The sequence below is a fragment of the Gymnoscopelus braueri genome (genome assembly GCF_963280865.1).
Source record: "Gymnoscopelus braueri genome assembly, chromosome: 5".
Taxonomy (NCBI): domain Eukaryota; kingdom Metazoa; phylum Chordata; class Actinopteri; order Myctophiformes; family Myctophidae; genus Gymnoscopelus; species Gymnoscopelus braueri.
In genome coordinates, this window is record NC_137606.1 from 51083736 (window position 1) to 51141235 (window position 57500).

At 40.3% G+C, this 57500-nt stretch overlaps 2 protein-coding genes across 2 annotated transcripts; both read right to left on the bottom strand.

The window, feature by feature from the left end:
* Window positions 1-5246: 5246 nt before the first annotated feature.
* On the bottom strand, window positions 5247-15640 carry LOC308084983 (serine/threonine-protein kinase/endoribonuclease IRE1-like). The gene is made up of 9 exons (XM_080427994.1): window positions 15529-15640; window positions 12900-13271; window positions 11611-11745; window positions 9981-10565; window positions 9608-9771; window positions 9301-9521; window positions 8004-8133; window positions 7103-7179; window positions 5247-5460 (listed from the first exon to the last, which is right to left on the bottom strand). Exons 1-9 carry the CDS (start codon window positions 15614-15616, stop codon window positions 5328-5330), a joined length of 1905 nt encoding a protein of 634 aa, XP_080284120.1. The 5' UTR covers window positions 15617-15640; the 3' UTR covers window positions 5247-5327.
* Window positions 15641-21380: 5740 nt separating this feature from the next.
* LOC308085977 (uncharacterized protein) lies at window positions 21381-51269 on the bottom strand (the record flags this gene model as incomplete). The annotated part of the gene is made up of 16 exons (XM_080429294.1): window positions 51063-51269; window positions 48753-49067; window positions 47777-48094; window positions 36205-36366; window positions 35427-35549; window positions 33609-33766; window positions 27307-27409; window positions 25994-26113; window positions 25797-25835; window positions 25000-25575; window positions 24720-24880; window positions 24415-24635; window positions 24183-24306; window positions 22292-22383; window positions 21612-21746; window positions 21381-21474 (listed from the first exon to the last, which is right to left on the bottom strand). Exons 1-16 carry the CDS (start codon window positions 51145-51147, stop codon window positions 21381-21383), a joined length of 2826 nt encoding a protein of 941 aa, XP_080285420.1. The 5' UTR covers window positions 51148-51269.
* Between the last annotated feature and the right edge of the window lie 6231 nt (window positions 51270-57500).

Consider the following 57500-nt stretch of genomic DNA (forward strand, 5'->3'; position numbering starts at 1 on the left):
CGTCCGTCCGTCCGTCCGTCCGTCCGTCCGTCCGTCCGTCCGTCCGTCCGTCCGTCCGTCCGTCCGTCCGTCCGTCCGTCTGTCCGTCTGTCTGTCTGTCTCTCTGTCTCTCTCTCTCTCTCTCTCTCTCTCTCTCTCTCTCTCTCTCTCTCTCTCTCTCTCTCTCTCTTTATTTTTACATACTTTGAGTTGGGTTTTTGTTGTTGATTTTTTATGATGTAATGTATGTAACGTACAGTATGTTGTCATCTGGTTTATATTCTTACTGTGAAGGAAAATGTTATTATTTGCTAAATCCAGTATATATATATATATATATATATATATATATATATATATATATATATATATATATATATATATATATATATATATATATATATATCCACTGTATCATATATTGTTAGTGTGCATCCACTGTATCATATATTGTTAGTATGTATCCACTGTGTCATATATTGTTGCAGTATGTATCCACGGTATCATATTATTGTTACAGTATGTATCCACTGTATCATATATTGTTAGTATGTATCCACTGTATCATATATTGTTGCAGTATGTATCCACTGTATGGTATATTGTTGCAGTATGTATCCACTGTATCATATATTGTTACAGTATGTATCAACTGTATCATATCTCTGCTGTCCGGCAGCTAACCAGCTAACTCCAAAATGTTCATTTTTCAGGAAATGAAAAAAAGTGAAGTTAGGAGGGTTTGTTCATCATTGATAAGAACAGCTGAATGGACATCTAAGCTCACGATGAGGTTGGAGGTCAAAAGGGGTGGAGCCTGGAGTCAGCAAAACCAGCTAACTCTGGTGGAGTTTGCTGGTTTAGCAGAGAATTTGAGGATCCAGTGGAGTTAGCTGGTTTTGTCAGAAGCGCTTTAAAATGCTTTTCATTGGTTAATTTTTTTTTAAACCAACACACAGACGTAAAGGGTGTTCAATGGCTCTGATTTATGGAAAAAAAATGCAAAAGCGTCAAAATGGAGTTAGCTGGTTCCTGCCGAACAACAACGATATATTGTTCAATAAAGGTATATGGTACATTTAATAAAAAATTGGTACGTACAGTTGGAGGGAGTACAGCATTGTGTTGAACAGAGCTATGTCACATTGTGACGTTAACGTTATATACATGTTATATATGGGTACAGATAGTGCAGGAAACTCAATGGTTAATAGTCCTTAGGGTGGTTGTGTTCCATTGACCTTCTTTTATCACAACAGAGAATTGATTGAATATTTTATTAAACAGAAATGACAACATTGTTTATAAGGAGCTGCTTTAACTGTCTGTGATTCATTCAAACATCTTTGTAATAACTTTGCTTTGGTAATAAAATAACATTCTCCATTAATGTCAAATTCTGTAACGACTTCTGCTTTTTTTTTTAAATAAAACAACATTTGTTTTTGCTGACATGTATACAAAGATACATACATATGTAAATATATTACATTCAAACGTGATGGAGACAGTTGTGAGGGGCCCCGGCAGTGTTAGGGGTTACGGGGGGCTTCCACTTAGAAAGGGGCCTAACGCCCTTTTTCTAGTATTATTGTAGTGTTGCTGTGGCAGTTTAAAGGCCTTGATACATGTGTCCGTATTTGTGTCAATATCAACAAGCATCAGTTGTCAATGTTTACATTTCATTTTTCTATTGAGAAATAGCAACCTCTTACCTGATTGCCAGATCATCAACCCACCTAAAATACTAAAGAAACACCATAATGCACGACTTTACCATATCATTTGTTATGTGGCTCCCCCTGCTGGGCATCCTCCAGAATGCATTGCACTGCATTATCATAATCAGAGGCAGGCTATCACTGTAAATTGGCCATCATCCCTATATTACCCAGAGGTAAAACATTTCATTGTATTATTTTGTATGTATACACGTGGTGCGTAACATACTGTATATCCACTGTAATATGCATAAGATTATCTGAAATAATATGCACTTCCGGTGCTCAAACAATATTAAGAATAATATTTCAGATAGTCAAAGAGACAGAGCCCTCAATACCCTCATACCTGACTAACTACTTCTGTGAGTGACAGCCACACCACTAGAGGGAACCACCATGATCTGGTAATCACCCACATTTAGAACAAACTCTCATTCTACTGCTCTGTCACCATAATGTGTAATGTCCTCACACCATCCATTAAGAGATGAATAATATAATAATAATAAAGATATATATATAATGTGTAATGTCCTGTCATCAACTCATCATCCATTAAGAGATGTATAAAATAATAATGTCCTCACACCAACCATTAAAATATGTGAATCACTGTTTTTTTTTAAATTAGCCTGAAAAGAATCTATCAGGAAAGCACAAGGAGAGGTAAATGTAAATTCTCATTTCCTTTGTAGCCTACATGATAGTGTTTGTATTTGTTGATGACATGTATTGTGAATTTTGATTAATTGAATACAGGCCCAGGACTTTTTTTAAGCCTTAAGGCGGTTACACACCGGCGAATATGCGAATATATGCAAAATTCGGACTCGTTCCGAATAATTAAAAGACTCTTTTTCGCTTCGCTTTTTTGCTTTTTCGCTCCATGTAAGCTTGCATTGACTTTATAAGGTTTGAAAAGAATCGCCCCGGTGTGTAAGGACCTTACATGTCTGACTGTACCACGTACTGTTTACATTTATGACTAATAAAGTATTCGATCAATCAATCAATCAATCAATCAATCAATCAATCAAAGTAACATTTCAAATGTTATTATAAAATGATATAGGAACTGTAATCATGCATACGATCAGTTTTAACATTAAAGTATAGATGCTATTGTTACGACACAGTGTCATGTGGCAAAAAATAGTCGATCTAAAAGCTCACACGCTTGTGGACTGACAGTTTTAGCCTGGTGACATCATAGTAATGCAGAGAATAAAATTGGGTTGATATGAAGCTTATGCTCATTGAAAACAAAGATGTTAAAAGCGTACAGAGGTATTAATAGGGGCGGAGCTGAAATCATGGTCCAATGACAGAGCAGTAACAGTTATGATTGGACTATGTTACAGTCAGGGGTGCAATGCTCACTGGATGGCCTTGCACGCCGTGCCAGAATCTATTTGACTAGGAGCACACGCAGGCACACGCATAGATTTAAAACTACTTTAAATCCGCACCAAAGTTTTCAAAGGCTCCCGATTCACACCTAGCGAATTAACATGGGAATAAGCCTAGATGCATATCAATTGTCCATTGTGTGACTTGCAGTGTAGGTGTTAAGCGACGTGCGCGTCACGTCATTGAAATAGCGTGCAAGAACATACCAAATGAGCATTGCATGCCTGGTTACAGTATCAGCACAGTGCATGATCAAGTGATGATTTCAACCCCGCCCCCAAAAAACGTTGGCAAGACGTTTTACATATTTAAATCACCTGATGAAGACAACATGTTTTACATGTTTAAATCACCTGATGAAGACAACACGTTTTACATGTTTAAATCACCTGATGAAGACAACATGTTTTACATGTTTAAATCACCTGATGAAGACAACACGTTTTACATGTTTAAATCACCTGATGAAGCCAACACGTTTTACATGTTTAAATCACCTGATGAAGCCAGCATGTTTTACATGTTTAAATCACCTGATGAAGACAACATGTTTTACATGTTTAAATCACCTGATGAAGCCAGCATGTTTTACATATTTAAATCACCTGATGAAGACAACATGTTTTACATGTTTAAATCACCTGATGAAGACAACATGTTTTACATGTTTAAATCACCTGATGAAGACAACACGTTTTACATGTTTAAATCACCTGATGAAGACAACATGTTTTACATGTTTAAATCACCTGATGAAGACAACATGTTTTACATGTTTAAATCACCTGATGAAGCCAGCATGTTTTACATATTTAAATCACCTGATGAAGACAACATGTTTTACATGTTTAAATCACCTGATGAAGACAACATGTTTTACATGTTTAAATCACCTGATGAAGACAACACGTTTTACATGTTTAAATCACCTGATGAAGACAACATGTTTTACATGTTTAAATCACCTGATGAAGACAACATGTTTTACATGTTTAAATCACCTGATGAAGACAACATGTTTTACATGTTTAAATCACCTGATGAAGACAACATGTTTTACATGTTTAAATCACCTGATGAAGACAACATGTTTTACATGTTTAAATCACCTGATGAAGACAACATGTTTTACATGTTTAAATCACCTGATGAAGACAACATGTTTTACATGTTTAAATCACCTGATGAAGACAACATGTTTTACATGTTTAAATCACCTGATGAAGACAACATGTTTTACATGTTTAAATCACCTGATGAAGCCAACATGTTTTACATGTTTAAAGCACCTGATGAAGACAACATGTTTTACATGTTTAAAGCACCTGATGAAGACAACATGTTTTACATGTTTAAATCACCTGATGAAGACAACACGTTTTATATGTTTAAATCACCTGATGAAGACAACACGTTTTACATGTTTAAATCACCTGATGAAGCCAACACGGTGAAACACGTCATGCAAAATAAAACATAGAGCAGGGGTTTTCAACTGATTGTGAACCAGGGACCACCACCCTGATTAAGAATCAACCTGGGGACCACTGTTGTGTTGGGTGAGATTAGAGCTAAGATTAGTGCTTTGCTAACACTTGCTACTGTATGCATGCATCCCATGATACATCCTACTGTTTCTCAACCAGTGGTCCATGGACTACACAGACACATGCAATTATATGGCCACATTTCCTAATAATGATGACTCCATCAGGCAATCCGGTACAACTTCCCCTTTTCTGTGGAATTTCTTGACCTCCGACTTCCCAGAAACTGACAACATTGACATGTCATCATAGGTCACCAGGTGGATAATATGCACTGTTCCATGGAACAAGAAGAAAAAAACATATTGCAACATGGTCAGGGACCACATGCAATACCTTCAGGGACCACAAGTGGTCCACAGACCACCTGTTGAAAACCCCTGACATAGAGCATTAAGTGAGACCTGTCCCTGGAGTGTGTGGTCCCTTCCTGAGAGAAGCAGAGGGAGTTTTTTTTATATATATATATATATATATATATATGTATGTATATATATATATATATATATATATATATATATATATATATATATATATATATATATATATATATATATATATATAGAGAGAGAGAGAGAGAGAGAGAGAGAGAGAGAGAGAGAGAGAGAGAGAGAGAGAGAGAGAGAGAGAGAGAGAGAGTATCTTTCTCTAAAGGGCTTGTGGACTTTCATACAGCACTGGTTTCTGTGTGAAACATGTCCTTCAGGGTTGGCCTTGAGTTCCAGCGTTGCTCCTGGGCAAACTGGTAAACACACCCGAACATACCAGGAAACATCTTCATCAGGTCAACACCAGCTGCACTGTGAACACAAAGCAGTGATCACTGGAGTCACAACATCTGATGGTGAACACATACACATTTACACTGATACCACAGCAGTAAAACACCAAATAACTTAATTCAGTCATAATAATCAAAGACAATATTTAATTTAAAAAAAATATGGGGTTTCATCAGTTTGTCAGTTTCCATCACATAAAGTAAAATCTATGAGATTCGAAATAATTAATAGGAGGCCCCAGTTGTTCAATGTCCTGTACTGTACGGTTCTGTTCTGTTCATTCTAGATCAGTGGTTCTCAACCAGTGGTCCGGGGACCACCAGTGGTCTTTGAGGGGGTTTTAGGGGGTCCCCAGCAAAAGGTGTTGATACATTTTCACCCCTTTATCCATATTTTTATATGTTGGCTATTCAAAAATAGCAGATATCCAAGCTCACAGCGCGTCACTTCGTGCCGTGCTGCGAGCTTGTAGATCTGCTATTTTTGAAAATGTTTGAAAAAATCTTGAAAGTGTTTAAAGAATTGTGTTGAATTTTGCATTTTTTTAAAACACAAATCTTCTCTTCTGGGGGTCCCTGGCACAAAACATTTTGCTGGCACAAATGTATATCAATTTAGGGGTCCTTGGCATGAAAAAGGTTGAAAACCACTGTTCTAGATGAACACCACATTACTGTATGACATGTATAAATATATCAACACCCTGATAATTGTTTGTGTGAACCACAACCCATGATGGCCCATTGGGTTGATGTCTTCCACCTGGCTACCATCAGACTGTTGAACAAGGCCTGAACACCTGCTGTCACCAGCCTGGTACAGTTTGCCACTGGAAGTACTTAGGCTATACTTATACTTCACAGGCTACTTGACAGACTGCTTTTTTCCTACAGTATGTGGTTTTACCATGTTTATTTTACCTGTGGATTTTACCGTATGCCATTCCACAGAGGAACATCGGTATTCCTCTGTGGAATACCGATGTGTGGCTACTTTTTTTTATCCCACGATTTTTGTAACCCATTTTTTTTCACCCGGTGCCAATTTCCTAAGTGATCCTGGGCGCTATACCAGCACTACACCAGCACTACACCAGCACTACACCAGTCCCCCACAGCCTAGGGAGGCCAGGGCCGAGCTCATGCCTCCTTCAATGCATGAGAGCCAACTAACCTTCTTGTCACCTGACAGGGGGGAGTTTCCCTGGTTGGACGTAGCGCGTGGAAGGAACGGGGTCATCCCTATGTTCCCCGGGTTCTATGTTCCCCCACTAAGGTTAGGGTTAGGTTTAGGTTAGGTCCTATATTCCCCGCTCTCCCTAGGAAAGCGGGGAACATAGGACCTGGGGAACATACAGTAGGACCCGGGGAACATAGGTACGGTCCCGAAGGAACACGTTATTCCAACCAGTTCCCTTCCCCTCCATCAGGTGCCCGGCTGTGCGGCTGCTTTTTTTTAAATGTACATACCTGCTACTTGTTTTAATGCTATATGTATACATTGACTAGTTTGTTTCTTGTTTTTCTCCTTGCTCTCCCTCTCTCTGAGAACTGTGAATGATGGAGCTTGATGCACAACAAAGGATTTCACCCACTTCTTTACACGTGTAAACCTGTGATGTGATTCTGATTGTCGTTTGTACAAATGTCATTGAACTTACTGGTGCTCAATGAAGCGCAGCAGTCCAAAAGAGTTGTCAGGGTAGGACCTCATCTTCTGAAGCAACTCAGGTGGGAACTGGACAAACAACATTAAAGATCAAATAGGGACGTGAGCCTTAAATTATGATACTTTGGCAAAGCAAAGTGTACAGTACATTTCATAAACAATGCGTTAATTAACTCTTTGACTGCGGACGACGCGATAACGCGTCAAGTGCTACTTTGTCCAGTTGGCCGTCGACGCGCTCGACGCGCTGGACGCGCGTTCATTGTTTAATCTCTGATTGCGCTATGCTGCTTAATATTCAATGTTATTCTCGAGTTCCACTTACTTCACGGACATCTGCATCCGGTTTCATGACCTGGATTCCGTTTCCGGTTTTTGATTCTTTTCCCCAGTCATTTTCGTCCAAAATAGGTAAATAAACGGTCTTTCACACGGTATGACGGACAAACGGACAGTTTCTCTTCTATAATCTATGGTCTGGGTGACGATCAGTCATCGCCGTCGTATATCACAACGTAATTTTCGCCGATCAAAACAATGGGGGGGACGTCACATCCGTTTTCATGTTTTTCCTTGTCTAATCTATGAAGAAGGGTGAGAGAGACCCAACGACATGATCAAAGCTGTCATGTGCTGCGCTCTAGTGGCGGATTTGTGCTGGGTCTTTACATTATGTGTCCTTAAATTATTTTCATGAGAAAAATTCAAAATATAAAAATAAAAAAACACGAAAATTGCTGGCACTGGGGGAGTACTTTATGAAAATACTCTGGCAGTCAAAGAGTTAAAGGCATAGCGTTTAAAGAGAAATAAAGAATGGAAGGAGCAAAATAAGTTAGGATGAAATGGAAATTGTGATTAAGAAATTCTCACACAATTAGCAATAAAGTCACCTTGTGTTTCCATGTGTTGAACTGTCCCTGCTCAGCATACTGGTCCAGTACAGTGATGAGGTCCTTGTCATCATCTGGACAGTTCTCAACTTCCTTTTGGTTTCCAATCCTTCTCAAGTACTCTACTTTCCTGGGAAAATAAATCAGAAAATAATGACAGCATTGGGCTAGCATATTTAAGCACCTTACCATTGCCTCAAACTGATGAAGAACAGCTTAAACTAGACGCGTCGCAATTCAGGGCAATTGCAGAGTGTGGTTGCGCCGACGCGAGTCGCGGGTCGCTGCCGCCGGGACTCGAGGAATACGCTGGGAGGAATACCGTCGGAGGCTGCGCCAATTACATTGTCACATAACTCCTGAGATCACTTGCGTTTCATTTTGAGAGGATTGATCCCCCAACATAAGGTTTTTGCATCAAACGGTTACATTTTGAGCATTTGTGGCGCCCCCTATGGATCAAAGTGGAAATGCTTTTGGGGATTTGTTGAGTAAACCACCCTTGACATTTGATTCAAATTTGGGATTGACCGGACGTTTCGTTGTGATTTGTGGCCTTTTTTGTAAAACGGGCCCCTTCCGCTAACTTTGGAAGCCATTTACGGACGCACGGTATGGACTATCAAAATTCAGGTCCAGATTATCGCATGGGTCCAAAGATCATGTGTACCGATTTTTGTGAAATTTGGAGAAAATATGTGGGAGGAGGAGCTAAAAGTGTGTTATTTATTTATTTTACGACCAACGGTTCAAGAGTTATAGGCCAAAACGTAAAGTGGGCTTTTATAGCGCCACCCTTTTATAGCGCCACCATGAGGCCGATTGGTGTATTTTTTTTAAAAATAATTTCGGACTAAATTATGAACCTTCCCTCAAAGTCTTGTAACTCTAACCCTTACGGTCTCTGAGAAAAAAATACTTGAATGGGAGTTTTTTCACTTTTCCATTAAAGTGGATGGGGAAATTTAATGCACTATTAAATCAATATCAATTAAACTATGTAACCAATCTCTTAGCAAAATACAAGCACAGGATTCCCGGTGAGACCGGTCATTTTGACATATGGCACTAAATTGAGAAAAATAAACTGTGGGAGGAGATGCGCGGCAAAGTATTGTTTATCTAGAAATAATATAGTATCCCTACTATAGTCTGGTTGCCCTGTTAGGGCAACCACACTAATAAAGTGTAAGGATTACTATAGTCTGGTTGCCCTGTTAGGGCAACCACACTAATAATCAGTGAATGAGTGAATAATAATATGTGAATGGAAAATGTTTGATTGTTTCTATCATACCTGTCGTTTAACCAAAATAAAGGATGAGCCAAGCATTCCTCCACTGTTGGTCGTTCCTCTGGGTTTCCATTGATCATCCTCTCGATGAGATCCTTGGCAACCACATCCTGAACCTGGTCCAGGTTGTAGTTTCCATCCAGAATGTTGCCTTCACATCTAGTGCCTGTACCAAATGGATGCTCCCCTCCAGAAAGGATGTAATATATCAACATCCCAGTCACCTTTAGAATGAACATGAACATGAGTAAGAACATTTGTATGTTGTTGTCATTCATTAAATTGTTCTCACACAATAAAACAAACCAACCTGGATGTCAGTGCTTCTTTTATATCTGACAACACTGTTTCCATCCAAAGTCTCCTTTGCCATCCAACATGATGTTCCTGCACTGCTTGTGCAATGGGTCGTTTGTCCTTTGAGTAATTGTCGGCTTTTTCCAAAATCTGCCAGTCTTGCCCTGTTTTGAATATCTGCAAAGCAAATAGGGTTGATCAATTAAATCAATTTTAGATTGAGCAAATACATTCAGCATACAGCATGTTACTTATATTTCAGATATCATCTGCTTGTAGCATAATAAGAATTAGAATAACTAGAAAATAGATAATGTGTACCGATTTGCATGATGTTTGGACAAAACATAGTTGGAACAACTATGTTTCCCTACAGTGTATCTTACCAATCAGGACGTTCTGGGGCTTGATATCCCGGTGGAGAATTTGAGGATTCTGACCATGAAGAACACTTAAGCTCTGGAGAACCTGTTTTGCAAGGTCTTTCCTCTCCAGTTCAGAAAGGCTGTGTTCAGTGATGTATTCTGCCAGTGTACATTCACACAACTGAAGAGCAAGGTAACCAAAGTCCTTATCCTCTGCAAAGTCAACATATCGTACAATTGAAGGATGATCAAGCTTTGGAAGACGTAAAAACGCTTCTTCCTTTTCCAGCGTGTTGTAGTTGATTCTAGATATTCTCTTGATCGCAACTTCAGTGCCGTCTTCTCTTAACCCCAAGAAGACCTGAGTTCCATCACTTCCCTTTGCGATGCAGAATTCATCACCTTTCACAAATACAAGACTCCTAACTTTGGTAACGTTACAGTCATCAATGTTTGCAAGCTTCTCTAACTTTTGCCTCCATCTTTCACTGACTTGGCACCATTTCCGTGGTTCTGGTGATGTAATAGGAATGAGGTCATCTCTCGGCTCCTCCTCTTCTACTGACATGTCTCTCATGTCAGTCATCTCATTGGATTGTGATGGCTCTGTAATGGTACACATGGAAACGTCATATTCTGTGATTGGTGTATATTATGTTAGTAGTTGTGGCTTTCACCAACTAGTCGACTAGTATAACCACTAGTCGACCTTATTGGTACTAGTCAAATAGTAGATTTGTATTAAAAAAAATGTTTTGATCTTTTAAATGTATTTTTAATTTATTTTTTATGCAGTCGTACAAGGTAGCAAGCTAATTCAACTATAGTCACACCTGTACAGTTCTCTTTTTAAAATTACAAACATTATAAACGGAACGTAATGCTGAGAGTTACGCACAAAGCAGTGATCTGGTGTGTAGGGGACTGTGGTGAAGTTGGTTTCAGGTTGGATATTCACCCAGTTGGATAACATCCAGCTGGGTGAATATCCAACCTGAAACCAACTTCACCACGGTGGGAAGTGACCAGTGTTGCGTTAGAGTCTTTTCCGGGACTTAAATATAACATTGTAGTGAACACAGCAGGTGAGGGCGGCCCCAGCTAAATAACAGGCCGCTCGACATTATTTTGTACATATTTATTTGTATAAATATTTGTAAGTATTTCACTGAAGATGTGGTCAAAAAGACGGTGGAGTGTTTGTGTAGCACGGCTAGTGAGTAAACAGCTGTATTTATATATTTATTTAACGAGATACACGGCAGATACAGTCATTTTGGTGAGTGGATTGTGGCAATTGTGAAATGCTGTTCTTTGTTGCAGAGTAACGTTCTCACACGTTTGCGTTTGTTTGTGTATATCCGTTGTCAACCTAGCTGCAACCTAGCTGCAACCTAGCTGCTGCCCTATGCTGCCCTATGCCGTTCCCTAGAGTGTCTTTATTATTACATAATAGGTTAACATCGACTAGTCGACCACTCGACTACCAGTGGGTCAAATGTGTGTGTAAATATATATATATACATGAATATATATATACACACACACACACACACACACACACACACACACACACACACACACACACACACACACACACACACACACACACACACACTTACGATATAATATTAGAGACGGATAGTCTCACCAGTTTTGTTCTTTTTCCAGTATAAATATCCCAGTACTGCTGCCACCAAGATGATGATAATAATCACTGTTATAACAATTCCTGTCGTCGCTCCTGCAGTTGATCCTCCCTCCACCATGCTGGGACTCACACTCTCTGAAACACACAGTCATGATGACACCATATGTATTATTAAATAAATCAATCAAATCAACAGTGGTGTTGAAATGGTTCTAGACACTGTCCTGTAGCCCAAAGCTGTGAGTAATAATAATAATAATAATAATAATAATAATTATTATTATTATACGTGTGTATTTTTGGTGAAAACTTGATTTTGTGATTATTATTGTTTGGTTTCATATGCCACGTATTTACTGCCTTTTTTAGTTTAAAGAGGCTCAGATTACTTGATTTGGAAAACTGGTAGCATCACACATTACATGGTAATACAATTATCTTAAATATACAGCTACAAGATTTTAAATAATGGGGCAGCACACACTACAGGATATTGTACGATGATTATCAGGCAATCTGTCTGTCTGTCTGTCTGTCTGTCTGTCTGTCTGTCTGTCTGTCTGTCTGTCTGTCTGTCTGTCTGTCTGTCTGTCTGTCTGTCTGTCCATCCACGTACGTACAGAGGTGCGTGTGTACATACATACATACATGCATACATACATCCTATATTAAATTTGGGCGGACAGACGGCGGACGACTGTGGACGTCACAAATGTAACATCTGGACTTTTGAGGCACACCGTTTCTCTGATCCTCGCCAAACATGGCACACTGTTCAGGGGTCTGGCGTGAGAATAGTCACACAAAAAAAAAAACTAAATTGCATACATAGTATGGGGCTACAGCAGTGTTACAGCAGTGTTTAACACTTCAAATGGCCATAACTCTGTGACCATTAATTGCTCTGATCAGCTTATATCACTATATGGGACTAGATTGAAGGCTGTATAGCGGCCTGAAAATCTAGTATATAGGTATATGCAGAGATGTGTAATTGAAAACTGGTAGTTCAACAGTTCAGGAGTTGATTTTGAAAAGTCTATTTTGAAAATTATTTAATAAAAGCTATGTTTCCTTCTCTTTTCTTCCTTGTTGTTTTCCCATCCATGTTTTCTTTTTTCTTTGTTACATTTATGCCTTTATTGATAGGATAGTAGGCTGACAGGAAATAGGGAGAGAGATGGGGAGTGACATGCAGCAAAGGCCGACTCGAACCCACGACACGCTAGGCTACTCTAGGTGCCTGGACCGCTACGCCAGCGGTCCAGGCCACAAACAGTAAATCTTACCAACATGGAGCTGGATCTCACTGCTCTTGCTGATGCTCTTCAGGGTTGGAACAAAACACTTGTACGTCCCGTTGTCTGAGAGCGTCACCCTGGTCAGCTTCAGTGAGATGTTACCATGAGACAGCTTGTCATGAAACAGGGACGTCCTGTGCTTGTACGACGGGTCCAGTTCATGGGTATTTACACGTCCATTTTGAAGGAGATGCACCATAACCGGCTTCATGTTGGGTCTGACTCTGGTCCACTCCACCGTCTCTCTGGACGCGCTGTTCTGCTGTTCTGGCTGTTCTGGCTCAATGTGACAAGGAAGGATGACATCATCTCCCACTTTGGCCACCACGGGCTCAGATGACCCTATGACCTGAGGTTGTCCTTAAAACAAAAGAAAGCAAGAAAGAAAAGTTTTAGTAGGCCTACAGATATTGATCTTGAACTTGTATTTATTATCTTTAATCAGATGTATGCTGTTTGCTTGTCGATAGATAAGTCGACCTACCTGTTTTCTTTGACCACTGTCTACTCTACTATACTGTCTAGTTGATGGCAGGCAGGCAGGCAGGCACAGACAGACAGACAGACAGACAGACAGACAGACATATTGAGCACTCAAGGAGGAGCAGTTAGTGTTTTGCTCATGAACGGGGCAGGGAAGTGAACCAGTGACCCACTAAGCTATGGCCAACCTTTGGAGGACTGGTGTCTCTTCAGAGTAAAAGCTTCTGTTATCATGTAAGGATGGAAAAATAAAAGCTCACTGGAACCTTTACACCAGACAATGATTTGAATTTTAGATGTTTAATTTCAGATGTTTCATCACAAAACGAAATATATATTAGCATTAGGCTTCAGGCTACTATGATGATGTCTAGGATATACAGTAGTATTGTATGTCTTTAAATGTCTCTGTGAATTGAATACACAGGACCTTAATGGAAACAAGTCCTCAGGACTTTATCCTTTTAGACCAAGTGTATGACTGTACTGTTTGCATTTCTGTCTAATAAAGTATTCAATCAAATCAAATCAATCAATTAAACAAAAAGAAAACGTCTGCACATTATTTTCTACAAAACTTAATCAGCCCCTCCCTTAGCCCTGGTCCAGAGCCTTAAGCCCCCTTTCCACTGCAGCTTAAGCACCACACCACACTACACCACACCACACCACACCACACCGCATCAAAATATCTACCTTTTCCATTACACAAAAGTACCCCCTCTCAAATCCACAGGTATGAGTAGCAGACTCCGGTCATTGACACTCATTTGTAATGTAAACATAGATGGAGGTCATTGCTTTTTGTCTAACAATGTAATGTAAATGAGTGGCCAACTGTCCTGTATACAAATGCAAATCACCTGTGCACGTGTGGGTGAACCATTTGGTTCGGTATGAACCAAATGGATCCTTATAACTGTGATTATAATACAATATAAATTATAATGTATTACAACTATGCTAATTATAATACACTATAATGCATTATAACTGATTATAATACAATATAAATTATTATAATTTATTACAACTATGATACTTAGAACACACTATAATAGATTACAACTGTGATCATGATACACTATAAAGTAGTATAATGTTTTACATATGATAATTATAACACACTAAAATAGATTACAACTGTGATCATAATACACTATAAAGTAATATAATGTTTTACAACTTTGATAATCATAATACACTATAATAGATTATAACTGTGATTATAATACACTATAAATTATTATAATGTTTTACAACTATGATAATTATAACACACTAGAATAGATTTTAACTGTGATTATAATAATATATAAAGTATTATAATGTTTTACAACTATATCCTGTTCTAAATAAAAAGTCGGTGGGTGATCAGTCATTATGAAGTGTTTCGCCCCGCTTGGCCTAGCTCAGACCTACCCAGGACTGGGTACTTTTTAGGCACCAGTTTAGTACCACTTACACACCACTCTACCCACTTCATTGTAGTGGAAACCGAGGCACAAGTGGACGGTGTGGTGTGGGGTAGGGTGAGGCCATGCATATGGAAAGCCGCCTTTAGTGACTTCTCTATAGACAGAGAAATACACTGCCCTGCGAGGGCTCCATCTTTAGTACAAATAAACTAAACTACTTCACTATTCCCCTAAACAAAGACTGTTTTGTGTTGTTGAAAGTCTATTCTGCAGGGTGGGAAGCCTCTCAGCACCCCACCTTCTCTGTATAATATACTTTTTGGGCAGAAAATAAAATATGTCCGCCAGACGGATATTATTTATTTTGTTCACCTGCGCCCCCTACAGATCTGATCAATATAAATTACCATTGAGCAGACCTGTAGGGGGCGCAGTGGAGTAAATACAATAATGTCCATGAGAGACTTCCCACCCTGGAAAATAGACTTTCAACAACACAAAACATTAGTTGTTTCGGTGAATAACGAAATAGTTTCGTTTATTTTTTACTACAGTTGGAGCCTCACAGGACAGTGGAATGCTTTGTCTGTAAGCAGAGCTTTAGAGAGAACTCACTAACACTCTGGACCAGAGCTACCTCTCCCTATGCGTTACTCCACTGTAATAACTCTTATAAGTTGTTTTATTAAGTATTAAACATTATAAGTTAACCTTACCTGTAACAGAAGTGTTGTAACAGCTGGTCCATATTACCAGGAGAATGTTGAAATAAACACTGAGTTGGAAGGACAGATCCGCCATCATGTTGTCCTCCTGCTTTGTGCTCAGATTAGATTTTTACTTTCATACTTTCGATTTCATCCTGGATTCATCTGAACTTTTAGCCCTGCAACATGTTCCTGATTTTTGACATTTCTCCCTTTACAACCCGTACATCTACATAAACGTTCACATTTCAAATATAAAGTGCTGACCTCACGGCCATTGATGTAACAAGTTGAAACGCCTGGGTTTAAGTACCCGTATTTTCCGTATTGTTCAATAAAACGCATTTTAATCCGATCGGCAGCCATTTTCTCATAGAGTTATAATGTATCAGCGTGCAGTACACCTGCCAACCAATAGGGTCGCGTAGTTGAAAACATATGGAGACAGTGCTGAGAAAATGGCCATCAATCAGATTAAAATGCTTTTAATTGAACAATACAGAAAATACGGGTACTTACACCCAGGCGTTTTAGCTTGTTACATCCATGACCGTGGGGTCCAAACTTTATATTTGAAATATGAACGTTAATGTAGATATACGGGTTGTAAATGGAGAAAATTCAAAAACCAGGAGCAAGTTGCGCCATGACGCTTGTGACACTCCATATACCCATGATGCAACTAACTAGCTTCCCTTTGCATGCGCACGCACGCACGCACGCACGCACACACGCACACACACACACACACACACACACACACACACACACACACACACACACACACACACACACACACACACACACAGTCGTAGCCTATGTCAGAGGTGTGTGTGTGTGTGTGTGTGTGTGTGTGTGTGTGTGTGTGTGTGTGTGTGTGTGTGTGTGTGTGTGTGTGTGTGTGTGGCTGTGTCCTCAAGTGAGCTTTCTTTCTTTCTTTCTTTCTTTTTATTTGTTTCAAACAACGTACAAAAAAAGTCACAATAAAACATGCATCAGACATCATGTTTCAGTTCTGTTCACTTCATTTATCCTTTGATAAACTTTATTGTGTTTTATAATTACAGGCATGTGAGGGGGAGGGGGGGGGACGCGGGGGGGGGGCTTTGGGAGCCCTTTTCCCCTGATGTCCAAAGATATACAAACCCTCTGCCTTAAAGATAATAGTTAAAATACTGACATACAAACCCTCAACTCACATAGTGGGTATGAATCTATGAATGTGAGACTAGGCTGCTGTGACTGACTAGTACCTCCCCTCACATAGTGGGTATGAATGTGACTGACTAGTCACTGCATGCATTCTCACCACAAACATGCATCTAGTCCAACCCAAAGAACCAAAGAAGTTCAGCCAATGGAACAATAGCACATACAATACAGTAGCATTCTAACTTCTGATTGGATGGGCAGCTTACAGCCCCGCCTCCAAAGTCTCCTCAACGTAAACCCTCCTCCTCCCTTTATGTTAGTCACTGCTTACACACACACACACACACACACACACACACACACACACACACACACACACACACGTCCCTGATTGACCTGTATTCTCTGACTACTGTCTGTTCAGTGTCCTCTTCTGCCCTCTGCAGGTTGTAAAGTGCATGACATGTGTGTATGTCTTACTGATCACATCTATGAGACATAGAGGTCAGAGGTCACAGAGAAGTGTTTTAACCACTTAAATGGTTCAAACTTATGCTAACATATTAATAGTGAAATAATCGATCTACAAGATCACTCAACCCAGTGCATAGTGAGCTTGTAGATCTGCCTATAACAGGGACGCTGGAAGTCATTTATGCCAGGGGGGGCTGGGCTTGGCGGGGGACTCCGCACGCAATTTTTTTTTCACATGTGTCCCGCGATTTCTTTCACATTTTTCACATTTTTTCACCTTTTTCAACAAATATTTTATTCCCCAAAGTTAAATACATCATTGTTTTAATATATAAGTGTGTATATAGACTTTTAAAATTATATATATTTGTTTAATTTAAAAAAAAAAAAAATCTAATTTTTTTCAAAATTTTTTCTTTCTCTTCCCCACCACCAGGGGTGCTGCAGCACCCTCAGCACCCCACTTCCCGCGTCCCTGGCCTATAATGACATCACGCCCTGAATAGAGACACCAGGATGAAAGCTGTTAGATCTCACTGTCACCAGTGGTGGAAGAAGTACTCAAATATTTTACTTAATTAAAAGTAGCGATACCACAATATAAACATACTCTATTACCAGTGGTGGAAGAAATAGCCTACTCAGATATTTTACTTAAGTAAAAGTAGCAATACCACAATATAAAAATACTCTGTTACAAGTGAAAGGCCTGTGTTCAAAATGTTACTTGAGTAAATGTACAAAAGTATTGGCTTCAAAATATACTTAAAGTACCAAAAGTAAAAGTACGGCGTAGGCGGCATGGATTACTGTTATTATCTGTGCTATTGTTCCATTGGCTGAACCTTCGTATTGGGTTGGGCCAGATGCGCGTTGGTGGAGGTGATTGGCCAGCAGTCTCAGCATGCAGTGACTTGTTGTCACAGCAGAATGTTCTCACAGAGTCACACTTTCCTGTCCTCTGTCCTCTGTTTGGCAGTGTGGAAAAAGTACTCACAATGTTTACTTAAGTAAAAGTATCAATACTGCACTATAGAAATTCTCTATTTAGTACATTTTAGTTAGTATATAATTCTATTTACTCTATTTAGTTAGTATATAAGTAAAAGTCCGGAATTCAAAATGTACTTGAGTAAAAGTACAAAAGTATTGCCAATTAACATAATAAAGATGTAAGGATCATAATAAAGATGTAAGCTAAGGATCATTGTAAATATGTAAGGCTTAAAGGCTACAGTGAAGATTATTGACTCAAGTATCATTCATTCTTATCCACTGATGCTGACATTCACTCCAAAACCTTGAATAAGGAAGTATTTGTATTATGTACTTGACATCAAGATAAAAGCTTGCTTCAAGCTGCAATTAAAAGGCAAAACAACATTCTGCAGAATGTGGATGACTGACTGAAGAAGAACGCAAACCCACAATTACAGCTTATCCATAAAAACACAAGATACTCTCTGGTTTGTATAAATGTAGTCTGTATAAATGTAGAATGTTATTTTATTATCAAAGTAAACTTATTACAAAGATGTTTGAATGAGTCACAGACCATTAAAGCAGCTCCTTATAAACAAAGTTGTCAGTTATTCCTCCACATCACAGACAATAAAAACATTCATACTCTTGGTTCAAACAAAACGTTTTTAGTTAAAAGGTTAAATATCTCTATATTCTGATTGTAGGGCCTACTATATAGCAGGGGTACTCAACAGGTGTCCCGCGGTCCAGGACCGGACCACAGGACACCTTTTTTTTTTTAAGGGATATGTTTTTTGGGGATTCTTGAAGGGGGTGTGAAAAAGTATTTGAATTGTTGTTCTGTTGTTTTCATGTTTATTTTCATGTATGTTTTCATACTCTGCACCAGACGCGGAAATCCCGGGGGGCTTCAGATTGGACCCCCCCCAAGTCATTTAGAATAATAAAAATAAATGTTGAAATAGTTAAAAATACTTATTTAATAGAATCTGAACCCACTTATGTATCGTAAGTTATTAATAATGAAGAATTAACATAACACAGTGTCAAATTAGCTAGATTAGAGGGGAAAAAACAAAAACATTTTTTTGGCGTGCGCTTCGCAAGCGGGGGATCCCCTCTAGCCTCTAGAGTTTGAATCACCTTCAGGATGTTACTGTACCATGTAGTAGAGGTATTAGGACCCCAGGAAGACTAGAGGCTCAAGGTCCTTACACACCGGGGCGAATTCTTCATGCGAATAAATACGTTTTTTTTTTCAAAAACTTATAAAGTCAATGCAAGTGTCCACATCAGTTTCGCGAAGCGAAAAAGCGTCTTTTAATTATTCGGAACGAATCCGAATTTTGCGTATATTCGCATATTCGCCGGTGTGTAAGGACCTTTTGATTGATTGATTGACATTTTTATTAGGCAAAAGAATGTAAAACAACACAGTTACATTTATAATGCTTTTGTCTAAAAGGTCCGGCCAAAAAAGTCCTTGCGGACTTGTTTCCGTTGGGGTCCTTGAGTTAATTTCATAGACATATATAGTAGCAACCAAACAGTTCAAAATCAACATGAAAATACAGATAATACAGAAAAAATACACTGTACCAAAAAAAGCATTTAAAAAATATATGTACAAAAAAGGGGGGGGGGGAAGCATGGAAAAATAAAAATTATATACAAAAAAAGCATGAGGAAATACAAAATATGTACAAAAAAGAGGAGGGGGGGGGGGGTCGTCTGTCTACAGGGAAACTGGTACTACATGACCACACTGGTACTACATGACCTTCAGTCATGTGTCTCTAATGGGGATCCTTTAATAAACATAAACTTAAAAATAAACAGTATAGTCAAACTGAAGCTGTAGTGACCAATTATGAATTAGTGACCAATTATTTGTTTACAAACATTGAGACTAAACCCACAGGTGCCGGTTTCATGTAATCTATTCCCAACAGATCCCCAAACCTGTTTGAGAAACTCTAGGCTGCACTAGCGCTCCTGTTTTCGTGTATAGAGGGGCGGGTGTATAGAGGCGCGGAGAGATTGCGCCTGATCCCATTGGTTCACCGATCTATCCGTCAACCCCCGCCCCGTTAACACAACATTACGAGCGACGCCCACTGCACTCTGGTTGGTTGGGGAAATGAAACACTTCCTATACCCGGTACACCGACGCGCTCCTCCAGGCTTTTATTTTTTAGCAAAACTAAACAATAAAAGCCTGGAGATCGAGGCTAGGGAAACGCTGGTTTCAGTTCATTCAATATCCTCATGTGTGTTGGCTGGACAGACCATACACAGACATACAAGCTCACAACGCGACCGTTGTGAGCTTGGAGATCTGCTATTCTCGTATAGGTAGTTACAGCAGGCAGGCTATAGCAGGAAGGCGCTGGTATATTGATCACAGGGAGCGCTCCCTCCTATTGGCTAGGGGAGGGTGATCTTTGTTGCTACATGTACTCCTATTGGCTGGGGGAGGGTGATCTTTGTTGCTACATGTACTCCTATTGGCTAGTGGAGGGTGATCTTTGTTGCTACATGTACTCCTATTGGCTAGGGGACGGTGATCTTTGTTGCTACATGTACTCCTATTGGCTAGTGGAGGGTGATCTTTGTTGCTACATGTACTCCTATTGGCTAGTGGAGGGTGATCTTTGTTGCTACATGTACTCCTATTGGCTAGTGGAGGGTGATCTTTGTTGCTACATGTACTCCTATTGGCTGGGGGAGAGTGATCTTTGTTGCTACATGTACTCCTATTGGCTGGGGGAAGGTGATCTTTGTTGCTACATGTACTCCTATTGGCTGGGGGAGAGTGATCTTTGTTTCTACATGTACTCCTATTGGCTGGGGGAGAGTGATCTTTGTTGCTACATGTACTCCTATTGGCTGGGGGAAGGTGATCTTTGTTGCTACATGTACTCCTATTGGCTGGGGGAGAGTGATCTTTGTTTCTACATGTACTCCTATTGGCTGGGGGAAGGTGATCTTTGTTGCTACATGTACTCCTATTGGCTGGGGGAGAGTGATCTTTGTTTCTACATGTACTCCTATTGGCTAGTGGAGGGTGATCTTTGTTGCTACATGTACACGTATTGGCTGGGGGAGAGTGATCTTTGTTGCTACATGTACTCCTATTGGCTGGGGGAGAGTGATCTTTGTTGCTACATGTACTCCTATTGGCTGGGGGGAAGGTGATCTTTGTTGCTACATGTACTCCTATTGGCTGGGGGAGGGTGATCTTTGTTGCTTCATGCACTCCTATTGGCTGGGGACCACATGTCAATGGGGAATGTTGAATGGGAGGAGTAAAATGGAGGCTCTATGTCCTCCCGGTGGAGACAACTAGATTAGGAGGGAACATGTTTTGTTACTACAGGATACTGCATATTGGACTCTTTAATCATGAGAGTCCTTCAAGACACTGAGTCATTTATAGACTGAAAAGAGTCTTTCTCTAAAGGGTTTGTGGACTTTAATACAGAACATCTTCTGTGTGAAACATGTCCTCCAGGGTTGGCCTTGAGTTCCAGTCTTGTTTTTGGGCAAACTGATAAACACATCCAAACAGATCAGGAAACATCTCCATCAGGTCAACACCAGCTGCCTCTTCAGCACTGTGAACACAAAGCAGTGATCACTGGAGTCACAACATCTGATGATGAACACACACATCTACAGTGATATAACCATATAACTATGTTAGTCTTACGGCCAATCTTCTCCTTTTATAAGCAGTAAAACATAATTTAATGCAGGATACAGGCTATATATATATATATAAATATATATATATATACACACACACACACACACACACACACACACACACACACACACACACACACACATATATATATATATATATATATATATATATATATATATATATATATATATATATATATATATATATATATATATATATATATATATATATATATACCCCTATTGAATCTTGTTTAGGAGCAAGCATTAAATGATGTTTTACTGCTAAAAAATATAACACTGATAAAGAGAACAGACTTGGACCGACACTTTACACCCAGGGAAAGTGCTCCATGAGAAGTGCTCCATACATTTTGGTGGGGATCAAATATTAATTTATAAATGGACAGGATTGATTTCTGCTTGTGTTGTTTTTAAATGTAATTAAACTTACTAGTGCTCATGGAGATGGTGAATGAAGCGCAGCAGTCCAAAAGAGTTCTCAGGGTACGACTTCATTTCATCCATCTTCAACTCAACTGGTAACTGTAAACATATACCGCACGCACGCACGCACGCACGCACGCACGCACGCACGCACGCACACACACACACACACACACACACACACACACACACACACACACACACACACACACACACACACACACACACACACACACACACACACACACACACACTTGTAAGGCTACTTCTTGGCCTCAATCACAGAACCCATCTAACCCCTGCTCATTTTGCTAGGATTGGATGGCTTAGGGTTGAGGACAGAGTACAGCAACTTGCTATGGGCCTGGTCTTCAAGTTACACCACAACATTGGGATCCCCCTGTATTTGTCAAAATACTTCAAAAATGTTAATGAAGTCCATGATCATAACACCAGAGGCAGCTCCACTGATCATGTTCAACCCAGATTTGGCTCAACTAAGGGTATGAACTCGTTCTCATGCTATTCATCAAAAATGTGGAATGCCCTACCAAAAGGAGTAAAGGAGTGTAAAACCCTACTCACTTTCAAAACTGCCCTAAAGATACACCTTCAGGAGGCTGCAATTCGAAAATGGCCCCTGTCTAAGTCTTAACCTACCCCTCCCTACCCCCCCCCTCCTTCATTTTCCTCTTTTGTATATATATATATATATTATTATTTTTTCTCTCGTCATACCAGTAACCTGAAAGCTGATTGTATGACATTCTGTATAGTAGTGTGTATATCTGCCTGCCTCTTATATTTCATCATGATTTGTGTGCATGGGGTTCTCAGCGTAATGCTTAATGAGGGTTTCCAGTTTAGTAGACCTTGTATTGTGAATTTGTACTTCCATGTACTGTTATGTACTGTCATGTACTATTCTCATGTCTTTCTAAACAAACTACATCAATCAATCAATCAATCACACACACACACACGACATGTCAGAATATTACGTTTTTCATGTCTACTATTACAGAGATATCAGTATCCAATGAGAAGAAGCAACTCAGGTGAGGACTGGAAAAACATACAGCTTGAAGATTAAATGAATGACTTGGGAACATGAAGCTGGATGTGAGCTTTAAATTATGCTTTAGTTACCTTGGCAAGGCAAGAGTATTTAAACAGCAAATGTCATACACAGAGGCATTTAAAGGCATTACAAAGGTATTGTAAGGGAATGAAGAGATAAAGCAATATTCATTCATTCCCACTTCTAGTGTTTCACCAACTGAGGGCTCTGGTGAGACTGGAGACTGACTTAAGGCTGAGATGAACATTTAGAAGAACATAAGAGGAGAACCTCAGTGTAAACATTCTTATCATGCCAGCTGTTGAATCAGCACATTTTAGATCTGTTCTTTCATGTCTAACTGTGCCTCACATCACAAGATCTGAGACTATAAGCTGACATATCAGAAACACTAACCTCCTCATTTACTCTGACCTTTCTGATAAGAAATGTATGAATTTGGTTGTTAAATAGAACGCTGGAGATTCTACATCTAGATGGTGTCTGGTATGTTTCTCATATGACAAACTGTCTCATCTTATTCTGGTTAGGATTCTTTGTGGAAATTATTTCTTAAGTTACACTGAAGATTTCAGTGTTTAAAGTGAAATAAAGAATACAATGAATAAAGAAGTAGAGCAATAGAGAAAACAAAGGTTAAGTGCAATTTAGGGCATACAAACATACAAAGACTTTCAGTCAGTAAAAGTTGAAGTTGCGTTGTTTGATGAAGTCATCACATTGACGGGGGTGGGGGGGGGGGGTGTAGCGGGGGGGGGGTATGATAGGCCTACGTATGTTGGATACATTTATCCAACACCATTAGTAATAAAGTCACCTTGTGTTTCCATGTGTTGAACTGTCCCTGCTCAGCATACTGGTCCAGTACAGTGATGAGGTCCTTGTCATCATCTGGACAGTTGTCAACTTCCTTTCCAATCCTTCTCAAGTACTCTACTCTCCTGGCAAAAATATACTGAAAGCATTAGACTATGATGAACTGAAATAACGTTTAGATATCAGTGAATGAATGTATAATATGTGGAAATGGGGAGATATTTCTATCATACCTGTCGTTTGACCAAAATAAAGTATGAGCCAAGCATTCCTCCACTCTAGGTCTTTTATTTGGGTCTTCATTGATCATCCTCTCGATGAGATCCTTGGCAACCACATCCTGAACATGATCCAGGTTGTAATGTCCTTCCAGAATGTTGGTTTCACATTTAACGCCTTTGCCAAATGGATGGTGTCCTCCAGACAGGATGTAGTATATCAACATCCCAGCCACCTTAAGAATGAGCATGTACATTGAGTAAGAACATTTTTATGTTGTTATTAATTCAATTGTTCTCACACACAATAAAAAAACAACCTGGATATCGGTGCTTTTTTTATATGGGAATTGATCATTGTCCAAAGTCTCCTTTGCCTTCCAGTGTTTCGTTCCTGCAACTCTTGTGACTAGGGTTGTTTGTCCTTTGGGTAATTCTCGGCTTATTCCAAAATCTGACAGTCTTGCCTTGCTTTGAATATCTGCAAGGAAAATTGTGTATATCAACATAATAAAGGGTTTTAGATTTAGCAAAATAAATTCAGCATAATGTTGCTTATATTTCTGATATTATTTGTTTATTAAAAAAAAAAAAGCTTACCAATCAAGACATTCTGGGGCTTGATATCACGGTGGATAATTTTAGGATCCTGGCGATGAAGAATACTTAAGCTCTGGACAAACTGATGTGCAAGCTGTTTCCTCTCCAGTTCAGAAAGGCTGTGATCAGTGATGTATTCTGCCAGGGAGCATTCACACAACTGAAGTCCAAGATAACCAAAGTTTGTATCCTCTGCAAAGTCAACATATCGTACAATTGAAGGATGATCAAGCTTTGGAAGACGTAAAAAGTCTGTCTCGTTCTTCAGCACATGAAAGAAGAATTTAGGCATTCTCTTCACTGCGACTTCAGTGCCATCATCTGTTAACCCTAAGAAGACCTCAACTCCATCACCTCCCACTGCGATACGGAATTCTTCTTCTGCCACAAACAGAAGACTTCTAACTTTGATAACGTTACAGTCATCAATGTTTGTAAGCTTCTCTAACTGTTGCCTCCATCTTTTACTGACTGGGATCCATTTCCGTGGTTCTGGTGATGTAATAGGAATGATGTCATCTCTCTGCTCCTCCTCTTCTCCTGACATGTTAATCATCTCATTGGATTCAGATGCCTCTGTAATAATAGTACACATGGACACGTCATATTCTGTGATTCGTGTGTGTGTGTGTGTGTGTGTGTGTGTGTGTGTGTGTGTGTGTGTGTGTGTGTGTGTGTGTGTGTGTGTGTACTGTACACACACACACACACACACACACACACACACACACACACACACACACACACACACACACACACACACACACACACACACACACACACACACACACTCTTACCTCCTTGACATATGATGGAGGCTGTGGCTTTGTCTCGTTCTGTAAAGGTTGAGATGTGAGACAGTGAGAGGTCAGTATGGAGACACTAATCATTTACATCTTCACATTGTTATCATTGTAGATACATAGATGTATGGATATGTCAAATATGCATTTGAAAAAATATATATACATTAACAAATTAGTTTAAGACTTACTAGTTTGCTTCTTCTTTTTCCAGTATAAATATCCCAGTATTGCTGACACTAAGATGATGTTCACTGTTATAACAATCCCTACAATCACTCCTACAGTTGGTCCTCTCTGAATCTTATCCTCTGAAAGACAGTGAGTCATATCACAACTGTTATATAACATTATAATGAATCAATCAATTCTGTGGTATAATGTTAAAATGGTTTAAGGCACTGTCTCGTGGCCCAAAGCTCACAGGTTTGATTCCTGTCTGGTCTCCATTAACAGCCATGTGTCCTGTATGGTACAGTAAGTCACTCTGGATAAATGTACATTTATCAATAATTAAATAAATAAATAAATGTACATTTATTAATAATTAAATAAATAAATGTACATTTATTAATAATTAAATAAATAAATGTACATTCATTAATAAGTAAATAAATAAATGTACATTTATTAATACATAAATGTACATTTGCTCATCAAGGAGCCTGAAAAAGACTTCTGCTTTGTTGTGAGTCCAGAGTAGAAACAGCTTCACATGTGGATGAAGACTTTATGATGAAATGATAATCTGACGTAGTCGTTCACATCAAGCTGTATGTTGTTGTTTTTTACAATATGTTGCTTAGGACCACAGTTCAAGTTGACAGTTATAGGTAAATTGAGCAAACATTATTTCCATGTTAGTGCAGGACATAATAATGGACAACCAACTTACACACCGGGGGCACTTTCTTCATGCAAATACGTTTAAAAAAAAACAACTTATAAAGTCAATGCAAGATTCCACATTAGTGAGCGAAAAAGCGAAATAGCGGAAAAGCGTCTTTTCCGCTAAAAAGCAGCGTCTTTTATTTATTTGGACCGGAGTCGAATTTTGAGTATATTCGCATAATCGCTGGTGTGTAATGACCTTAACTTTTCATGATTCAAATTCAGAAACAGCAAAAGTAGCAGATCTATAAGCTCAAAACGCAATGTTTCGAGCTTGTAGATCTGATGCTGTAGTACGATCAAGTAGGGCGTTTATTTACAAAAAAAAACACAAAAAGTTAGAAAATGGTGATAATAGGTTTCTGCCCGACAGCAATCTGGGAACCCAAATCAATGATATTATGTTTTGTGCTAATGATGACACTATGTGTACATGTACATGTATATATATATGCCTTTGTTTTGATTGTTTGTTTTACTCTGTACAGCACTTCGGTCAATCTCAGTTGTTTTAAATGTGCTCTATAAATAAAGTTTGATTTTATTTGAAATATGGAGATACAAGGTTGCTATATGTGAGTGATGTCTAGTTTCAGTGGTGAATTGAACTCACCAGGAGGAGCTTTGCTCAGAGGGTTGATAACAGGTTTACTGCTCTCCTCACTGACCCGGTTCACCAGAACACAACTGAACTCTTTGTAGTCTGCATCTCTCTCCTGGGAACAATTCAATAGTTAACACATTGACTGCCATTGAGGTGAGGTCCATAGAAGTCATTTAAAATCCAACGCTTCACTGCCATTGACTTCCATAGACGTCATTTGGTGTTTTCAGTGATTACGATAGAGGGCGCTCTTCCGCAACCTGTGACTGATCCTGGGACGCACGAAGAAGAATACACCCGGAAATCACGTGAGCTAAACAAATTCCAGCCTGTCCGCTCTAACGTTATCAGATTTATAAAAAACATTTATCTCTGATTTATTTTCCAAGATTGCGTTTGTGGTGAAAACAAGTCATATTCAAATGCCAATAACTAAATGTAACCAGGTAGACCTGTTACTATGGCAACATCAGCCAGGTGCTCCTTGTTTCAAATTAAGGGTGGGGTTTATTGTCACAGGAGATAAAAGGGCTGGGCTGCTTTCATTCAGGGGATCCCCTAGCTTGCTGTAAGGTTGGCGTACCTGAGGAGGACAAGAGCTGGAAGGCATGGCTTTTCTAAATGTATCGGCATATTGGCCGCCTGGTGAATTAGTATGTTATGGTAAAAAGTATGTCCTTATTAGTGTGGTTGCCCTAACAGGGCAACCAGACTATAGTAATCCTCCGGCTTTATTATTATTGTAGATAAACAATAGTTTAGATCGTCTCTCCTCCCACAGTTTATTTTTCCCAATTTAGTGCCATATGTCAAAATGACCGGCCTCACCGGGAATCGTGTGCTTGTATAAGGCTAAGAGATTGGTTGCATAGTTTTATTGATATTGATTTATTAGTGCATTAAATTTCCCCATCCACTTTAATGGAAAAGTGCAAAAACTCAAATTCAAGTATTTTTTTCTCAGAAACCGTAAGAGCTAGAGTTACCAGATTTGGAGGGGAGGTTCCTAATTTAGTCCGAAATTATTGATATAATAATTACACTAATCGGCCACATGGTGGCGCTATAACAGCCCCCTTTACGTTTTGGCCTATAACTCTTGAACCGTAGGTCGTAAAATCAAAATGTCTTTTTCCCTAGATTTCTTGGGTCATGACGCATCTCCCCATATAGGCCACGCCCATTTGCGTCAGGATAGATTTTCCGCCATTTTGAATTTTCTTCAAAACACACTTTTAGCTCCTCCTCCCATATATCTTGTCCAAATTTAACAAAAATCGGTACACATGATCTCTGGGCCCATGCGATAAACATATCCAAACGGCATTTTGATAGTCCTTACCGTTCGTCCGTAAATGGCTTCCAAAGTTAGTGGGAGGGGCCCGTTTTACCAAAAATGCTACAAATCACGAACGAAACGTCCGGTCAATCCCAAATTTGAATCACATGTCGAGGGTGGTTTACTCAACGAATCCCCAAAATAATTTCCACTTTGACCCATAGAGGGCGCCACAAATGCCCAAAACGTAACCGTTTTATGCAAAAACATGATTTTTGGGGGATCAATCCTCTCAAAATGAAAAGCAAGTGATCTCAGGAGTGACGTGACAATGTAATTGCCGCAGCCTCCGACGGTATTCCTCCCAGCGTATTACTCGGGTCCCGGCGGCACCGACCCGCGAATCGCGTCGGCGCAACCACACTCTGCAATTGCCCTGAATTGCGACGCGTCTAGTTCCATGTTGCTGTGCTCCTTCTCCTCCTCTGTTACGCCATCCCAATGGTATTGTCCCACTGAGCTAGAGCACTGCATCGGGAGAGGGATCCCGCGGTACCCGCAGGACCCAACGCAAATCTTGCGGGCGCGGGCGGTATTTAAACACCCGCGGTCGGGAAAAGGCGGTAAAAATAAAACCTGCGGGGCCCGCAAAATCCCGCACCGTCCCGCAGTAAACCGGATGACGTAACGCACCTAAGCACGAATCGAATGAATGAACAGTGTGGGTGGAGGCGGACCAGCACACACACACACACACACACACACACACACACACACACACACACACACACACACACACACACACACACACACACACACACACACACACACACAGTAGCAAAATGGCGGAACAGCAGCAGCAAAAAAAAAGTCAACAAACGAAGTGGAGAAGAAAATCAAAGCTGGAGATTACACATTAAAAGAAAAGCAGGGAAAGTCATATGGCCAAGTTTCTCAATTGTTACAGACAAAAATGGAAACGAACTGGAGTTCGCTTGTTGCAACAAATGCAAAAAAGCGTTAGTCTATGACAGCCACAGATCTGGTACTTCTGGGTTAAGGAGGCATACCTGCGCAACATTGCCCGGTCAAACCAAGCTCGTCTTCAAAGACAAAGTGCTTCCTCCAACGGTGAAACAGGATACTATCCAGAAATGTGTTGCACTTTGTTGTAGAGACATTAGGCCATTTGATATAGTCGCTGGGAACGGCTTTGTTGACATTGTTCAGCACTTTGTTAATGCAGCTGCTAAACATGGCAGATTCAATGTAAAAGACGTCCTGCCTCATCCAACCACGGTATCCAGACACGTTGAAAGTTTAAGTGATGCAAAAGACCTGCAGGCGACCGTGGCCGCGTAAATTAATCCCTTCATTGAAACGTATGGATGTGCCATCACAACCGATATTTGGACCTAGGATTACCACAAAACCTCGTTCATTTCAGCCACAATCCATTACACTGACAATGACTTTGGGCTTGTGTCGAGGGTGTTATTTGCGGCTCCCTTTGAAGATGGTGTATCCAAAACAGGAGACAACATCAAGAACCTGCTGTTCCAGAAACTCGGTGCGTTTGGAATAGACACGTACGTCACTGTTGGTTGGCCGTGTTGTGTTCGTCACTGACCGCGGAGCCAACATCATTGCTGCCCTGAAAGCCCCATACACCAGGCTAAACTGCAACGCACACATCCTAAATGTCATCCTGTCAAGTGCATTTGCACCAGCTGTGCTGGCCAAAACACCCGAGCTGTCTGAACTGTTGACTAGTTCAAAGAAATTGGTCACTTATTTCAAGCATTCAGGTCAGCAGAACAGCTTGACGAAATCACTTAAAGGGATACTTCACTTTCACATAAAATAAACATTAAAAATAAATATTTTAAAAAAATGAAAGAAGTTATGGCAAAATAAAGGCCCCCTCACACATTAGTAGGACACTCTAATGCGTGAGGGGGCCGTGATTTTTCCATTACTTTTTTCATTTATTTTTAATATATTTTTTAAATGTTTATTTTATGTGAAAGTGAAGTATCCCTTTAAGCAATCCATCGAGACCCGATGGAATTCAAATTATGAGATGCTGGATTCCATACGGGAACAGCACGAGGTGGTCTCCGCATTACTGTTGGCCAACAATCCATATGCCAGAATTGTGCAGATCAGTGCAGACGCATTGGAAACAGTGGTTAACTTCCTCAAGTTATTCAAGGATGCTACAAATGATCTCGAGGGAGACAAGTCCACAACCGCTGCATTTGCGCTGCCATGGTCCTTTAGACTCATTGAACATTGCCAAGCGCACACAACGTCACCCTTGCTCTCTGAAGTCGCCAAAGTGTGTGTCTCCCGCCTGCAAGAACTGATGGGCACATCAGAAAATACACCAAACACATGATGTTTAGGATTGCAACATTCCTGACGCCTAAAATGCGATTGCTACGGATGCTGAGCCCAGATGCAAGAGACGTCGTTATCAAAAGTATGTAATATGAATTATTTAAATATAGGCTAGACTATATGATATTGAATATTAGGCCTATGTTAATTTGTTAACCTATTTGTAGTCTTGTAAAAAGTTGCCCTTTTTATGTATGTATGGAAAAGCCAGGCCTATTAGTGTACTACTAATAAAACAATTATTCCAATCCAAAGAGAGGATGAGCCACAACCAGCCAAAAAGCAAGCAGACAAATTTGCCGAATGGGAAGACGACACAACATGCACTAGTTCAGACAAAAACACTGTGGACGATGAAATTACGGAATATATCAGCAGCCGCCTCTCGGACAACCCAGACCCAGACAGCGTTCTTCTGTGGTGGAGTTTCAACAAATCTCGCTTTCCTGCGCTCTCAAAACTGGCACGATTCATCCTCAGCATCCCTGCTTCTAGTGCGCCCTCAGAAAGGGCATTTAGTGTCTGTGGACGCATATTAGAAGAAAGACGCACAGGCCTGGGATCGCAGTCCATCAGCAATATTCTCTTCCTCCACAGCAATCTCTTGCGCAGAATAGCTGTGGTTGACTTTGAAACAGTATTATGCTCGTTAAGTTCGTTTATTTCATGTTCTTATTGCCTTATGTCTATTTGCACTCGTCTTGAACAGTCTGTTTTGAACATATAGGCTACGTTTGAATGTATGTTTTATTTTATTCAGAAACTTGTGCGTGGCACAGTTAACTTAAAGCTGCTGAGAATTGTTTTTGTAGCCTACTGATATTTGCACAGCTGTGTGACTGTGTGTGTGTAGCGGTGCCTACTGTGATTTGGTTGTTTTTGTGTAAGCCCAAAAGGCTGAGGCTTTTAACAGCCAAATAAGAATGTTCTAGCCTTTAAAAATAAGTTTGAGTCTTCTTAGGCTTAATTTCATATAGGCATAACGTTGTGTTATATTAAACTCATTAGGCCTATAGGCCTATTTGTATTTTGTAGCCTGCCTTGTTCAACAAGCCAAGGCCTGCTTGTTCTGTTTGTTTTATAGGCTAATAAAAATAAGCCAAACTTGCCCAAGTTATGTCATGTGTTTGTGTGGTCACTGTTCGTGCTTTACTTGTTATAAAAACTTTATCAAATGCAGAGGAGACAGGTATGTGAATAATATAATATTGTTGCTGTCCTTATATGGCCGTGAGACGGCCTCTCTTTCTATCTCTCGCTCTCTCATTCTTTTTCTGTATGTAATGTTTTTCGATCTCAATGGAAATATTGCGGGTTTTAGCGTATCATCCCGCGGGTTCATTTGGTCATTTAATGATAAAATTAACCCGCGGGATGATACGGTACTAAATCTTTCATCATCCCGCGGGTTCATTTTATCATTTAATGATGAAATTAATCAGCGGGATGCTGCGGGAGTAAATGTTAAACGAACCCGCGGGATGACGCGGGACAAAATGGGATTTTTTTTTTCTTGCGGGAGGGAGCGGCGGTCAGTAATTAACTGCGGGCGGTCAGAAAAAGAATCAATGCAGGAACGTGCGGGAGTGGTCAAAAAACCAACGGGAGCAGACGGGAGCGGGATTAAGAAAATACTCCCGCGCAGGGCTCTACACTGAGCCATAGTCGGCTATTAGACCTCCCTCTAAAACCGGGTTATAATTGGTCTAACAGTGAAATTGTTTTAGCGGTCTAAGCTTAGCCTAGACGTTGATTAGCTGTTTTTTAAGAGTCTGTATATAGACGTCTATATTATAGTCATCATTTCAACGGCTATAATATAGACGGTCTATAAATAGACGCTTAAAAAACAGCTAATCAACGTCTAGGCTAAGCCTAGACCGCTAAAAAACTTTCAACGTTAGACCAATTATAACCACGTTTTAGCCTAGCCCTTAGACGTATTTTAGACGTCTAATAGCCCGAAAAATGCTCAGTGGGATGTGTTCGGTTATTTATGATTGCTGGGTTTTAGTCTAGCGTGTATTTTAAAAGTTTTAATACTTTATTTACAGAAGAAAAAAGAACAAACAGCCTTTTTAAAATCATTCTGTCTTATTTCCATGCTCTCATCCTTGGTTACACAAACCTGTGCATTAAAGAAGACCTTCCTTCTAGAAAAAGGTGGTGTAGTCTAGTAGGCATTGTATATTTTATTACTATTATTCCCTTCAAAAGCCCCCCCCCCCTGCTACATAAAGAACAGAAGATCGCGGTTACAATTTTTCTTTTCCAGGTGATGGAAGAGACCCTTCCCCCAGACATCTGTTGTTTACATCTTCTTTGACATTTTTTGTGGGTCTCAGAACATTAGTAAAAACGCTGGTGGCGGCGGATGAATGAATAAATGAATTCCTGGCAGTCAAAAAGTTAAAAGTGCCCTTCCCAGTTTGGGTACAGTGTCACATGATAGGGAGACATTCTCAAAAATATCTAATAATAGCTGCATCGGGACGTGCTGAGAGCTTGTAGATCCACTATTTTTGAACATTTTTGAAAAAGTAAAAAGAAATCACAGCATATATATATTTGGTCAAAAACAATCGTGTGATATTTGACTTTGTCCATATTGCCCAGGCCTAGCCCGTACCTTGGTAATCTTAAGCTGTTTTGGTAAGTGTGTCTCCTTCTTGTCGTCTCTCATCCAGTCGACCTGGTCCTGGGTTGTGATGTCTCCATCACAGCTCAGAACACAGCTGGTCAGTCCCTCATCACATCTCCAGTATACTGTGGGCTTGGACACAGGAGCTGTTGGGAAGACATTCGAATCAGTGTTGATTTTGACAGCAAATTTATGTTTTTGTTTTAGTCAATAGTCTTTTGAATAAAATTCCATTTACTTTCAGTCATATTTTAGTCATCTGAAATGTTTTAGTTTTTGTCTAGTTTTAGTCGACTAAATCTACAGTTTATTTAGTCGACCTAAATGTAGTTTGGCGGTGCCTTGATGGCGTCGTAATGGCAGATTTTACACTTTGTTGCATGCTGAAAATAGCCGATCTACAAGCTTGTAGATCTGCTATTTTCAGAGCGCAACAGCCACACGCAACCAAACATAAAATGACAAATCAACACGAAATCAACACTGATTCTAATAGTTATACGCACGTGCACGTGCACACACACACACACACACACACACACACACACACACTCTGCTCTAGTCTAGCTGATGATATTTTAGCACTTTGGTTAGGAAGGCTTCCTCTAAGCTGTAATCAAAAGTACAGCCGACCTCGCGAATGAACACCTCCCTATGGTTTTCAATAACAACAATGACATCAGGGGTGTTAGCTGAAATGTTAGAGAACACAGAATCATCATTACACAGGCTAAACATGCTCGGCTTCACAGTAGAATGCTTATACAGCATGATGGAGGACCTGAAAATAGAAGTGATATCTTTTGATATCAAATCCACTATTCTGTCATGCCTACTTATGTAGAGTCCCCTGTATACATGGCACCCATTTAAGATGTGGGACATGGTTTCAGCTATTTGTTCATGACCATGATGTATACAATGAGGAGCATGGTTGCCTGGAAACCAGATGGAGAGGTTAAGTTTAGATGGTAAAACCTGCAACCTCGCTTTCAGAGTAAAGACAACAATGCATTCGTCTAAAGCAACCTTTTTTGAACACAGAGTGAGAGACAGAATGGTCCGCAGCAGGGAGACATGCAGGCTTCCCTTGCAACCTCAGCTCAGTCCAATGCTGCCGCTGCCTTTGCTGCTGTGCCCATAAGAGGCCTTGGGCATTAGTCAGTGGGAGTTGGTGTTCAGAAATACTGAAAATAGTAGATCTCCAAGCTCTCAATGTGTTGCATTGCATCGTGTTGTGAGCTTGTAGATGGACTATTTTAGATACTTGTGTGTGACACTGTAGTATGACGAAGTAGGGCATTAATTTAAAAAACATAAAAAAACATGAAACGTTGAAATATCTTCCCCGCCTCCTTCAAAGTGTCCCAAAAAAAGGTTTTATTGGTGTCAGACAATAACTTATATAGCAAAAACAAACACAGAAGATTAATTAAATTTAAAACGTGTTTTTTTAACTGATGCAAGAACAGTGCCTTCTAGTATTTCAGCGTGCTAACTTTCTAGGAATAGAAGAGAAAGCCTGGAGTTAAAGTTTGGAATTACCACTGATGATGTCACTGGTAGGTTTCTGAACTGTCCAAAGCCCACCTCTGAGACACAGAGCAAGTAGACACAAGTCTACTTGCCATCAATCATATGAGGGTAAGGTTGAAAATGGGTGAAGTAAATAAAGTGTATTTCACCTCAACAAATGATCAGCCTAAACTAGTTTTATACATAATATCACTACTTACACATGACTTTAAGGAGCGTGCTGTAGACTGATCAACCTAAACTAGTTTTATACATAATATCACTACTTACATATGACTTTAAGGAGCGTGCTGTAGACTGGTTTTCCATTGACCTCCACTTCATACTTGCCGCTGAAGTTTGCTGTCAAACCTGTGAGCATCAACTCTGCAGTGCTGACGTTCAGGGTCTGCCCTAGAGGGATGCATTGACATGGTTAGGCCATCTTATGGTGAAGTATATAAAAGGGCTACAGTATGTGCCTTACTCAAGTCCATGTTGACAGCAGTTGTTCAGGTAATTAACCCATTCAATCAGGGAACGCATCTTGTGTCATTTTAGATTTCTTTGGCTATTAAAAAAATAGCAGATACACAAGCTCATAGTGCAGCTATGGGCTTGTATATCTGGTATTTATTTTTTAAATTGTGAACATTTTTGCAAATCTTTAAATGCGTATATTTTCAAAGCGAACATTTGTAAACTATTTTGTTCCAGGGACCCCCAGAAGCAAATATTTGAGTTACAAATGTTCGCTTTAAAAAATATGTATTCAAAGATTTGCACACATTTTCACGATTTGTCAGAAATAGCAGATCTACAGAATATATAGAAGAACTATAGAAGCTCATAGCGCTGTGCCGAGTGCCGCGCTCTGAGCTTGTAGATCTGCCAAATAAATCTAAAATGACAGATGCGTCCCCCTGAATGAATGGGTAAAGACTCACTCAAACATTACTAGCCAGGGTTTAATGTTTTTATTCATAACTAACCACTAATCTAAGGTAACTTTTTTCTGCCCATGTTATTCCCTTGATTCAAAACAAAGAGACACATTGTGTCAATATACCTTTGAACTGACGATAGGGTTCACTCTCCCCTCCTTCCAACACAAGGAAGGCCAGGTTTCCATTATGTTTCCATTCTATGCTGGTGATTGGCCCTTTCACAGAGGAAATGTCTGGGCTCAGGAGAACACTGTCTCCTACTTTCTGGAACAGTTCCTGTCCTCCTGGAAAAAGTTGGGAAATAATGTAAAGTATACATGATTTGAACATGGCCAGTACATTATTATCAGACCTACAATTACCATTCAACTTTATCCCCAAAATGACTGGCGATCACAGGTTTTGTAGTAATTTATAGACATTTTGGGCCTTAAATGTAATAACTAAAATATTTTACTGTAAGTATTTGGCACCTCATTTGTAAAAAATAATATAAATATAAAATATGATAATAAGGGTAATAATAATAATAATAATAATAATAATAATAATAATAATATATATAATATAATAATATATAAAATAGTGCCCAGTGTTCAGGGGATTAGGCTACGTGTGTGTGTGTGTGTGTGTGTGTGTGTGTGTGTGTGTGTGTGTGTGTGTGTGTGTGTGTGTGTGTGTGTGTGTGTGTGTGTGTGTGTGTGTGTGTGTGGGGGGGACGACGACACATAGTGCAAGTGTTATAAATGAAATAGAGTGGTATTGCCAGAAGTATCTAGGCTTATAGTAGCCCTATATCTGTATGCTGCTCCTTAGCCTTGGATCACAAGAAGATCATCTGTCATATAATATCTTTATCAAGGGTAGCTGATCCTATGCTTCATATCAGTAACTAAGTATATTTACTCAAGTAGCCTACTGTACAATTTTGAGGTATTTTTGGGCGGTGAAACCGCCCCTATAAGTGAGATTTGGAAAAATGTACATTTTCCTGAGCTGTGATCTGGGCCCAGGAAATTAGTAGAATTATCCTGCGCTGTGATTGGCCAATCACAGTCTATTCAGGACTGTGATTGGCCAGTGTCACATGACACATGTGCATAGCCCTATATAAGTAACCATAACTTGAAAAAAACCAAGTAATTGTTTTTTTCAAGTTATGGTTTCGTCCATCATAAAGAGTGTTTCAATAAATGTATTTATCTTTTGTACATGATTGGTTGACTCCATTCAGTATTGTGATTAGCTAGTAAGACACCGCCCACTTCACACAGGGTGTGATTTTTTACTTTACTGGAGTATTTCCCATTTTCAGTACTTTTACTTCTACTCCACTATACCTCAGAGGCAAATATTGTCATTTTTACTCCACTACAATTATATTAAGACTTCAGTTACTAATTTACTTAAGTAAAACATGTGAATACTTTTCCCACTGACTGTAAGTCCATGTCCAACCACGAGGTTAGTCCAGGGACCACCATAATATTTGTGGTGTTAAAATGATTGCAAAAATATTCCAGGTTTTTCACATTTTCTCAAATGTTTTTGAAAATATCCGATCTACAAGCTCACAATGGTGGCATTGCAACACATTGTGAGCTTGTTTTGCAGGGCGGGTAGATGATACTAACAGAGTAGATGTAATTTCCAGTATTCTGATGGATTTTGGGAGTTTTATACTTTTATCAGGATTTACTTACAGGCTTTACTTACATATGATCCTTTAAAACGTTAAAAGTAGCAATAAAAGAGCCTTGTTTAATAATAACCACTAATTACTTAAAAGTGACACTTTAAAATCTCTTAAAAATTTTGACACATGGGTTGCCACACAAAAAGGTTGAAGATTTTCAGTCAGTAGTATTCACATTTTTTACTTAAGTAAAAGTATCAATACTCTGTTACAAGTAAAAGTCCGGAATTTAAAAAAGTAAAAGTTCAGAAATATTGGTATCAAAATGTACTTAAAGTACCAAAAGTAGAAAGTAGGCTACTCATTATGCAGAATGTCCCATTTCGCAAGTTTTCTGTATGACATGTATACAAATATATATACACAAATACTTTAAAAAATAGCAGATCTACAAGATATGTGAGCTTGTAGATCTGCTATTTTCGAATGGCTGAAATGTAGGCTATATTATAGGGGTGAAGTGGTTAATGTGAGTTTTGTAAAAAATAATCTAAATAGTAACTAGTGGCTAAAGTTTTCAAATAATTGTAGCGGAGTCAAAGTATAATATTTGCCTCTGAGATGTAGTGGAGTAGAAGTAAAAGTACTGAAAATTGTAAATACTCCTGGAAAGTAAAAATACATCAAAATTGTACTTGAGTAAATGTACTTTACACCACTGTGTGTGTTACTGTCTGTTACAGACTGACATAAATATGTTCCTTGGCAGCGCAAAGATACGCATGGTTAATTCGTTTGAACCTCATAAAGTTATTTAAATTGTGTTTGTTTGGTATTTTATTCATGGCGGCTGGAGGGTTTGTGTGATAATAGAAATGTACCTACATGTTTTTTTTATCTTCTACCCCGCGATTAATGACATGATACAGACTTGAGCTGGATAGACCAATCGACAGTGGTGTAAAGTAACTAATTACAGATTTACTCAAGGACCGCCTGCCACTCTAAGCCGCTCTGGTCGGGGCCGCGAACCACATGTCGCACTGACTGACACAATCAGAGAAGGTATAGCGCATCCCCGATCAAGACTCCATTCAAATGTCTCCATAATCCACAGTATTATTTTAGTATGTTAGTATGTTATATTGTGTATTAGTCTAGGAGCTGTCTGTAAGAACTCAAAATAGTTGAGTTATTTCCGGGAACTTTGCCACATAACAATTTGATCAGGCCCAGCGAAATTAAGACACCATTGGCATTTCCGGGAAAAGAGCCAAGGAAAAAGACACTTGAGTCTATATATATTAATAGAATATAGATGAACTCTATGCAGGTTTTAATGTAAAAAATTGATAGATTCATTGATATGACTGAAAACTGTCAATATTAACAAGTATGATAGTACAACATAATGGTAGTAACTCTCTCTCTCTCTCTGTCCTCTAGAAAGCCTGGGTCAGAGGGACGGTACAAATAAGATCAAAGTTGAAAATAATTGATGTCCAATACAACATTTTTAGACATATTTGAAAGAAGCTAAAGAGTAACTGTCTGACGTTTGTTTTTGGTTTGTTTAGAAAGCCACCAACCAACGAAGAAAGAAGTTTAAGACCCCCAGACAAATTTAAGTATATCCAAGTAGACAAACTTATGATACATATGAGGTGTATTGGGGACATAGGTAACGTTTTCTCTGTTTCTCTCTCTCCTAGACTGCATCCCAATAGAACAAAGGTGCCAAGAGTCTTCAAACAGCCCTCAGATGTAAAGGACGCTGTCAGAGTAGGTCAATTTTAAAATAAAATATTTACATCCAATGTGAGATCGTGAGTACAGTGTGCACAAGATATTGTAATATCAAAAGTATTAGGATATGAAATGATAAAATAAACAGAATTGTAATAATAATAACATCAAAACTAAGTAATTTAGATATGTTAAAAGTCAAAAGCCGGTTTTTCCCAAACTGCCTGTGGTTCAAACTATGAAACCGGACAGCCTGAAAGCAGTGAATTTGTGTCCACCAGAAAGTGCAAGGAGTCCAAAGTAAGAACAGCAGTTATTAAAAGTAGGGAAACGTTTTTAATGCTAAACCATGGAAACATGGTGCACAAGTGCTAATGAGATGCAACATGCAACATATATATAATCGTATCTCCTGAGAATTATATCTCAGGAAGGAGGGTATGTTAATAAATTATGTATTATATATATTGATTATCTGATAATTGGCCCTCAATATGTCATAATAGTAAGGAAGGCCCTGCACTACTAGGCTAACTAGTAGAGGTACAGTGACACAGCAAAACAGTATGAAGAGGAGACATTGGTCAGTCTGAACTTTCACCCACTTCTGAGCAAGCTAATGTAATATCATACCTGGAGTTGTGAAAGACTCATTGCAAAATACACGGACCACCACAGTAATAAGAACCTAAACACACGAGTTAAGATGCATGAATGGTGAGACAGCACTGTCATGTGAATGAATGTACTGAAAGTACAATTGTGTGTGTGTGTCTTTAAGACCAGACTGTATTGGGCGCGCATGCGCCGGAAGTATTCATTCCATGTATGCTACGAAAACAACACAGCTGTGTGTCTACGAGAGAAGCCAAATAAACACAACAACCTCTGCAGTTAAAGAACGTCGTCAAGAGTGTTTTATTATATCGGTCATAACTTGAACATGGTGTCAGAAGTAAACCAGTGAAGATGGCCAAGTTTAGCCCTCCCGACAACTTTGATTTCACCCGCCCAGAACTGTGGCCGGAGTGGAGGCAACGGTTCCAGCGCTACCGGCTAGCCACGAAGCTAAACCAGGAGGATGGAGCTGTGCAGGTTAGCACGTTGTTATATGTGCTCGGAAAGGAGGCTGAGCAAGTTTTCAACACGTTGCATTTCGAGGTAGGGGTGGGCGATGAAGAAGGAGAGGACAATAATGACTATAACACTGTGTTGGACAAATTGAATAATTATTTCATTCCGAAAGTGAACATTATCCACGAACGTGCTCGTTTTTACCTCCGCTCGCAAAAGAGGGGCGAGTCTGCGGAGGAATACATCCGGACGCTCTACGAGCTGGCCGAGACCTGCCAGTTTGGTCCGGTGAAGATCGAAAATATTCGGGATAAACTGGTGATAGGAATCCTGGATAAAGACATGTCAGAGAGACTGCAATTAATGGCAGATCTGACGCTGGAGAAGGCCGTTGAGATGGTGAGACAGTCTGAGCAGATAAAGGGGCAAGTTAGCCTACAGGCTAAAGCTGTCTCGGGGGATGCAGCATTCCTCAGTGAGGTCGCACACAGTTGTTGTAACTGCGGAGATGCTACATTCCTGAGTGAGGTCAGACACAATGCGCGCGCTGTGCCTTTCCAACAAAACAGAGGACGGGGCAGTGGCGACTTCCAAGCAGCAGGGCATCGCGATGGTGGTGCTACAGAAACTAAGTGCTCCAGTGTCCAGTGTCCAGCCAGGCAAGCAAAATGCAGACACTGTCAGAAGATTGGGCACTTTGCCGTCGTGTGCCGCTCTGCAAGAGTGAATGAGCTGACAACAATGGAGCAGCAGGATGACAATTACAGTGAAGGACACTTCCTTGGTGAGATAAAAACAAAATACCTCTACGTGACAGATTCCAATAGGCCATGGACTGTTAAACTGAACGTCTGTGAAACTCCTGTCACCTTCAAAATTGACACTGGTGCAGATGCCAGTGTGATTTCGGATGACACCTACCATCAGCTCAAACACCTGCCCCAGTTATCCAGTGACTCCACAGCTTTTGACAGCCCCGGAGGTAGGCTTGAATGTCTAGGACTGTTCACTAACATATCCAAGTACAAAGGCCGGCAATATAAGTTCAACATCCATGTGATCAAGACAGCTAATGGCAGCAACCTGTTAGGCCGTAATGTTGCGGTGGCAATGGGACTAGTAAAGAGAGTGGAGGAGGTTCAGAGCACATTCGGGGCGGATCTGGGCCTCTTAAAAATAAAACCTGTAAAAATACGCCTGCGGGACGATGCTGTCCCATACAGCATTAACACAGCGAGGAGAGTGTCTGCTCCTCTGCTTCCCAAAGTCAAGACGGAGCTGGAGAGGATGCTCATGTGCGGCGTCATAGAGGAGATCAGTGAGCCAACAGAGTGGTGTGCTCCCATAGTTCCAGTCCCCAAGAAAAGTGGTGAGGTGAGGATCTGTGTTGATCTGAAACGACTAAACACGGCTGTGAAGAGGGAGAGATTTGTTCTGCCCACCATAGATGACATATTGCCAAAACTGGCAGAGTCTCGAGTGTTCTCCCTGCTCGACGCGGCAAGCGGCTTCTGGCAAATTCCACTAGAGAGAGAAACAGCTAAACTGACCACATTCATCACCCCAGTGGGTAGATTCTTTTTCAAGCGGCTTCCTTTCGGGATCTCCAGTGCACCGGAGATCTTTCAGAGAGAAATGTCAGTGCTGTTCAGAGGCCAAGAGGGAGTAGAGGTGTACATGGACGACATCCTTGTCCATGGTACAGATGATAAGGAGCACGAGGAGAGACTCCAGAATGTTCTGCGTATCCTGGAGAGCGCAGGTCTAAAGCTCAATGACAGGAAGTGCTTCCTGCGCCAAAAGCAGCTGAGCTACTTGGGGCATCGAATTGACAGTGAGGGCATCCAGCCTGACCCCTCAAAAGTAAGCGCCATCACAGAGCTACAGTCACCAAGTGACGTGCCGGGCTTAAGAAGGTTCCTAGGCATGGTCCATTATCTCGGGCGCTTCTTGCCTAATTTATCAGAAGTGATAAAGCCACTCAACGACCTGCTGAAGTGCGAGGCTGTGTAGATGTGGGACGCAGCACAAGACAACGCATTCCGCAAGGTAAAGCAACTCCTCTCCACCGCACCTACACTAGCATTCTATGATGTAAACAAACCTACAATAGTGAGTTCAGATGCAAGCAGCTACGGGCTGGGCAGTGTACTGCTACAGAGACACTCAGATGGACTGAAACCAGTAGCATTCTGTTCAAGGACACTAACTGATGCTGAGAAGCGCTACGCGCAAATAGAGAAGGAGTGTCTAGCTGCTGTCTGGGCCTGTGAAAGATTTTCCACGTACCTTTATGGCCTAGACAGCTTCACAGTCCATACAGAACACAAACCGCTGGTCCCTCTGATCAACAACAAGGACCTCGATAGAGTTCCCCTGCGGTGCCAAAGATTGCTGATGCGTCTGATGAAGTACAACCCCATTGCAGAGTACGTGCCTGAGAAAACCCTGACAGTAGCTGACACACTTTCCAGGCAGCCATTATCTGTAATTCCGAGTGAAGTGTCTGAATTAACCTCTGATGTTTCAGTGTTCGAGGACGCAGCTCATGCAGCGTGGCCAGTGTCACCATCCAAACTGGACCGGATCAAGCAGGAAACGAGCGTGGACCACGACCTTCTGGTGGTGAGCAGACTGATCACAGAGGGATGGCCGAAGTACGTGAGCAGTGTACCAGCACAAAGCAAAGCATATCACCACTGCAGTAACAGCCTGTCGATATCAAAGGGTCTCGTGCTGTACGGAGACCGCATCGTGATTCCTCACAGTATGAGGAAAGAAATACTCAACCGTTTGCATGACGGGCACCAGGGCATCACCAAGTGCAGAGAACGGGCACGCATGAGTGTGTGGTGGCCTGGGCTGGAGAGAGAGATCCAGGAACTGGTGACAAAATGTCCCGAGTGCATGCGAGTCAGACCTACACAGAGGAAGGAGCCTCTGATTACAATGCCACTACCACAGAGGCCCTGGCAGACGATCGGGGCGGACATCTGTGAGTATGAGAAGGAAAACTACTTGGTAGTTGTTGACTATTATTCTCGCTACATAGAAATAGCTCATCTACCAGACATGAAGAGTGAGACCACAATTGCTCGTCTGAAAAATATCTTCGCCAGGTGGGGTTGTCCAGATGAGCTTCACACTGATAATGCCAAACAGTTCACGAGCAAAATGTTTGAGAGTTTCACTGTGACATATGACTTTAAGCTCATCACCTCTTGTCCTCACTACCCTCAAGCCAACGGTGGGGCTGAGAGAGCAGTGCAGACGGCAAAGAGGATTCTACGGCAGGATGACCCGTTTCTGGCTCTCATGAGCTACAGAGCTACACCAATACAAGCCACGGGTGCCAGTCCTGCGCAGCTGATGATGGGCCGCCAGATCAAGACGACGGTGCCTACAGTCGATAAAGTGCTGTTGCCTGTGTGGCCCAACTTCGCTAAGGTGCGTGAAGCTGACGCCAGGGCAAAAAGGAGCTACAGGCATGCTTACAACCGACGCTACGGTGCCAGAGCACTTCCACCTCTCAGCCCAGGGCAGAGCGTGGCAGTGAAACTCGACGGTGAGTCCGGCTGGACGACAGCAGCAACGGTTCAGCATCCACACTCAGCTCCGAGGTCCTATCTGATCCAGACGGACCACGGGACCTTGCGGAGAAACAGGCGCCACCTACGACCTACATTCCTTCCTGGAGTGGCAGAGGACATGCAGGCGAGCGAGCAACCATCACCACCCCAGCTTACACCTCCGAGTTCACCTGTCAGAGGGGCCGTGTCACCTGCTAGGGAGCCTGTTTCCCCTGTTCGTGAGACTGTCCCGGCGGGGCCTGCGAATCGTCTTCCAGAACCAGCTCAGGTGACTTCCAGGGGCAGAGTCATCCGTCCACCAGAAAGGTTTACTGACTTTGTGTGTTAATCATGTGGCTTGCCTCAATGGAGCAGAATAACCTCCGGCAGCTATAGAGGTGACTGGGTTGTCTACCCCATACCCTGTGACTTTCTCTCTGTTAAAAAAAAAGAAGAAAAAAAAAACAGGGGGAAAGGAAGTATTGTTTTGTTATTATAGCACCTTGATTAATGGCACTTTTCTATTTTCTCTTGTTGGTTCATTTTGAAAAAGGGAACTGATTGATATTGTAGTTACAGTATTACCTTGCACTGCTAAGAGCTCAGATTATTTGCTCGTTTGAGAGGACACGGCACTAATTTTGTATTCAACAGTATACACTGTCTCTGACTCAAAGAAGGGGAGATGTCATGTGAATGAATGTACTGAAAGTACAATTGTGTGTGTGTGTCTTTAAGACCAGACTGTATTGGGCGCGCATGCGCCGGAAGTATTCATTCCATGTATGCTACGAAAACAACACAGCTGTGTGTCTACGAGAGAAGCCAAATAAACACAACAACCTCTGCAGTTAAAGAACGTCGTCAAGAGTGTTTTATTATATCGGTCATAACTTGAACAAGCACCTTAGGATATCCCAGCCTAAAGTCAACAGGTTACTTATAGACAAGAACTGGCAAATGTAAGACAGGGGTTCCCGGTTTGACCAGTCAATGTGACATGGACTTGGAAAGGTCAAAGCTCTCAGATGGGTAAATTGTTCTACGAATAACGTTAATGAATGTACTTGGATTACACTGTGACGACATTCATCTCATGTATAAAGACACCCTGAATCCTGTAAAATCCTAGGCAGACCTGCAGCGGTCTGTTTCAGCTTGTGTTATTGGCTGACTATTTAAATAAACTAATATGTGATTATAACTCGTCGTTGTCTGTCAATAACTTTGATGAATAAGTTAACAATATTAGTATGTTTATAAATAGCAAGTTGTGACAGTTTGAGTATTATCACAAAACACACTTCAGCTTCAGCCATACATTTCGGCCATTTGAAAATAGCCGATCTACAAGCTCACAATGCATTGCCATGCGACGCATTGTGTGCTCATATTTATTTCAGGTAAAAATAAATATGATAACTGATTGATGCAACTTCTTGGATCTCCACGATTATTTGTAGCCTAAACAAAGCGAGACACGAGACTACAGCCCTGCCCCCTGATCAAGAACTGTGGCTTTAGTTTTAGATCGTTGGAAAAGCCCGGGGACGTGCACAGATAGACTTTAGGTGGTGCTAGAGCCCTCTGGACAAGCAAGCATGCCCTTAGAGCCCTCTGGACAAGCAAGCATGCCCTTTTGATTTTTTTTTTTTTTTTACAGTGTTTTTTTTTTTTTTTACAGTGTAGCCTACAGTATGTGGTCCATGGTGACATCGATCAATTAAAAGCTTCTAATATATTAACAATTGCCCAAAAGTGTGTCGTAATTTTGCCAGACATCCCCCTACATGTGCCTGCGGCACTCCCGTGCCGTGCCCCTCGATCCCTTCCCTCTCAACGTGGGCGGGTCTACAGAGGTGCGCTACAGCAGCCACACCCACACATCTCCTCTCCTTCCCGGCCCGGCGCAAACTCAAAAGAGTTGAAAAGACCTGTTTACATGAGAGTGCTTCTCTGTGTAGTCCTACACTTGTATTATGGCTCAATGGGCTGTCATCTCCGTGACAACAGCTCGTTGAGGAGTCGGCAGGTTGTTCATTGAGGTCATTGAGAGTTCAGAGGTCATTGAGAGTTCAGAGCTTCAGAGTGAAGCGTTTACCCTCTATACCCCACTCAATACCAAGTGCTGATTAATCTAAGGGATTGTACTATCTAGTCCAGCCTTGGGGTTCAGATTAAAATTTAGAAAGAAAAAAGAACCCCCCCACACACACACACACACACACACACACACAATCATAGCACACAATAGATACGTGGGCTTGCTGCTACACTCGCCCATATGACCCTCGCCCATAGGAATGCAAATGTGTGGCTTTGTCTTCATGGGGCCATCACATGTACTCCCCTGGCAGGTACTCAGGGATGAAAGTGGGTCGGAACGGGCCGATACGGCGTTCAGCAGATCCGCCAAACCGGGAAGAAGAGGGGCTGTCAAAGCCCATGTTATAACGTGCCACATGTCCAACAATAAAACACATACAGGCCTACTAACGTTAAATCAACATAATAGTTTTCTTATAAAGTGCTTCTAAATCACTCCAGTGTGTTTGTGTCAACGTAATCCGTGTAGTTTGTGGTGTTTAATTACTCCACGGAGAGAATCTCTTGTAACTTCAAGCCGCGGTGCCGTCGATATAATATAACCGGAAAACTCGCCCCAAAACACGCTCGCCCCCATTTCTTTTCGCGGACCTTTGTTTTACTGAGGATAAGGTTAGAAATAAGTTCAGGGTTAGCCATATTATTAGTTTTACTGAGGTTACGTTTAGGAATAAGGTTAGGTTTAGTCATAGTTTAATGAGGTTACGTTTAGGAATACCAGGTGAATACCACCGGATTTCCCCCGGGGGTGACTGTTTTGGGGCAAGAGTTTTGGTGTTCGTCTGTAGTGGGCAACAGTGCATGCGTCCGCAATAATGCTATCAGGATCAGATTATTAGATATTATTAACAGATATTAGAAGTATATTGGGTACCAAATATAAGAAGTTTTACTCTGGGAAGGTGAAATCAGAATCCTCCATTCATTGCACTGACCCAAGTTTATATATTTGTAGGCCAAAGACATTTTGTAATGTTCAAGGTTTCTTTATACCTGCCCAATAATCTGTGTATGTGTGTGTGTGTGTGTGTGTGTGTGTGTGTGTGTGTGTGTGTGTGTGTGTGTGTGTGTGTGTGTGTGTATATATATATATATATATATATATATATATATATATATATATATATATATATATATATATATATATATATATATATATATATATATATACATTTATAGTGTATATATATATATATATATATATATATATATATATATATATATATATATATATATATATATATATATATATATATATATATATATATATATATATATATATATACACATTTATATACACACACCATATATCTAGGTGTGCCCTCTGGGATCTTTTGGCTATGCCAGGTGTGCCTTGGCACCAAAAAGGTTGGGAAACACTGATCTAGTCCTATGAGCTCAACATTGGGCGTAGCTGAATTGGGAACTCCTTATATGGAGTCATGGTGACATGAGTGTGATGTTAGAGGCTGGCCAGTCCTCCCTTTAGTCAATTTGAATATAGGATAGGATGACAACACACATATAAACATAATTATTAATTGCAATAAAATTCATATTTACCTAACACACAAACAACACCAGCATCTTCACTGTGTGTACACTTGTGCGTTCCAATTTCCCCATGGCTGCACTGTGTAAGCTCTGACTCACTGCCTGAACACCTGACCTCATCCAACCAGATGTTTCCATCACCCTGTCCGAAGGGGGCTTTCCTTGGTGCTGACAGAGCTGGTCCACAGCCTACCTGTCTACACACAACCTGGGCATCATCCAGATCCCACTGATCATCACACACCGTCCCCCAGCTGCCACGGTAGAACACCTCCACTCTGCCTGAACAGGAGTCTGAAACACTGACCAGCCTCACTAGATAATCAACTGAATGAGAAGAAAAACATTAAAACAAGACAATGATCATCCTGAAAGAAAGCTTACCTACATGCAGGACTTTCCTCATAATAGAGATTTGACTTGATCCTTAGACTGTACACCATGTATGCTGAATGAGTCAGATTATAAAAGGTGCACCGACAGAGGCACGCTGTCTGAAGGTGACTTGAGCCACGAGAGGCACCGCTGAGCCAGTGTTGCAAAGTCACCTTCAGCCGACTCAGCGCCGTCCGAGGCAGAATGGTAAAACATACACAGTGCATTTTAGTGAATAATGCTCAGTTCAAGGTGGTATTTCAATCTTCTGTACAGGTACATTAAGAATAGTAGTAGCATACTTATTCATGTTGTATTGAATTGTCACAGTAACTTAGCAGAAACAAACCTGTTGAATATTATTAAATACCTGCATCAGACAGCATATGGCTATTGAAATAAATACATATGCAATTACAACATACAAGATGTGCCTGTAATAAATATCACAGTTTTTTTCATTGGTTGAACACCTTTTTGGGAGTTTGCAAAAAAAGCACATTAAAATAAAGTTCAATACAAGGTCCTCCCTTTAGCCAATTTTAATATAGGATAGGATGACAACACACATACAAGCATCATTATTAATTGCAATAAAATTCATATTTACCTGAACAAACAACACCAGCATCTTCACTGTGTTCACAGTTGTTAGTTCCAATCCCCTCATGTCTGCACTGTGAAAGCTGTGACTCACTGCCTGAACACTTGACATTATCCATCCAGATGTTTCCATCACCCTGTCCGAAGTGGGCTTTCCTTGGTGCTGACACAGCTTTTCCACAGCTTAACTGTCTACACACAACCTGGGCATCATCCAGATCCCAATAATCATCACACACCGTCCCCCAGCTGCCACGGTAGAACACCTCCACTCTGCCTGAACAGTTGTCTGAACCACCAACCAGCCTCACTGAATAATCACCTGAATGAGAAGAAAAACATTAAAACATGACAATGATCATCCTGAAAGAAAGCTTACCTACATGCAGGAGTGTCCTCATAATAAAGATTTGACTTGATCCTTAGACTGTACACCATGTATGCTGAATGAGTCAGATTATAAAAGGTGCACCGACGGAGGCACGCTGTCTGAAGGTGACTTGAGCCACGAGAGGCAACGCTGAGCCAGCGTTGCAAAGTTACCTTCAGTTGACTCAGCGCCGTCCGAGGCAGAATGGTAAAACATACACAGTACATTTAGCTGTGACAGTCAGAGGCAGAATGGTAAAACATACACAGTGTATTCTAGCTGTGACAGTCAGTGACAGAATGGTAAAACATACACAGTGCATTATAGCTATGACAGTGGATGAGTCCACTGACTGACACCACTGCTAGTGATTAATGCTCAGTTCAAGGTGGTATTTCAATCTTCTGTGCAGGTACATTAATAATAGTAGTAGCCTACTTATGTATGTTATATTGAACTAGACCATACCCGTGGGGGGATATGCGCACATGATCTGGCAACCCGGGAGCCAGCGAACACAAAAGCGCTAATAAACAGCTGAGATTTGGTGTAATGGTAAAATAGGTGCACATAGTAATGGTCAATGGCTGTGTGCAAATTCAGATCAATTGCTCCAGCCACTGAGGAGAAACGGGCAGAACCAATTTTGGCCTCACCACTACACCACGCACTACAGAGGTTTGTCAAATTATAGGAGGATTGTTACAGCAGAAACCAACCTGTTGAATATTATTAAATACCTGCATCAGTCAGCATATGGCTATTGAAATAAATACATATGTAATTACAACGTACAAGATGTGCCTGCAATAAATCACACAAGGTGCCCTTTTTTTCACTTGAGCACCTGCCCCTAGTCAGGGGCCAAAAAACGGGGGGGGAAGTAAATATACACACACACGCACGCACACACACACATATATATATATACATATGTATATATATATATATATATATATATATATATATATATATATATATATATATATATATATGTATATGTATATATATATGTATATACAAATATATATACACACACACTTACAGTATGTAGGCTTACAGTATATAATGTTGATACTATTAGGCTTCAAGCGACTATGATGATGTCTAGGATATAGAGTAGTATTGTATATTATTGTATGTCTTTAAATGTCTCTATGAATCGAATACACAGGACCTTAATGGAAACAAGTCCTCAGGACTTTATCCTTTTAGACCAAGTGTATGACTGTGCTGTTTGCATTTCTGTCTAATAAAGTATTCAATCAAATCAAATCAAATCAATCAATTAAACAAAAAGAAAACGTCTGCACATTATGTTCTACAAAACTTAATCAGCCCCTCCCTTAGCCCTGGTCCAGAGCCTTAGTGACTTCTCTATAGACAGAGAATTACACTGCCCTGCGAGGGCTCCATCTTTAGTACAAATAAACTAAACTACTTCACTATTCCCCTAAACAAAGACTGTTTTGTGTTGTTGAAAGTCTATTCTGCAGGGTGGGAAGCCTCTCAGCACCCCACCTTCTCTGTATAATATACTTTTTGGGCAGAAAATAAAATATGTCCACCAGACGGATATTATTTATTGTATTCACCTGCGCCCCCTACAGATCTGGTCAATATAAATTACCATTGAGCAGACCTGTAGGGGGCACAGTGGAGTAAATACAATAATGTCCATGAGAGACTTCCCACCCTGGAGAATAGACTTTCAACAACACAAAACATTAGTTGAAACAACTAATGTTTGAATAACGAAATAGTTTAGTTTATTTTTTACTACAGTTGGAGCCTCACAGGACAGTGGAATGCTTTGTCTGTAAGCAGAGCTTTAGAGAGAACTCACTAACACTCTGGACCAGAGCTACCTCTCCCTATGCGTTACTCCACTGTAATAACTCTTATAAGTTGTTTTATTAAGTATTAAACATTATAAGTTAACCTTACCTGTAACAGAAGTGTTGTAACAGCTGGTCCATATTACCAGGAGAATGTTGAAATAAACACGTTGGAAGGACAGATCCGCCATCATGTTGTCCTCCTGCTTTGTGCTCAGATTAGATTTTTACTTTCATACTTTCGATTTCATCCTGGATTCATCTGAACTTTTAGCCCTGAAACATGACAGTCATGGCGCAACTTGTTCCTGTTTTTTTTTAATGTCTCCCTGTTCACATTTCAAATATAAAGTGCTGACCTCACGGCCATTGATGTAACAAGTTGAAACGCCTGGGTTTAAGTACCCGTATTTTCCGTATTGTTCAATAAAAAGCATTTTAATCCGATCGGCGGCAATGAAAAAGAGTTATGATGTATCAGAGTGCAGTACACCTTCCAACCGATAAGGTCGCGTAGTTAAAAAACATTTGGAGACGTTCTGAGAAAATGCCCACCGATCAGATTAAAATGCTTTTAATTGAACAATACGGAAAATACGGGTACTTAGACCCAGGCGTTTTAACTTGTTACATCCATGACCGTGGGGTCCAAACTTTATATTTGAAATATAAACGTTAATGTTTGTGTACGGGTTGTAAATGGAGAAAATTCAAAAACCAGGAGCAAGTTGCATGACGCTTGTGGCAGAGGAGTGTCATGTGAACCATGGCCACTGAACCAGACAGTGTAATCATAGAGGTATAATATAACGAGTGTAATACGGTCTAGAGTCCGCCTTCCATATCCGGTTATTTAAAGGGATATTTCACTTTCAAAAAAACTTTGGGTCGTTTTATCGTCTACTCAGACTTTTGTGAGCCCCGCAGCAAGTTGCTTGATTCATTATTTAGAAATTTGATATTCATTTTATCAGACACGCCCCCTTCTTATACAAACCCATTATAACTTCAAACTCCATTTTTAACATGTTAGATTTATCAAAAACACCCGTCCTTGGTTCTGGTGACTCACCCTGCCCTCCTAATACGCGAGGGGGCCGTGTTTTTTCGAAAAGTTTTTTCATTAATTTTTAATATATTTTTTTGAATATTTAAAAAAATAAATACAATAAAAAAATAAGATAAAATAAATGAAAAAAGCAATCTAATGTTTTAATTATTATTAAAACCAGTGGACCCCCTAAATTAAAATTAGTATTTGTCCCTATGCCCCCCTACCAGATTTGTGTTGTTAGAATGTTTCAAAAAATAATCCTAATATTCCACATTTTATTTCATGTTTTCTTTTATAGCAGATCTACAAGCTCACAATTGTGATGCGTTGTTACCTTATTAATTAATTAATTAAAATCAAAAAGCATTCAAATAGCCGATGCATACAGTATATATAGGTTTAAAGCGCTCATGTGGCCTATACAATAATAATTATTTTGGGCTTGTTTTCGTATATTTGGTTGCTTATTTCTCTCACAAAACTGGCAACGCTGTGTTAAATGCCATGACAGTGAGCTGTACTGTCATCATGACAGTACAGCTCACTGGTTCTCAAAGTGAGGTCTGGGGACCCCCAGGGGTCCTTGAGAGGGTTCCAGGGGGTCCCCAGCAGAATGAGGAACAAGTGAAACACTTATGTTTCGGCTACCATATACAAAAACACACACACACACACACACACACACACACACACACACACACACACACACACACACACACACACACACACACACACACACACACACACACACACACACACACACACACACACACACACACACACACACACACACACACACACACACACACACACACACACACACACCAGCCAGCCAGCCAGCCAGCCAGATAGACAGACAGACACCTTGGCATGAAAACAATTGAGAACCACTGGTTTGTAGATCATTGTTTCTCTTCTATTCCTCGCATTGGCTGCAGCCAGTCTTTGAAGTTCACTTTCCTTATATTCTAATATCTTTAAATTAGGGTAGAAATTCGTCATTATTAATCATTATACACTATATTTTTTCTAGTCCTTGCATGACTTAAATTGTATGCTAAGAATGTATTTTTAATTTGACTGCTTCTTTCTATGTAATACATTCATTGCATATTCAAGGATAAAAATTATTATTATCTATCCATCAATTAATCATTTATGTTTTTAGTGGATGTTAGTTTTATGTGCTTTAATATTTCCCCCCTGTTTATTGTTAGTATTTCTTTGTATATATTTGCTTACTTAAATGTGCTCTATACATAAAGTGGATCTTTTTCTTTTATTAACCTACTGCAGTGATTTTAATTTGTTTGTTATTTTAATGAGTTGAACTATTGATGTAAATGATCTTCATCTACTGTATATGCTTATGTGTACAGTACATCACACTGTCAGTGTTTCTCTGTACTTCTCTTACAAATAAACTAATGAACTAAAGTAACAATAATAGACAATGATGTTTGTCAATTAGACTCAAAATGCACTGTGAAGCTGTCCAGTACTTAGGCTACTCTAAATAAACATTTTAATACACACATACACATGATATGTAAGTGTCAAAACCACAGGAGCACAACAACATGCATGTAGGTCACGTGCACTAAAAGTATCAAAAGCACAGGAACGACACAATGCATGTAGGTCACGTGCACTAGAAGTATCAATAACATGAGCACACTCAACAGGCCTTCATGTTCAGGCCTGTTGAGAACTCTAGTGCTGATCCCAGGTCCTAAACTGTCTAACTAACACAAGGCCAGATGTTCCAGTGTGATGATGTCATAGCACACATATGTACCAGTGTGATGATGTCATAGCACACAGATGTACCAGTGTGATGATGTCATAGCACACAGATGTACCAGTGTGATGATGTCATAGCACACATATGTTCCAGTGTGATGATGTCATAGCACACATATGTTCCAGTGTGATGATGTCATAGCACACAGCATTGCATCACTGAGGCTTCCATCCATGAACACAGACTCAGAGTGGGTGGTTGATTACTATAGAGGTTCTCAAAGGACCGTCTTTAGAAAAGATGCTGAACCAGGGACCCTGATGAGAGAAAATGCATCAAGATTTGTCAACATTTTCTTGTATAAATAAAGCCGAAAAATTAAAGGGCTGAAATGATTCAACTGTAATTTTTTTGTTGGGGACCCCCTGCAGCGCCCTCAAAGACCCCTGGGGGTCCCCGGACCACACTTTGAGAACAACTGGCCTGCTACATAATAAGCAATAAATACATAATAAAGGGGAGCCCTTTTCCCCTGATGTCCAAATATATACAAACCCTCTGTCTTAAAGATAATAGTTAAAACACTGACATCTGTCTTAAAGATAATAGTTAAAACACTGACATACAAACCCTCTCCCTTAAAGATAATAGTTAAAACACTGACATACAAACCCTCTGTCTTAAAGATAATAGTTAAAACACTGACATACAAACCCTCTGTCTTAAAGATAATAGTTAAAACACTGACATCTGTCTTAAAGATAATAGTTAAAACACTGACATACAAACCCTCTCCCTTAAAGATAATAGTTAAAACACTGACATACAAACCCTCTGTCTTAAAGATAATAGTTAAAACACTGACATACAAACCCTCTGTCTTAAAGATAATAGTTAAAACACTGACATACAAACCCTCTGTCTTAAAGATAATAGTTAAAACACTGACATACAAACCCTCTGTCTTAAAGATAATAGTTAAAACACTGACATACAAACCCTCTGCCTTAAAGATAATAGTTAAAACACTGACATACAAACCCTCTGTCTTAAAGATAATAGTTAAAACACTGACATACAAACCCTCTGCCTTAAAGATAATAGTTAAAACACTGACATACAAACCCTCACATAGTGGGTATGAATGTGACTGACTAGTCACTGCATGCATTCTCACCACAAACATGCATCTAGTCCAACCCAAAGAACCAAAAGAAGTTCAGCCAATGGAACAATAGCACATACAATACAGTAGCATTCTAACTTCTGATTGGATGGGCAGCTTACAGCCCCGCCTCCAAAGTCTCCTCAACGTAAACCCTCCTCCTCCTGTCATGTTAGTCACTGCACAGTGCACACACACACATACACACACACACACACACACACACACACACACACACACACACACACACACACACACACACACACACACACACACACACACACACACACACACACACACACACACACACACACACACACACACACACACACACACACACACACACACACACACACACACACACACACAACACACACACACACACCAGAGGCGCCGGAATGGAATATGACCTGGGGGGACACATCAGGTCCACATGCACGCACACGCGGCACTCGGTGCCGCGCTATGAGCTAGCTTGTAGATCTGCTATTTTGTTAATAGCCAAATAAATCTATAAAATGACACAGATGTGTTCCCGGACTTAAATCTGCCCCCTACAGGAGACACACTGTAGATGCTATTGAGTCACAGAGAATCCTAGAACCACACTGAGTGTCCAAAACACATTTCCAAAAAGAAGCAAGCTTAGGGCAGGAATAAAAAGTGTGTGTGTGTGTGTGTGTGTGTGTGTGTGTGTGTGTGTGTGTGTGTGTGTGTGTGTGTGTGTGTGTGTGTGTGTGTGTGTGTGTGTGTGCGTGCGTGCGCGTGTGCGTGTGCGTGTGTGTGTGTGTGTGTGTGCGTGTGTGTGTGTGTGTGTGTGTGTGTGTGTGTGTGTGTGTGCGTTTGTGGTCACATTCTACCACAGCCACCAGGAGGCACCATGGTGGAATAAAGGTGACACAAAACATGATATATATATTGTTTTTATCCAAAACCGCCATTATTACACCTGAATCATACAAAGGAAACACCTCCACTCTAGAGAGAATAGAGAAATAGAGAGACTGAGAGGTTTATAATTTACAATTTAAGCATTTAGCAGACGCTCTTAATCCAGAGTGATTAAGTAATCAAGGTAAGCAAGGTAAACACGAGGTAATACATCAAATGCATAGAAATAGTAATCTAGGACTATAGGTATAAACCAAGAACCTATCAATTCAATTCAATTCAATCTTTATTTCAGACTCAGGGTCCATACAACAAGACAGGATGACAATCACACAGTAAAAGCAATAAAATAATAAAAAGAAAAAAACACATAAAAAACAGTCCAACTACAGCTGTTCAAAGTCAGTAGAGGCTGTTACGCCAATGTCTCCATATCATGGAAGAGAACCGAGTAGAACTCTTGACAGGGTTAATTAAAATCTTAATAACATGATTGTCAGACTTTTCAAGACGACATATGAATTTGTACATTACATTTCTTAACAGGGCTTGACAGGTAGGTACCCCCAGGTTTACAAACAGCTGGCTGGCACTGTGCCATCTTGGTACCCTCACCAGCAACCGCAGAGCATCATTATATGCAACTTTTAGTTTTCGCATGCTGCTAGCTTTGTAGTTACTCCATAAGTGAGCCGTATACAATGGTGTACAGAAGGCTTTAAAGAGTGATACCTTGACATGTACAGAGCATTTGTGAAATTTCCGCATTAGTATGTTTGCCCGGGCATACAATTTGCATCTTTGTCTATGGATATCTTTGTCATCAGAGAGATCATCGGATATACAGTGTCCAAGGTACTTAATCTCACTGCACACAAGTAGTATGTTGCTACTGAGAATAAAATTAGGAAATACTGCCTTTTTATCATCTTTACTTCGCACAATCATGATGCTACTCTTCTTGGCATTATACTTAATATTAAAATCAATGCCATACTGGGAGCAAACCCTGAGAAGCTGTTGTAAGCCTGCACTGTAGGGGGAAAAGATAATTAAATCATCCGCATATATAAGGTGGTTGACTACAGCATCACCTATGACACATCCAGTTTTACACTGGTTCAGTTTCCTAGACAGACCATCCATGTATAAATTAAACAATAGAGGAGATAAAATCCCCCCTTGCTTAACACCATTACCAACATAGAAATGTTCGGACACAGTATTTCCCCATTTCACCTGCATAGTCTGATGTGCATACCAAAAGGCTAGTATCCTTATAATGTACTTGGGTACCCCTCTTTGGCACATTTTGTCAAATAATTTGAAATGATTCAACCGGTCAAATGCTCTAGAAGCATCAATAAAACACAGAAACATGGTGGCAAAAATACACATATCAGTGCCGTGTTTCCTTTTAAAACCAAACTGGTTGTCAGCTGTGGTAATATACCTATCCAGTCTGTCCAACAGGATTTTCTCCAATACTTTGGAGAGAATACTAGCTAAAGCAATGGGTCTGTAATTATCAATGCTATTTATTTTCCCAGCTTTGTCCTTAATAACTGGCACAAGTAGTACAGATAACATGGAATCTGGTAAGATACCATGGTTAAGGAAACCAGTAATACATAGAGCAAGCATAGGAGCAAGCTTCAGACTGGCATATTTTAAGTGTTCAGCTGAGATGTGA

Coding starts and splice junctions, on each gene's coding strand:
- LOC308084983 (XM_080427994.1), bottom strand. CDS start 15,616: ATGATGGCGGATCTGTCCTTCCAACTCAGTGTTTATTTCAACATTCTC. Junction 9,772..9,980: donor GCCCCAGAACGTCCTGATTG/GTAAGATACACT, acceptor TTTGCTTTGCAG/ATATTCAAAACAGGGCAAGA. Junction 8,134..9,300: donor TTATTTTGGTTAAACGACAG/GTATGATAGAAA, acceptor TTATTTTCCCAG/GAAAGTAGAGTACTTGAGAA.